Raw genomic sequence first — 72,089 nt, 5'->3', positions numbered from 1 at the left:
AATTCTTCAAACTCCAAAAGTCCAAGAAAAATGTATGTCTTATTTAGGTCAGCAACTTTGGTTTTTCTTTTTAGCTCGAATAAGTGAGTCACCTGTAATATGTATGCTTGGAAGATGTCCCTGCATGTAACCTTCATGAGCACATTCACATCTCTTATAGCAGGGGACTTCCCAGAAGACCTTGTGCAGCCTGTCCCCCTCTAACCAAACCGCGTGGCATTTACAACTGTGTCAACACATTGAAAAAGAACTGATGAAGTGTACTTTCTTATTGCAGACTTCTTGCTCCCTGCCGGTTGTGGCCAGTGCCTCCAGCATTGTTGGACATCAAGTCACAGAATGAGTGAATCGACCCTCCATGTTGTTTGGTTTTAATGGGGTCGACAGAGGAGCTCCCACCTGTGGTGACTGTGGCATTTAGCAGCCCATAAACCCCCCTCCGGTCTCTCCTTCTCCACTCCTTTCTTTCTTTTGCTCTTGCTCAGCTACACACACACACACACACAAGCACGGCAGTTAGCATCAGGTGCTTGTTTCCACGTGGCCTGTTTCCAGTTTCGTCTTCGTTCCGGCACGGCTCTCAGCCACTGGTGTCTGAGCACCACAGAATCGAGTTAGAGGCAAGGGTGGTTTTCCCCCCAGTTGCCTCAAACCGACTGCTTGTTCGGCTCTTCAGGAGGCTGAGGCCTAGGGGGAGGTTGTGGGGTTCTGGCTGAGGGGAGCTCTGCCCCCAAGTGTGCTTGGTGGCATACTTGGTCAACCTAGGCGCAGCTCACAAGAGGCTTGAGGCCAAGCAGAAGCCAGGCTGTGGCAGGTGTGGCTGTGGGATATGGGAGGAAGCAGCAACATGCACAGCCATACTACTGCTGCAAGATGCAATGCCTCCTGTGCAATGTGAGATAAAACATACAATTATTACAAATAAACTGCTTTCAGACATGCACTGAACTGCTGATAATCTCCTAACATTGTCCAGAGGGGCTGTATGTGAGGACGCAAATGTCCAGGCGAGAGGCTCAGGTCTTTCTCCAGAGTTTCTATGGCCATCCCCCTTGTAATAACTCTGCAGAATTTCCAAATTAGCCCATGTGAGAACACAGCTGGAAAAGATGCGAAAGGCGCACGTATGAAAAATGTAAAGCACAGCCATAAATGTAGACGACACTAACAAAGATGATAAGAGCCGACGCAGGCAACAATAACATGTAATCTCTGCAGCAGAATTTATATGAGTCTGCCTCACCACCCCTCAACTTAATGCTCCAGAGAAAGTCTGCACCAAATTGAGTGGAGAACTGTCTGAAAACAGATATATAGAGATGGGCAGGATGTTGGGATGCTGCTGTTGACTCATGCAGGCGTAAAGATTTGTCTCACAAAGGAAATGACAAACAAGGGTGGCATTCAACACCTGCCGCAAATTTCTCGGGGGTGTGTAATTGTTGCGATGATTTCTCAGGTTACCTGTTTATTGGGTAAATAAATGACTGTGTTACAGTGACTGGACTGTGAGCGTCTCGTGTTGTACTGAGCACAAAATGTTGACTGGTCATTTTCCATGATGTTTGAATGCAGCCTAATAAACTCTGGAGCGAATCAAACAAACACTGAGTTACTTCGTGTACTGATCAGGTCCTGATAACTGATGAGTGTTTATTAGTTAGAGTGAGAACAGCCCAGAGTGATGACACCGGAAAACTGCAGCTTGATACAAACCCGCAGCAGCTTCTGATCTTGAAGCACCTGTGACCAGAGAGAAACTCTGTGTTATCAACAAAGTCATTGCTCCTCTATCTCAACGCAGTGAGTGAGTAATTCATTCGGTTCAACTCATTCAGTTCAATGTGAACATGTTCAATGAACGCCGCTCATGCACAACACTGCTCCTCTCGAGTGGCGAGAATAGGCACGGCCTGATTGGACCACCAAGGTGCAAGTGCAACAGCTTACATATGACAAAAGCACATTAAAAAGAAAACTTGTCTGTTGACTGGGCAATTTTCAGCCAAATTGAAATCACCCCATTCTCTATTGAACAGATGTTGCAGCTGTAGGGAGAATTTGTATATTTAATACATTCAAAACTCTAAAAATGACGATGATAATGATAATTAACAAAATGTTTCATTGTCATTTTTTTATTGATTTCTTTGGAAGGGCATCGCCCTATTGCCCCCTATTGGCTTTTCTGCTCAACACTCAAAAAGTATACGTAAAAGATTTACATTCTTATCTCAGGAGTATAAGAACACACATTCTGAAACAGAAAGTGTATTAATATCTACAGAATGGATAAACGAGGGAAAATGCAGATCTGCAGATTAGTTTTCATCTGTGTTGTAATTCTTCTGTCTCACTGTCTTCAAGCAGCCAGATGACCACGATAACTTACAGGAGTGAGTTTGCACTGACCTTATTTGCCCAATAAATGATGATAATCTGGCATTAGGCAACCTTGTATTGGGCAAGTGTTATCGAAGGTCTGAGTAACAGGAGATCGGGAGTCATTGTAGCACGGCACAAACCACTCTGGGAGGCCTCTCTGGGAGAGTTAAAGCTTTAGTGGTTGTGAGAGTCTCTTCCTGGGTGAGGTAAGTTCTGATGAATTTATCGAAGAAACACAACTCCTTCTGAATATGTGTGGTTGTAAATGCCTACTCCTGCATTTCCAACCTCAACAAGCACACAAAACTACAGGGTGAGAACTTCAGAGTTAAAGACAGGGTGATGTCGCTGTGGTTTGTTAAAACCAGATAAGAACTACGTCACCGTTTCCATGGCTGCAGACGGACACAGTGACGGCAGCGCTGTTGTCTGGAGAGCGACAGGTAAACTTAGTGTCTAGGATAATGTCACACAATGTTGGATGGCTAAGCAGTCTGCAGCATTGACGTGTTAATGCACGATATTGAGGGAAAACCTGCATGGTTCCATCAAGCAGCATCTCTTTGCTGATAACTGACGAAACTAAATTTTAAGCTGATGACATGTCTAATTTCTTTTATGTGTCACATGCTTGAGGATAATCAGTCTGGCGGACGTCTGGTCTAAGGTGTCATTTCTGTCATAATTACGAAGCCCACATTCCCACGCTGGCTGACCGTCAGCTCAGCACAAGGGCAGACTCACAGTATTTCTCATGAAACCGCTGTGATGGCCATCGAAAAACCAATAACTTCCTCAGTTTACCGGCTCACTTCCGTCTTTCTGTGTGTGGGGACCTGCCGTTGCCATGGCTCTGGGGCCGGCGTTTGCGTGCGAGCAACCTAGACAGACGTCTGGGGTTTCACGCACACATAACAGGAAGACGCAGGTCTTTTTTTTTTTTCTTTTCAGCCGTTTCTCACTTCTGCCTTCTCGATTTAGGGAAGGCTGGGGGGAGTCGTGTAGACACAAAACACACACACTCACACACAACACAGCGACTGTGAACAGCACACAAAAAAGTTTGTCTAGAAAATATGATATTATTGCTGATACAGGCCAGTGTGATGTGTAATAGTGATGATTCACTCCAAACCAAACTGAAACTAACACTAACAACTCTCAGTAAACTTGAGACAGGGAACTTTCACAGCTTGAAAAACACTATAATGCAAAAATTAATTTGTAATAAATAAAACACTATCATCTACTTTTGTGAAACCATACTCTTGTGTGGGTGCAGGGGAGCTCGTTGCTGAGCTTGATGTGGGTTTAGAAGCAGGTTTACCTTCGTCATTAGCATGATGGAAACATCCAGCGAATGAGTGAGAAGTTAAAACCACAAGTGTTGGATGAGGTGATTCATATCTGCTTCTCACCTCAAGGCTGTTGACCATTGTCCTATGTAAGCCCTGACTAAACTAAGTATTCTTGTGCTGCCTGAAGGAAATCAAACATTAAAAAAAAACATTGAGTAAGATTTCACTTCTACATATTTCAAGGGCCACAGGTTCTCAGAGGAGGGAGTTTAAATCTTGAATGTGAAAAGGGTCCTGCAGGATAAAGCCATTGCAAATACTGTTTAACTTTGACCTTTAAGTGTCAAAAGTGGCTGCCGAATTGATGAGATGGTTTCAGCACATGCATGATATGGTGTTTGCTCCTCGTAAGTGGAAGAAAGAAATACAAAGTTGCTACAATACCAGCCAGGGTAACCAAATGTAAATGTTGAGCAACCATAAGAGTTGCCTTTGCTTCTCAGTGGCTGTGGGAAAGTGCATAGCATGTCTGTCACATGGTTTAGTCTCTCTCAGAGCAGAGTTGTCAAGCCACAGAGAAGCGAACTATACTGTAAACTCATACCGGAACCCGTCTGCGGCCTGCTCTGTGCCAAGGCAAGTCTTCCCCATGCCAACCTGTCTCTAATTTCACTCAGCTACAGCCGGCAGGTCGACACTCTGCACATAACAAACAAACCCAAAACACATCCGCACACACAGAAAACCTTTCAACAAACTTTAAAATCACTTCTGAAAAGAAAAGCTATCCTTCAGCATAATATTTGGGAGGAGGATTCAGGTTTCAAATAAAGAATGTCTCAAGTCAAACAGAAATATTTAAATTCAAGAAATCCTTCAGGCCATGATGTCTCCTTATCTAGAAATATCAAGATATGGACACGTATAGCATCTTATCCTGCACATTGACTTGAGCTAAAATAAAAACACATGCAGTCTAGTTTTATTTGACATTACATGACAAGTCCAAAGTTCTTATGTGTTAGAGGTTGAGCAGCTCAGCAGCTACTGATATACAGGAAGAAGATGGTCAATGTGTCAGATGAAAAGAGGCAATCATTTCTTTTTTAGAACTACTTTGTAATTAGAACAGCGATGCCTACACAGCCGCTACCTTTATCAGATTGAATCACAATGCAGATTTTGCCTGAGCTTTGCATTTACTCTGTTACAGGTAACATAACCATTACCGTGTGCGGATCAGTTAACATAAAACTTGAACACTCTCTATGTGGCTGTTGCACCAAGTAATGTTAAGCTACAGTTATCTACTCCGAACTCAGGTCGACGCAACAAAAGGTCTTAAGAAGTTTAACAGTTGAAAGTGTGGTTGTGTTCCATGAACGATCCCCTGGGAAAATGTTGAAGAGAGTGAATCTGCCTCCTTTGTCTGTATCTACATCAAATTTTTTAATTATGCTAACAAACAAACAAAAACATACCTCCTTGTTGGAGCCAATTACTTTCAATTACATACTGGTAATAATGAGAAGGCAATCTCTTAACCTCGTCGGCTTTGTTTATTAGACTATACTCAAAGCGTTACTGGCTAAAGCACAAAAAATAAGAAATGATTCATAGCTGTACACACCCAAGGAAGTCTCTTAAAAAAGATCAGACACTGCAAGAGATTTTTGCAGATAGCTTTAATGTTTATCTATTCTGTGAAGAACACACGCTGCTAGTGATGCAACAGGGAACGTCATGTCCATACTCACATGAATCATGACAGCAGTGTCTCACTGAGACATCATGTGATGTCAAACAGGTTGACGCAGCAGTGGAAAAGTGTGTATGTGCGTGGGGTTTTGTTGAGGCACTGGTGGTAATGATTTTAAACTGAACAGGAAGATGACATTTTCAAATCAACCTATGAACAGGTGTAAAGTCAAATTAGGACTTTTACCAATGGTAAATCTGTGTTTTAAGGCTTCATCTCTGTGACTCAGATAGTGCGTGGTGGTTTGTGTGTGGGTGAAGCTGAAGCCTTCAGCTGTGTCGAGATGACTCAACTTAGAAGAACCATAGCCAAGAATTCTGGGTAAAGAGGTTTGGCTAACCAACACCGTGAGAATGTGGGAACTCATGTGGCAGCATCAGCCTCGTTCTAGGTCTCTCTCTGTACACAAAGGTGTTACACTGCTGTGGAAATTATTTATGAACATACAAGGATCAAAGTTGTTTATGCAAAAATCATATAAAAACACACCTCATATTAAATCAAATGATTCGGGTGAGATGTAATGACATGTTGTCCTGGGTGTGGTCGTACATCACTCATGAGTAGAAACCCTAAATTTACCAAAAGACGAGGAAAGAGGGAAATCCAAATCCCAGCCGGAGCTTCTCATCAAACGTATGTGACTCAAAATCATGCCCGATTAGTCAAATCAATATATTCTGATGAAGTACGTTTTACCACATGATAAAAGCAGCACTCAACTCTTTAGTGTGTGAGTCTTGGTTAGCCCAAGTTTTACCATATCACACTCGTGTCATGTGCCCACAGACCTTGGCTACTGCTTTTAAATCCTTTAGGCCACAATCACACTAGATCCAGGGCATCATGTGACGCTGTGCCACCATGAGTCCTGAGCCAAGGCGACTACAAAGAGAAAGGACCTTTGATCACACTAAATGTTACAATGTTGCTGCTCTATTACCTGCTGCCACTTAAACTTCCTGCTGCTTCAGTTTAATTTGACAAACTCACAGTGGAAACTGCAGAGTGAGACAGATGATGTTGTGTTGTGTCTGTACCGTTGCATCGGCCACATTCACGGTTCAACATGGATCAGGAAAATCTACAAAGACTCACATTAACAATATTGCAAACACAAACTGGCAGACTGCACCAAACTAACATGCACTCAAGTAACACTGCAGCGGAAACCAAACCCCCAATCTTGTCACGGATCACTAAATGGTATAGAACAGAATTCACATTCAGGTTATATTCTCACACATGCACACAGACACACACAGAAATACAAAGAAAGGAGACAGTTCCTTTTCAGTTGTCTGCACAGCAAGCAAGCCACCGACCACAACCACAAAGCCCCAGTATGTCAGCAAGCACCTGGCTATACACCCGCTCCCAGACAGACAGACAGACAGACACGCATGCACGCAAAAAAAAAAAATCAGCATACAAGCGGCAAAACATGCACACAGGCTTTTCATATATCTTCTAAAGAGGAAGATGCAAAAGGCACCTGCGTCTTTCAACCCTGTGCCATACGATGCATATAGGTTGAATAATGCATGGATTACAGAGGGTGTCACATAGTTTCAGTGTAGTGTGTGTGTGTGTGTGTGTGTGTGAGTGTGTGAGTGTGTGTGTGAGTAACAGATGAACCCAACTCTAGACCTATTTTCAGCAATGAGCGTGGGAAACAACTTCAGAAGTGTTGTCTTCAAAACAGAGAGATTGTACTCAAGCACTACCATGTGTTACATGTACTGCACATAAAACACAAACATAAATACAATACATATATATATATATGTATATATTATCTTCCTCTATAATTGTCTATTTATATGTCTATTGAACAGAAATTTAAATAGTTATGTACATTTTAACATATATCTATCTTGTATAACTTATTGTATCTCTTAGATTAGATACACTGGTATATGTAATATGTATACACCTTTAGGCTACATAATGGGGCAGCTATAGACACGTGTGTGTGTGTGTGTGTGTGTGTGTGTGTGTGTGTGTGTGTGTGTGTGTGTGTGTGTGTGTGTGTGCAATAAAAAATAACAATAGCAATATAGTGTTTAGTTGTCCAGCAAATTGCTGAATACTCATTTAGCATTAATTTAATGTGTCTAAGTTCTGCATATTCACAGTGACAGTATTTAAAACCTCTGATTTGTTTTTTAAGGACAAAACTGGCAATGCCCAGTATTGTATTTTTGTAACTGTCAATAAATCCCATGAAAATCAACAACCAAATACTCCAAGTATAAAAATGACAAGATGTAAATTAAAAAAATTATAAGTACATAAATAATAGATTTGTCTTTGAAAAAGTTGGACTATATTAGATTTTATAAGAATCAGAGATTGATAGATGTTTTTGTTCAATGGACAGAACCAGTGTTCATGACCTAAGAATTAAGATCGTCACAGATGAAGAACTCAAAACTACAGTCTGGAATATGTCAGAGGAGATAATTTGGACTGCCTCAACATCCTGACAGGAGAGAGTGCAAGTCTATGACAACATACATATATATATATAGGTTTTATGTAGTTTTACTGCATTTCATGTTTTACATATGTGAGAAAAAGAGCTTCAATGATGAAGACATTCTTCATTTTAGCTAAATATTATTATTAGGGACAATTTCATCAGTACCAGTGCACATGTGTTTCATGTCCTCAAAAAGTATTTGTCTTAAAAACAGCTGTTGGAAAAAGGGGAAGTCGTCTTGCAATCAAGCTCTTATATATTCTGACCATACGGTACTTCACAAAAACATCTGGGCCCTGTGGTTCATAACAGAACTTACTCAAACAGCAGTGAGAAGTGAATTAGTTTAGGATAATTGTCAGATGTGGATTAAAAGTGTTAACAGTTATTTTTAAATAATTATTTTTATTTGAATGACAGAGCACTGACATCATTTTTTAAATGCAGTTCAAGAATAGGATATGTAGGATGTTAGCACTGAGAGTATTCATTTGAATAATAAAGAATAATACAAACTTTATTATTTAAGCCTGTCTCTTTTTTGAACATTTGTCAGATGTCTGAATCTCTAAAGTACAGTGACATTTCTTGCCATAACTTTGGGTGAAACATTGGGGGGGTTGAGGTCTTATACTTAAGATAAATTATCTGTTACACTTGATATACCTTAGAAATTATAAAATGATAATACCAACTGACGTAGCTACAGTTAATATAGTGTGAAAAAGTGATTCTGCAAATAAAATTTAATCAAGGAAACCACTTCATCATGTTTAATAACTGTCCATATTTTTTATTCAGTGGGACAGTTTTGGAGTTTACAACACACCCATCCACCTGGTCTATGACGCAATTTCATATTTCATGAATAACTATTTTCTTATACTAACCTTTCTTAATATTTTTCTAAGAAAGAGTGAACTGGTCCCAGACCTGTCACAACTCAGTCTGCATTTCCTCTAATGTTGGATGAAATGTCTCCATATAAAACCTCAGTATGAGCAGGAGATTCATCGGAGGTGGTCTCAAGGTGCTCTTTGACACCCCGGGGAATATATAGCATAGAGGTCTGTAGACTGGAGCAGAGTGGTGTGAGGGGCTGAGGAGTGAGGCAGGGTTATGCAGAATATACCTGCTCCTATGGTCTGCACCGTCGAGCTCCAACAGTCACTGCCAGTCAGTCCAGGGGGCCTGGGATGCATTAGACACCAGGGGAGAGGCCGCCCTGAGTGGCCTTCATTAGGAACCCACATACACACACACACACACACACACACACACACACACACACACACACACACACACGAGCATGTACACTCCCCAGCCACAAAGGAAACACTGTACGTCTCCCACAGAATAAAAGCCAGCCCAGGATCATAGATCAGACATGTGTAGCGCCTGCTGAGCCTGGTTTTCAACCAGTGAGGAGGGTTCGCCAGAGCTGAGTGATTCAGAAACACACACACACACACACACACACACACACACACACACACAGGCAGACAGTGCAGGCATGCGTTGTAATGGATGACAAAGAGCAATGAGCTCTGATATTAAAGAGCACAGAGGATGAACGGCGGGGCAGCAAAAGAGAAGGAGACTTTAGAGTTGTGTGTGTGTGTGTGTGTGTGTGTGTGTGTGTGGAGTTGAGACAGTGTTAGGGGCCATCAGGAGTGCCCTGTGTCACCATCACCTCATAAAGCATCCTAATGGACATCGCTCCTATTTGTCAAAGAGGGAGACAAATGAAAGAGAGGCAACACGAGGGAGGGGAGAAAGAGAAAGGGAGAACGACATTCTGGAGAAAAATGGTGTGCGCTATTATGTTACTGGTTTTCAAAAAGACTATAAAAGACTATAAAAGGCTTATGCACATATGCCTGCGTTTACAGTAACACAGACACACACACACAAACACAGCCATGGATTTCCTGGGCCCCCATCCCTCATTCTAGGTCAGTAAAACCCACTGAGGTACTGAAATGTGAAAGCTGTCATATGAAAGCAGGTCAGAGACCTGCAAGCACACACACACACACACACACACACACAGAGTGATGCAAGGCAAGCGGTTATGATGCCCTTTTTGATTTTTTTTAATCTGCTATTAATCAAGTAGATAATGTCTTGATGCATCAATTTACTTGTTTACTTCACATGATGCATGTTAACTTGTTTCATGTCACCAAATAGAAGCAGTCTTTAAAAGGTTACACTGGTTGTTTTGCCTTAATGGATGTGCAAGCTTGAGTTTGTTTTAAAAAATTAATTATGACTGATCATTATGCAGATAAACTGAAAAATAAAGTCTTTGACGTGTTCTTACATTTGTATCATGTTGTGTCATGTGAGCATCATGTGAACTTTGCCACAAAATGACAAACTTTTCATAGATAACTCATTATTTCTAATGTCGTCTTTTCTCAAGTTAAAATATAACTGGAAAATTCAAATAACACAAATATTCAAGATCATTTGTTTTTTGTTTTGAATGCAAGCAGATAATAAACCACAACACTAATTTGGTTAAATCAGCTGGATTTAGACGTCTCGTGTGTGTGTGGGTCGTCTCACACACACACACACACACACACACACACACACACACACACACACACACACACACAGTCATGTGTTATCATGCTGCAAACACTCACGTTATCTCTCACATGCTGGAGTTGAATAAGACTAAATAACAAACATCACATCAGGTATAAATGATCAAACTCTTCTTAATGCAGAAATCTAAGAAAATAGTTACTGTGGTTTTACAAATGAATACTTAAAAAAGATATGATCAGCTCATATATAAACCCTATATTTTGTTACCCAGTGTAAAATACTTCAAACATGATTGGGTTCACATTGAATACAGTGACACCAATAAAATGCTGCTTATATATACAACCATCAGTAATCACATTTATATTTTATTATATTTAATAACTTAAAAATGAAAGTGAGAGTTCTACCTGCATAATGAAAACTTTTGTTTTTATACTGACTACATTTTTTTTGAAAATAATTCTGTATTATAGGTTAGATTATCTAAATACGTGTCACTTTTCACTGTGAATAAAAGCCTTTCCGTGCACTGCACCTTTGCTTTAAGAAAATGTCAGGCTTCACTGACTGTTTCATAAAGCAGTGTAGTGACACAAGCTCACACGTACACAGCGCCTAAATAAACCACTCTGCATCTGCTATAGAGACACATCCTGCCCAATACAAATTAGCATATCTGTACGCTCGTCTGTCACATCCAAAAAACCCATGTCTGGACCACAGGAAATACGTATGCACATGCATAAACACATTCACAAGTGCATGCAAAGGTAATTAGACATAATGAGTGTGACTCTGATGTACTTGCTGCATCTCTGTGAAGCGAAACCTCCAACTACATAGGAGATGCGCATTTCTGTGTGTGTTCTAAAGATCAAATATGACGAAAAGAAAAAGCAAAAAAAAAAGGCTCTGCAACACTGCAGCATGCCACCTGTGTTAGCTCAGAAGATCCTGATGATGCACTGAGATCAATGGGATCAGTTGGTGTTTGTGGGAAGACCATGGTCTGCTCTATTCTGGTCTGGCTGGAGCTGAGCTTTGTGTTTGTGTGTGTTGTGCGTTGGGGCATTTGGGGTAACTGAGGTCTCGGGTTTACGGGTGCTTTTATGTGAGGCTGCAGCACTCCAGCCTCCAGCTGCTCTGTTGCCGTGATGTGGTGCCTGTGCGTACCTCAAAGCTGAGTGTAAATTTACCACTCTGGTGAAGACGGGCGGTTCACAAAACACACAGGCACAACGTGATAAGCATTGTGAACCAAAACATGATGAAGGCGCTCAGTGAAGTGTTTGGTTTGTTGTACCGTTCGTCTTCTTGGTGGATTTTCAAAGTATATAAGCAACTGAATATACATTTGGCCACCAACATCTCAGATTTTGTTTATTATCCCTGACACTTGAACGCAGCATTATGTAATATTTATAAATGAGATATAACAATATAAATACGCAGCTACTCTGTGGATCCAAGAGCCAATTTGACACCAAATTTTATAAATCTAAGATAAATTGTGTCTTGTAAATTGTGTATGTTGTGTTTGATGCTTAACCTCTGTTTATTCCCAAAATTAATGAGTAAATTCATATGGCAAACTTTGGGTTTGTTTGGAAAAAGCGGAAGAACTTCTTTTTTTTAATCCATTTTATCTTGTGGGTTGCTGTTGCTGATAACTGCCCTACGTGTGTTAGTGTGTTTTCAATTAATTTTATATGTTGAGTTTTTAAAAAAATTATTATTTGTATTCTTTTTAAGGCCTCAGATTTCACTCTTGTGTTTCATACTTTTTGTTGTATTTTGAGGGTGTGTATTTTTTGGGTCAGCTCGCCAAGACTAATTCCAATCAGCTTTATTGGTATAAAGCATTGAATCTTGAATATGATTGTGACTCAATTGTCCTTAAACAACTCAAATGAAACACCTTAATATTCTTACAGTGCTTTCTTCAGCTACATCACCCTGTCTAATTTGAGATGCCACAATCAATAGTTGATAAAAAATAAAAAATAAATTGCGAATAAAATCAAATGTAAACCTGTCAGAACTAAAGTCTTAAGTGGATCTGCACCAATCTGCACATACTCATAGATATCAGTCCCCTAAATATGCCTGACTTCTTTGATCAAGATTCACGCATTGTACCCTGGGAAATTGGTGAAAATGTAAAAAATAAAAAACTATCTTATAATGTTACAAAAAGGGATTAAAAATAGATTATTCTACATCCTACCACTAAGTTTCAAAGGAATCCTTTCAGTTGTTTTTGACAGGGGTGAAAACATAACCTTGTTGTTGGAACTAATCGTCATTATCAGTTTGTATGTTTTTAGTGGGTGACACACTATGGTGGCAAATAGAGCCTTGCAAAGCTTCTTCTTTTAAAAGGCTTTAAGGAAACTTAATCCTTATGCACCACTGGTATCCCCATTAAAGCTAGGGTTGGTAATCCTGGAAAAGTTAGCAAGAGCAAGCGAAACTTATGCAACTGATACATCCCACCCGCTTTCATCAGTCCTCTCATCAAAGCTATGCTCCCAAAACATATGAATACCTCTTGCCTGATGACAGCTAGAAGCCAACCTTTCCACGACTCGCTCACTAACTTCTGACTATCACTTCTGCTTCGGCCGATGAAGACTTTGGTCATGTGCAGTGACAGCACCAGCAGGGCACGCGCAGGCAGACAGGGCAGTTAATGACAAAGTATGCCAGCCAATCATTTCAGTTGGTTTCTGAATTAAATGTTTGGTCGTGTTTATGAACATCCTGCGAGGGCCACAGACAGCAGAATGTTTTTGTCTTTATTTTAGACAAAAAGAGATATCATGAAATTGCATAAAAAGATAAAATGTGTTTCCACAACAAATGACCAACCCTACCTTCAATGGAGAAACATTTATAATATATCTATCAGTGGCACCAAGATCATTGGACAATAAACCCTATATAAAATGTTAAACATATTTTATAATAACATTAATTATATGATAATAGACCAAAAACTCTCAAATGCAGGCATGAAAGTTGCCCCAATCACTTAGAAAGAGTGAGGCTACATTTTTGCAGCAGGCTGAGCATTGCTCGGCAGCTTGATGCAGGCTACAGGATTAGCATATTGTGTTGTGTTGTTTTTGTTGAGTCTAGATTCAGTTTGTTTGTCCCCCCCCAAAAAACCCCCAAAAAAACTGCGCCCCCCCCCATCCATACATAAATTGTATCACCAGTCGCCACTGATATCTATTATATCTACTTCTCAACTTCCACAACTTGACTACTGGGAAAAATCGAATCCAGAAAGCACAGGTTACAACTTCACACTCAACTTCCCTTATTCCTTTTTAATCTGAACATGCAAACATCACCACTGAGGATGTGACGTGACTGTTGTGACGGAATGTACAGTATTTATTTTGTGTTGGATTTCACCAGGTAAACAGGAGGGCAGCAAGAAATTATAGAATTAGTCTACACGGCTCCCTGCCAGTGGCGGTGAGGGGGGTTTTGAATCAACCTGCTGTGAAGGAACCTGGATGCAGGGTCTTTGTGTTGGCACAGTTTCTGAATAACAGGAAGAGCATGACTGAAGACGGGAGGTTAAAACTGTACATTTACAGAGCTGCAGCAGGTGCCGCATTGGCAAAACTGCACTGAAGGAACACAACTATCTGTCTTCCACAACATGCACAACACCTCTTAATGATTTTGTGCCTTTAAATCATGGTCTTCAATCTCAGATCATCTTGGTGATCAGTGTTCCTCTCAGTTTCTCCATAAATACTGACTCTGCAGCTTTGGCCCTCTCCTTCTGCTACGTCCCATCATTGACTTTCCGTTGTCTAAGTCCTTCCACAGGTTACTGTATACACGCAGCGCTCCCCAGGAACTGTGGGATACGGTCTGCTCGGTGTGTGGCGACACGGCGCCCCCCTCCTCACTATCCTCCTTTCTCTGTGGTTACCAGAGTCTCCATGTCTGCTGGAGCCAATAAATAAATAATGGGCCCGGTGATCACTTCCAACCGTGATACTGCACGCTAAAACCACTGCATCTGGGAGTGCCTCGTTTACAATGACAACAACACAAGACGCACACGTGCAGAGACACACACGCACAGATTAATGCTGAGCTGGTAACATAACAATAAACTAATTTCTCATTCAGCTGCAACTTTCTAAGAACTCTGGTCTCCTAGGTTTCCACTGTTTGGCTGCTGTTGTGCTTTAACAGCAGTTTTTTTCAAATGTGACAATTAAGGAATTTTTACATCTTTTATATTTTGGTTTTTTGCGCTCTCTTGTGCCACTTCTCTCTCTCTAAAAATACTTGGATTTAGCATGAGAACTTTCAGAGGCCCTTTCTTTGTTAAAAGGTTCTTGCTCTAGTTTGAGATACAAATAAAAGAACCATGTAAAGTGGGTAAGGACTCTCTTATTCTGTTTGCATATCAAATCTATGCAAAGCAAAAAATTATATGCATATGCTAAAGATATTCTGAAGTATGAGGTGTGAATGAGCAGTCGGGACACTGGACCTGTGTACGCAGTCCTAAAACGGGCTCCCATGGCCGATCCCAGAGGCAGGAAGGATCATGGTGTTTGATGCAATGACGGCCACTTCATTATAAAAGCCTCCTCAAGTCCCACGCTGCATTCCACGTTTATGGGGAACATATGGGGAAGCCTGCAATTTTTAGACCACAAAATAAGCCCCTTTGCAGCTGGACGCACAACCGCACTGGGTCCTTTTTGCCTCGCGAGCCACACCCGAGAGGCGTAGGACCACTGACAGTGATTAAACCACCACAGTTTTCTCAGCAAAACAGGAGTTATATTAAGCTTAAATACAGGGGCTTGATAAACAAGGCCTGGGCAGGGGAAAAAAAGAATTGAGTGAAAGACAGCCACAATGATCCTCAGACTATTTTTCCCCTCATGGTCATGGGCAGTGCAAAGCCATGAGATAGATTTCAAAACATGAAGCAGATGTTTACCTAGACAAAGAAGAAAAAACACAGAGCGGCCTGAGGACTAAAGAAAAGGCCTCCACTTCGGAGCTTTCTTCAAATGTCAAGTTTGGACTGGATTACAATAGAGCCAATTCCCGCTCTTGCACAATGCTGTGGGACGGCTTCTATATTTGTTTTGCTTTTCCTACATTGCTCATTGAAAATCCAGATGCAATACAAAAATAGGGAAATTGACAATAATCTGAAACAGTCTCTCCTTGTGAAAACATCCAGGGGAAAAATATATTTCTCACTTAAATGAAAAAAAACAAAAACAAGACAACATGAATTATTACCAGCAACATGTCTCACTTGCACAAATACACGCACGTAAAATGATTATAAACTGAAACAACCACAAAGCCCTGTGCTATGAAGCCAGTGCTCTGCACTCTTGAGCATCCCCCTTTTTCTAAACAAACACAGATGAGACCAGACACTGCAGAGACTTTCCACCTCAAATGCACCAGACCTGAGGAAAAGCAAGAACAAACAAAGCTGCAAATGTTAACAGCTTCCTATTTTTTTCTTAAGCTGAAGAATAATTCAGCCTCATGGTTCAGATACCCTGGCTTTGGCCTTGCAGAGAGTGGTGCTTCCCTGTGGGCCTGTACGACAGCAGTACCTCTTGTTCAGCAGCGACACACACAACTGTAATCTGTCCCTGGGCTGGCAGGCCGGGGCCGAGGCCATGTCGGGAGGCAGCAGAGGTGTTAGAAGAGGAAGCTTTGCTGTGTGTGAGGTTAAGTCGGAGGCCTGTAGTGGCCGCGTGGACGGACTGATAAAAGCCCTGGGGCCGTGGCTGTGGCCTCAGCATTCGGCCACACTTGCCGACACGCCGTGTTATTTAGCCTGCGCTGCCGCCTAACTCAACGGCAACTGCTCATTTACAGGGCAGTGCGGGCTACCAGGAAGACCGGCAAGCTCTCTCTCTCTCTCTCTTGCTCTCTCTCATGCACACACACATACACACTCAGAACATGGTATTGTACACACATACAAACACATCCTGTGGTCCATGCATCAGTTTTTGTCCAACAATTAGTAGAGGACGATGTGGGCTGACATCCACACACAAAGCAGAGTGAAATCGAAACAGGACAGAAACATTCCTGCAGCTACACACAGACACACACACACAGACTGGTTTACAGGGAAAGCGATTGGGTCACATGAGTGACCAGACGGTGGTTTGGGTCCGTTGTCCCTTGGCCAGACATGGTCAGTGTGTCACCGAGAGACAGGAGAAAGGAGAGAGGAAGTGTGGATACCACAGGTTTTCAAATGCCAGTGATTTATTCAATCACAGACACATACAAACACGCAAAAACACACATGTACACGTGTAGTCCTGCAAGATTGTCAGGTTGACAGCACCACAGTCTTTCTCTCTGACTGCTCTTTTGTCACTCTGCTCATCACTGCATTTCTGCACGAATCTCAGGGAACATGATTCATTTCCTGTTTTTCACACAACTTCTGCAGCAACTTTAAAATAAACACCACACAGAAAGAAAAGTTATACTATTTAGAATATTGGTCTTAAATCAATTCTGAGGCTGACTGTACAACTAGCACAGGTGGCCACATCACAACAACTTTTCCGTTTTTAAATTCAACTTAGAAAATGAAAAAAGTGTGAAAACCACAATCAGGTTAAAATGCTTCTGCACTTTCAGAGCGGGAAAGAGGTGACACCACTCAATGAGCCCACAAACACTCTCTTTTCAGTAGAGACACACAACTGAAATGATATGCCTTAGTGTTTATGCGCATGGGCAAACTCTAACGTAAAAAGAGAATGAAAACAAATACAGATAAGTTGAGTGAGGGATGGATGATGAAAGTTAAGAACGAGGAGAGGACTCGAGCGGAGCCGAGCAACTGGCAGCGCCGCTTCTAATGAGACTAAGATTATGATACTATCAAGTGGTAAGTGAGGAGTGGGGGCTTGCAGGCCCAAAACCACCGGTTCTTACAAACACAGATGTGCTGTGAGTCAGACAAACATAGAATGAGCACAGAACATACACAGGCAAGAACAACACGCTCAGTGTTGTTCGTCAGTTACAGACAACACTTTCCTGTCTCCCATCAGCGGCACAAAGCCACAGCCATCAGTCGTTCTCTTTCTCATCATCGCGTTTGCTCTTTTTCTCTCTTATTTTGCAGTGGTTTTAACGCTTTCTCTCTCTCTCACTCTCTCACTAAACACGGAGCAGGGAGCCACAGTGGCGAAGGGCCGCTGCCTGGTTTGAACTCAAAAGAAAATAGAATGTTTCCAAAACTTTGACGACTAATGAAAAGTGAGAGTGAAGACGGCAAGTCAGAAAGAAGGAGAAGCACGGAAAGTAAAAAAAAAACAGAAACCAGAGAAGAAGCAAAGACGATAGGAGAAGAGGGGAAGGGAGGGTGAGAGGGTGGGAGGGAGGGAGAGCGCCCGGTGACCTCACGTGACATGTGACGTGAGCTCCACCACTCACGGAGGGGAGTGTGTGTCTCTGTGTGGAGGATGGCGAGGAGGATGCAGAAAGACTGTGGCTTTTAGCCTTTTTTACTAGCGCTGGTGTTCCAGTCAGGCCGCCACCATTGTAGGAGAGGAAAGAGAGAGACAGACCACGATATCAGTCTAGCAGTCTAACCTCAGACCCTCAGCCCTGCAGCCTGACAGAGGACCACAAACCCAGCCCTCCGCGCCGGCCCACTCCCACCACCCAGGATTTGTTGGGTGGGCCCCCTCTCATCTCCAGCCCTGGTGAGTCCACCTCCACACCTGGAGACACAAACTCTCCTGTTGCCTTATTTGTAAAATTATTCATTTCTGCGTTTTCTTCTCTTCCTCCCTCTGACCCTTTTCCTCTCCACTTCTCCCTCAAACATCTCCTGCTGCTGCTCTCTCTGCAGGCTTGTGGCTTGGGATTCCTGCGGTGGTCACAAACCCTAGATTCTTGGTTGCAAACGGGTTCCGAGCTCCAGGAGTTTTGTCTTCTTGTGCTCTCTTCCCTTCGCTCCCACTCCCTCGAACTCTTTTTTTTTTTGCTTCTCAATCCTCCTTTCTTTCCCCTGCAAGGTCGGCGGGGATTGACTACAGCGAGGACTCCGCTCCCGTTCTGGCGACCCTGTCATGGCATCCAACAGCATCTTTGACTCCTTCTCCAACTACAGCAGCAATCTGCTCAGAGGTGAGTGCAGATCCTCCCCCCTCTCCCCTTATCCACCTCCCTCCTACCACCAGCATCCCTCTTTCTGTCCAGCTGACACTTCAGTGTGACAATGTGTTTCTTGACAAAAAAAAGTGTGTTAAAATGTGAGCGCTGGGTGCTACTTGCAGTGTGTGAATGCATTTATCTCTCTTTCCACACACACACACACACACACACACACCGAACAGACATACTCTGAAGGAGGTTTACAAAGGACGATCTGATTTGCACAGCAGCCCTCATCCAGTTGGCTGATATGGCCCTTAAAGGCCTCTGCCTCTCGACTCCTGTTGTTTTCTGTAGGCTTGATGGAGTGGCCCCATAATGGGATTCTCACCACAGACATTCATTATCAAGTGAAACTCTGTGCTCTCTCTGTGAGAATACGAGCTCAGGGCTCCACGTGATCTGGCCCTTTACTGGAAGATGGCAATACAATAAAAGAGCAAAGCAAAAAAAAAAGAAAACATATTAGTCCATCTCTCACTCTGCTTTACTTCCAGGAGGTACTTTTGGTCTGTGTGGTGAGGTGAGTGCACTATACTTGGAGACGCTAAACGTTAGCCTCAATGAGGAAGCCATTTGTTGCCATGGTGATTCCAATCAGATGGCTTTTACTCGCAAATAGCTCTTGAGAAGCTCTTGAAGTTGAGGAAGGTGGGAAAGTTTCACCTGATTAAAATTGAACATTTTTGTTTATTCCTGTGAAATGATAAAGTAGAAAACACAAAGATGAAGTAGTCAGTGTTGACACAAGATTTGTTAATCGGATGGCCGGGGGTGCTCAGCTGTTCCCACTGTTCCTCACACAACTAACCACTGAAGCAGCCACCATCAGGCAGAAAAAGAAAAAAGGGAAAACTAAATCTCCTTCCCAATTAAGGCCTCGTTGCCGTGTTAATTAGAGACAGCCACAGGAGAAGCACTACCAGCTCCTAATTGTTTGCAGAGGATATCTTAAAATCTCTGGAGCCTCTCTCTCTCTCACACACTCACACACACACACACACACACACACACACACACACACACAGTTGAACACAAACATGCTCAGTACATCTGCGTCTCACATGAGAACAGTCCTCTGATATCCTCTGTGGAACCGCAGTGACAGGGGATGATGTTCCAGTGTTCTCACAGCTTCTACAGACACCCAGGCATTTATAGTTTCCTTCTGACAAGGCTGAGCCCCCCCACCCCCTTGCCCTTCTTTCTTCTTCTCCACAACCGCTGGATCTGCACCCCTTTATCTCCTCGCTGTTCACAGATCAGAGTGTCACCGACCTGAGGTTTCATGCATGCCATCTATTAGGCTTTTGAGACACTCCAACCTCTAATGTAATGTGATTTCTGGGGTGCCCGATCTTGATTTTGAGCCCAGCAGTGAGGCACTATGTGAGACAGTAGGTCAAAAGGGGGGCAGAAAAAAAAGGAGACAAGCATTTAAAGCTGTAATCATCCATTGGAAATCATTAGTGAAAATGTTATATCCTTTTACAATTCATTCTGTCAGGAGGCTGAAAGTCAACTGTAAGAGAACAAAGGCCAACAAGTCATTAAATCCTCCAGTTCAATCTGAAAGCATTTTAAAGTGGGACTACCTCATGTAAGCAAAATACCACGGCGGTTAGTTTAACAACTTGCGTTACACAGGAAAAGCAATTTGGCCAAGGTTCTCTTTTAAAAGAAGAAACTCAAATCAAACTGAAATTAAGAGGAACGGCTCAGGAAAATCAAGGAGACTGTTAAATGTCTGGCTTCCCGATCACTGACTTAAATACTGTGTGACATGCAGCTTATGGAAATAATGTTATCATCTCCTCAGAGGTCAGGAAATACTGCTGCAAACTCGGTTGTCTGAGACGTGACACAAAGAAAGTACATTCAAATTTGGAAAAAATGATAAAACGTTTTATCTATTCGTATCTCAGCATTTGAGATGCAGGATTAATTAATATTTCATGGCAACACAAAGTCTTTATGTAGTGTGTAGGTGTAACTTTATAACTCGTATAAATGTCTGCCTATCTCAAGGCGCAGACTGAGAACACATGTAAGCATGTGATGTGCAACATCAGATGCACCTCGCGTGAGAAACGAGAGGACGCTTCACCTCAGAAACCTCAGAAACACACACACGCACACACAGACACACACACGTAAAACATATGACACATGCACACCAAGTCACAAAGCAAGCAGACAGACAGGCAGTCATCGTCATGGCGACTACCTCAGGACAAGAAAAAGCAGATGGAGATGGAGAGTTTTTCATCGATGAGCCGTTTATCTGATGCAGACTCGCTGTGCTGCTGCACTTTGCTGATAATAACCACAATGAGGCTACACCTGTTAACCCTCACACAGAAGTGCCACTATTTATTCAGAGAGCAGCTTTTCTGAAGTGCTTATAAAAAACAGAAAATGGTAGCAGATTAAAAACTGAACTATATAAAGTTTACTGAGTTTTCCGATCCTGAAATATTGATGTTTGCATCAGGTGGGGTACCTGGTTTATTGTGGCTGTTTGGTGGCTCATATTCTCGACTCTTCCTGCACCGTGTTGCTGTTTTACTCGGTTAGGGTCAGTTTTTTTTTTCAGAGAGCTACACTCTTGGGAGCCAGATCCCTTTGTGGCAGAGAGAAAGGCCCCACTTTATTAGGGTGGGAATGGTTTTATATGTTTGGCTTATTGTGCTGCATGAATGGAAGTGAGGGCTTGTGTGTGAGTTAGCGCCATGCCTCTGCACCACAGTTGTAGCGAGGTTATTTTGGAGGATTCTGGGAGGTGGTCTGGTTTGTTCTACAAGTGTTGGGGAGGGGGAAAAGCCCAGAGAGACACATGCATGCTGTGAGGGGGGGGGGAAGACACTTTAAATGCATGCGGTGCTAAAATGAATCATTCACAGGGGATAAAACTCAAGATGAACCTCAAGCTGGATACCACTGACAAATAAAACAGGCACTATACGGTAGCTGAAAAAAGAAAAAGACTATAAATTTAACAGAACACATGGCTGGCCTCTGGTGAATTTATTAATAACAAAGTCATATGGCAAAGATTTTTTTCCTCCTCTCTTAAATTAACATGCTTGATTGGAGCTCATTCAAAATCCCGCTGAGTGTGAGGCCCCACAGTGACGCCAAAACATGAAGAAGTGGCTGAGCGGGCTGAAAATCTGTAACCAGATATCAAGAGTTTCAATATTCTAAAGTGAAAGCAAATAATAGAAAACGTATGACAGCCACAGAGCGGTGAAATCCTGTCTCCAATTTAGTCGAGTATAATATCTATTTATAAAACTCTGAAGGCATATTGGATAGAGGGAGCGCTCTGGACTTGATTAGGGATGTAAACGTTTTTTCGAGGTACTTATTTACTTTTTGGTCCGTCTCGCCGTTTTCACCGTCTGTCAACACGACTTTATGGGGAACACTTTCAGGGGTTGCCAGTGAAATAGCTTCCAGGTAAAGCATGCAAAGGGGCGTGCTGATTATGTGGTTGACTAATCCTAAACCTGCCTTCGCCCTTGCACACTGTTCGGGGTTCAAACTGTCGTGCTCAGCGTTGCGTTGGTCAAGGTTAAAGTCGCGCTAAGTGTAGTAGTAAATACAATTTTCTGGTGGTCGGCAAGCAACCACAGTGGCCAGATTCTTTTCAGCCCATCTGATAATATGGATTTATGCCGTAAAGGTTTTTCTGACGAAGAGGGGGAAAAGAAAACTTGTTCTGAAAGGCTGAGCAACTTATATCAACAAACGTTCCTGTAGGGGTTTGTGTAAAGTAAACTGGAGATGCGTCAGCTCTGAAGCAGCATCCAGTCTGGAGCATGTGAAGTGGGATCTGAGACTGGGGGGGGGGGGGGGGGGGGGGTCAAGCCAAGCGGGCAGGAAAGAATATACCCGTCTGACACAGTTCATCCTGAGTTAGTATGTACTCTGCGACGTGATTGTGCACGACAGCTGTGAGAGCTCAGTGGATGCCTGCTGAGGTCATCCTCACATGAACATTACAATACTTTAGTCCTGCATGATTATAAACTGCTGGTGGTCAAAAGTAATTGGGATGAGAGACACAATTGTCCAGATATGATGGGAAAGGAATTCATAATGTCTAGACCAGCTTCTCTAACCGGCTCCATCTGACATGAAGAAGAAATCAAAAACACGACGTCTGCAGTAAAATAGGCAGACGTTGAAAATATAATTGGATAATGAGGTGGAAATGATCACAATATAAAATTCTTTTTTTTCCTTCAAAAAAAAGTAATACTCATACCGGATGAGGCTCTATGACTCATTTTTTGACCATTAATTTGCTTCACATACGAGCTGATAATATTTCATATAAGGCCTTACGTTAAAATGATTAAATCCACATCACTGTTATTAGCCTTTTCATGATCTCATGCGTCCTGCATGATGGACCACTAAATGAAGGAAAGCCTTCCTCGCAATTTTCAGTTTCTTAATTTTGTTTTAAACCTACGCCCTAAACCACAGTTTGGCCCCACAGCTTATTACATGGTGAGGCTGGGATGCTAGAAAAAAAAAGAAACACACACAAGTATTATTGGGAGCTAATTTATGTATTATTACGCTACATTTATGCAGCAATTACACTCGTATTTAGAGTTTTCTCGCAGTTTAGGGTGTAAATGAGATACGAGAAGTAAAAGATTTGCTTCATCACAGTTGTTTTCAGTGACTGTGACCCGACATTGACTCAGACTCAAATGACTTGTTGTTGGGACCCCTCCCTGTATCGTTAAACTGATGTTGTCAACAACATCCTGCAGCGAAAGAGAGTGAAGGTAAAAAGCAAAAAAAGAAAATGCCTGTGACTAAGCACAACGTCGATCGCTCTGCTCTGCACTTTTGTTTTTAACATTACAGTTGCATTTCTAAGCCACAAATTACTTTAATGGGCGGGCATGGGTCTGGTCGTGCAGCACATAAAACTGACTCAAACTTATGGAGATCCCACATGTCCAGAAACATATCAGCAGGCAAAAACTCTTCTTCTTCTTCATCTTTTTCTCTTTTTTTAAACACATGAGATGGAACGCAGGAGGAATGGTGGGTTTTATATTATCATGTGTGAAAGTTTAGCAAAGATCTGAGGCCCAGAGGAACTCATTCTGTCACCATCAAAGCTTTAAAAGGAATGTTTTTCACAGACAGAAAAAAAAAAATCCATCCTCCAGACTGAATCTTCACTTCATTATGAGCAACTTTAATCATGCTCAAAACATCCTTATAGTCTGCCCCTTTTCCCATAAGCAATAAAGAAAAAAACTTAATTACGGTGGAGGAAAAATGCAGATAATGATAGGATGAGAGAGGCTTCAGGCAATGAAATGTTTTCTTATTCTCTATTTTCCTCTATTTTCCCAGATTTGTTTCCCTCCTCAACTTGTTTACATACAGTTAATTGTTGTTGCTGCAATAAAACATGTTTTTGGGTTGCTTCTTTCCTCCCCTCAAACACAACTTTAACCACAGGGAATTGATTTTTTTGTGGAGGCAGCGTTTCAAAAATTTTAGTTTTCTCTTTAGACTATTCATGGGGGGTGGGGTTCATTTGCTCTCTTGCAAAAAAGTTAGAGAAGATTAATATCACTCAGTGTAAATTGGTTAAATATGAAACAGGAACAGGCCAGTTAGCTTAGCATTGAACTGGAAGCAACTGGACGTATTAAATTTAACTTTACAAGATAGAGCCTGTTACAATGTTTGGGAATTTCTTAATGCAGAGAACGAAAGAAAGAAAATCTGGATGTGTGAAGAGTGCTAATATCAGGTGAAAATAATAACAGGTGAAATTGTGTGAATCAAAGACAATGGACATTTTGCCTGAGTTCAATGTAAATAATTCGACAAAATGCAATACATGAAAAGGCAATATAATGATAGAATAGCAAATCAGCATTGGCAGAATATGTGCCATCCATGTGCTCTTCAAGTTTGTTATTTAGCAGGAATATGCGAAAAACTACTCAACCAATTTCATAAAATATTGTGGTTGGAAGGTTGAAAATGACCTATGGAAGAACCCATTCAATTTTGGTTAAGATCCGAGTGAATGGGTGGATTCAGGTTCTTTCTTTTACATGGCGAGATATGGTGTTAGCCTTGGTGGACGTATATGTGGTCTCAGAGTACCCTTCTTGTTTAATTAGTACAAATACTAAAGAGTAAAATTTACAGTTTGCAGTTGTACACAGAGAGTTCTCAACTACACAATGACAACAAGACAACAAAATGATTATACTTGGCAAAGAAATAATCCCACATTAAAACTTCTAATGAGCAGAAAAATTGGTTTACAATTTAGGATTTGTATATATATATATATATATATATATATATATATATATATATATATATGTATATATATATATAGGCCACTCAATAGTATTTGCGTAATCCTGTTGACTAACCAACCAACAAGCCAATGTACTGGGGTGAAAACATAAGGAAGTATAAAATATATATTTCTTTTAAATCAAATTGATCTCTCATCCCTGTAGTGCAACAGGCTTTGCCCTAATGTAAACTTTAATGAGATCTCTCTTCAGCTGCTCACTTCTGTATTGGCTCAGTAGGAAACGTTATGCCAGGGATTCCCCTTCAGCTGTGCAGCAGAAGTGTCCCTTCCACCTCTCCTCTGCAGACGGTCGGCTGTGAGGTCACTCTGTCTGCCTCGAGTACCGTTCTCAGGGTTGCAGATGCTGCCGTCACAAGCACAAATGCATGGCACAGCTTTATGGTACACACACACACACACACACACACACACACACACACAAATCTGCCGTGTGCGTTTCTCCCCATGCTGAGTCAGAGAGGCGCAGTGCATGTCAACATGATGACCGTGACGCTTCTCCCCTCTAAATGCTGTCTGACCTCACCGTAATAGCTGGTCAGGACTAACATATGGTCTCCGGATGCCTTAGCCCAGCAGAACGATCCACACGGTGACTAAACAGCAGCAAACTTCACTGAGAAAAAAATATCAATGTCTGTTTCTCTAGATTTGTATAAAGTACCACATTTGTATCTGGTGCTTAAAAAAATATTGAACTGACTTCTGTGTACTGTGGTTACCCTCATATTGACGGAGCTGAGAGGTTCTGTCCAGTGAGATACTACATTGTTGAAATCACTGTGTGACCAAGAAAGGCTCTTTGCATGACAAGGGAGAGTTATCGCACGAAGAAGCAAAATGTGACCTGTACTCATAATGCATTTATTTGCAGGCAGGAGGGTAACATGAACTAAAGAGCATCCTTACACATTATGTCCAGTTTAAGAAACCGAGTTAGTCCTCAATTAACCTGGAAGTCCCCTCCAGTCACATTTTACCAGGACAGCTATCTGTGCCAACACTGCCAACTTGGCAGAGAGACGTTTGTGTCAAAAGTGCCTTAGCACGACTTCTCCCCTTTAATCAGCATGATGACATAAGAGGCAGACAGCAAGCCAGTCATTCAGTCCGAGCAGAGTTTGATTAACCTAATCACCAGGCAGCCAGACTCCAGGCTTCTGATTGGGTTTACAAACACACACTTGTCATCGTTGTGTCATTAGCTCGTTGTTAGCCGCAGCCGCCTTGACGTGGAGCAGCGACGTGCCGGGCCTAAACACAGCAATCTGGGGGATTAGTGTGCAGTTACAGCACAGCCCGGACGCCTCAGGCTTGAGTCAAGGAGGGAAAAGTCCTGCCTCACTACGCGAGCTCCACGTGGCCCACGTGGTGCTAACTGTATACATGGGCAACGCCACTACTGATTAGCGATGGGGATGATGAGAGGAAACATTCAGGCACTTTCGGACACGCGGGTGGTTTCCCGGACTCCAATTAAGCCAAGTCCTTGACTCAAGCACTGATTTGAATGGGACTCCATTGAAAATAGGTTTTAGCCTCCAATTAGGTTTGGTTAATCTAGAGCTGGGATCTGAGCCCAAAGACATCACAGGAACACAGTGACTCTGTGCTGCTGCAGAGAGGCTCAGTGACATTTGGAGATGATTAATTCTCTTTTGATTTAATTTGAAATCAATTGGAATGATTGTACTTATTGAGCAAAACATTTTGATGTATGAGAGATGACAATGTTATGTGTCTAAGTGGTCTCCGGAGCTCCTTGGCTTGCAGGCCGAGAGTCGCCACACCCATGATTCCTTTCGATGAAAAGGCCCGAGGGCCAGCGGAGGACTTTCCAAGAGCTGTTTCACGTCTGCAGAGGAAAGTGGCACGGACGCTTGTCAGGAAACCAGTGCCGGGTTCCTACTCGAATCTGGTCGGATTTAGCGGTGAGTCAGATGGTGCTCGGGAGGCTGAACCCCTCTGAAGAGGGAAAGAAATGCAAATTATATTATTTGGGGGCTCTTTGAAGGCTATTTGCACTTGAATGAGTGTGACAGAACCTGGAATGACCCCTGTTGAAAGAGTCACTTAAATAGTGATGAAGGAAGTTGAAAGGGACAAGAAATGATGACAATAGTTTAAAAGTCGGAAAAAGTGTACGTGTGTATGTGTGTTCATATAAAGCCATGCTTGAAAGTGCCGTAGCATCATGCAGGCAACAAACAACTAGACATTTGAATATGAATACATAATGCAGCTGGGAACAATACATCTGGCCCGGTGCCCTCTTGGCAGCGTCCTCGCTGACTTGTGTTTTGTTGGTTACGTTCATGTCATTCATTTCATACATACCTCACCGTGTTCTTTCGCAGTAACAGGAACCTCGTCTCAAAAAATAAAAACATGTGGCTTTTGTTGCAGGGAGGAATGAACAACAGCATTCCATATGTGACCACATCAAAGCTGTCGCTCGCCATGGGGCTAAATGAGGGCAGACTGTCCTGCTCGCCCCTCTTGACACGACTGCCACTAATTAACCAGAGATCTAAAAACTGACACTTCCTCCGCATCACTCATCCTCACATCGTCGCTGCGCTCTCCGCGTAGTGCAAACACTCGGGGGGTTCTCTTCGGGGTCCCAGCGAGAGGGGACAGCCACACAACAAGCACAAAGGAGCATTGTCTGCTGGTGAAAATGTGGTTTACAGGCTCTGCTATAATGGCTTGGTGGTTGCTGGAAGCCATGCGCACTTCCTAATATTCGGCTCACATGCGATTTCATTTTGAGAAAAGACTGACTGTGGGGCTTTGCTTTTGTGTGAGAGGGACGCCTCACAACTTATTTTCTAAAGCCGACAGGCTCCCTCACCCCCCCTCCTCGCTCCTCACCCCCTCTTCCCCTCTCTGGTGGCGCTACTATATTTGTGTGGGATCTCTAGCGATGGAAGAGTAGACACAGACTGCGTTGCCAGTCAAATGTGTTCGGGCTGTCAGACTGAACGGCTTCCAGCGCTGCGATCTGTCTCCTCTCTTCGTCAGTGGGAGCTGTTTGATCTGACAGAGAGACTCCATTAGAGACACAGGGAAGTTCAACTGCTGGGAGGTTGGATGGCTTCAGCAGTCAGAGTAGCAGCCCAGAGAGGAAAAGGTTTGCACACACAGTCTGGTTGCAATCTTGGTGTCTGTGCTGTGTATCTATAAATGTCTCGGAGCATTACTTGTCCTTATTCTAGGTGCGTGTGGTTACACGTAGACGAGTGTAACGTAAGAATGCCCCGACTGAGGCTGACATGTTTTTGGGGCTCTGCTGAGCACAGGGGTGATGACGCAGTGGGTAATGATATCATAAATGTGCGGCGCTGCTGAGCTGCAGTGACAGAGGGAGTGGATGAGTGAGAGTGAGGGAGAGCTGGTAAAACAGGCTGTCTTTATAGTTTGCCCTCGGTCGCACCGTGGTGATGACCTCACAAACCTGCGCCGCAGTCCAGCAGAGTAAATTCAACACTGGTGTGAGAGCGATGAAATAATAGATGTTGGTTTAATAAAGATGTATCAATGGTTCAGCCACAGACTGTCACTACACTCCCGACATCTATTGTGGCTATGACCTCCACAAATCTCAATTCTCTGAGAGAACTTTTCAAACCATTAGAGAATTAGACATGCTCAGGCTAATTTCATCACCTGTTCGCAATATGTGATATCTGTTGAGAAGAAGCACGGAGAGTGAACTGATGTGGCTCTTGTGAGAGATTCGTCTCCTGATCTGTGTGTGGCAGCTGCACTTTGGCAGGGCTCTGGCTTCGGGGCTGCGTGGCAGTTAAACTGTCACTGGCAGGAACCGTACATTTTTTTTGCACAATGTGAATGCAGCGTGACAGCAGCACAGGTGTGTGAGTGAAAGTGTGCACTGCTTAGAGGTCGCAGGTTTGTCACAACGCACGAGTTTCTCTTTGTCTCTGAGGAGCAGTCTTCAAAATCTGGAAAAGTCAGAGTGAGTCAGGAGGCAGTCTGTGTGTGTGTGTCTGTAGGGGGTGGGGGTGCTGTCACTTTGGCAATGCAACTGCACATATTGCAGCGATTACCACAGCGGAAAAATGTTTTTCTGCAACATGCAATTACTACAGATTACAGATTGCCGTCCTTGCATCAGAAGCACTCGCCAGAAAAAGAGAAACACTGTGCATTTGTGTGTACGTGGATCTGTGAGTGTGTGTGTGAGTGTGTGTCTTTACACACAAATAGACAGTCACAGTCAGAGACAAAGAAAGATGAGAAATGATTATAGCTCACACTAAAAACCACAACTGAAAAAATGGGGGAGTTGACGTATTTATGGGACTCATTTAGATTTAAAAGTTATACTGACTTTCAGGGGTAAATAAAGACCCTAGAGAAAAAATACAATCTTTCCTTCAGTGAAATGAAGAAAAGTGGAACGGGGCACATTCTGTAGCCCTTTGTCCATCATCGTCAACATTATGAAAAACATACACGGACATCCTCATGAGCCTGAACTCCACAAGTCATTTCAATTTCTGACTTAACGTTTTGTTTCCAAATCACCCCGAGTATCAAGCAGCGTCCTTCAGGTCACGCTAAACAATATGAGCCCGACCGTGGTGCTCCGCAGCAAGGCAGGGCCCTATTTACAATCCCACCAGATCAAAACTCAACCCAAAGTGCTCCTATAATAGCACTGGGTTCCTTTTGGTGAGCTTACCATCCAACGCTACTTTTAGTGGGTTTCTAAAGAATAAACAGGCCCGCGAACCACATCACAGGCTGCTGACTGTCATCGTTGGGTGAGTGTACCCGACGGATGATGTGAGGGCGGAGCGACCGTGACACTGGGGTTTACGCCGAGTTCCCCCCCACCCTCCCTGCCTGCCTTCCTGACTCGGGTGTGGTGTTTAACATTGAGCTGCCACTGGAGGGACAGGGAGGGGGCCCGACCACATCCATGCCCCAATCACAGTGAACCCATCGCAGGGTCTCAACTGTGACTTTCATGACCTCTGGGGTCATCGTTAACAAGACAGAAGTGAGTCATGAATGTTTTCGGTATCAAAAACTCAGGTATGTTTGGTTGCCCCGCCTGCAGCAACGTTCAGATCCTTCTCTTAAGTAGAAGTGCAAATACCACAATGTAAAAATACTCCATTAGAAGAAAAAGCCCTGCTGTTCAAATTGTACAAGCAAAAGATTAATATCAGCAAAATATACTGTATTTAAAGTCAATGATTTCTGTTGAACTCAGATGCACGATAGCAGATGGAACAGGATCAACTTAAATATTAAATGTTGTGTAACTAGACAAAAAGAGGTTAAAGAAGTTAAAGAAAGAGCAAATTCACACAGCAGTATTAACCCTCATGCCACCTCAGGGAAATATTAGTTTTTTCCATTTTAATGTTATGATCATTTTGATTGGGTTAATGCATACGGCATGATATTTGTGTTTGGGTGTGTATTTTTAGGTTTTAAAATGATTCATTTTGTTACTTTTCTCTGTTCCTATAATATGTCTATATAAACTGTGAGACATAGAGTGAAAAATCATGCATTCCACCTTGTTATGTTTTCATTCTAAGATCGTGGCTTCAAAATTATATTTATTTTCTATTCATACATACGAAAACTGTTTTTGTAAGCACTGACATTTTATTGATTTTGAATTATGCTTTTTAAAAATTAAAGCAGGGCTGTAAATTATAATATAGAGTCTTTTAGTAGAGAGATTGTTCGTGTCACTAACAAACACAAATAAACCACATGTTATCATTACATTGTCACCACCAATACACTGATGCCCAAGTAGTATTTTTCAGCTGTGGCTTGTTGATTTGGAGCCAGTTCTAACTGTGTAACAGCAAGTTTAGTCAAGTGGTTACCGACCTGGTGATCTGTCACCCTCCACAGGGTCACGAGATAAATCTGTGGGTTTTGAGATAATTAAGAGGCTTGAGAAGAAGGCAAAGGAAAAGCTGCACTCTGCTTCTGTATTCAGCATTTTGGACTAAACTGTAATGTCCTGTGTTTAAAATATTGGCTACTTTAATTTCTTTCGGCCTTGGGTGGTTAACGACATAAAACCATTTGCTAAGTTATATTTGAAGGCGTTTCACATGGTTTTTTTTAGCGTAAAATCTTAAGCTGTAACATAAGTATTTATAATAGTTTTCAAATAAATGTAGAAGAATAAAAAATATTTGCTTTTTTAATGTAAGTTACGTTTAAAGGTTGGGTTGGTAATTTGTTTGAAATGCTTTTCATCTTATTTGTTAAAATCCTCTTCACGTCCAAATAGCCATCAATAAATGAAGCTAAAAATAAATAAAAAGCCTGTGGCCCTCACAGGACTGTAATAAACACAACTGATCTGCCATACTAAATGACCTGCAACACCCTGCCCATGCTCTCACTGTGCATGACTGCAGACTTACACTGCTGAAGCAGAGACAATAGTCTGAAGTTATGCATCTTTCACACCAAAATAAGCGAGTGTTTTTTAATGCAGGTAAACCTGCTCAAAAAAGCCATAAACCTCTTTTCACATTAGAGAAGAGCTTTCCTGTTTTTCTCTCTGGTGCATCATGTTCAACATCACAAACGCACCAACAACTCAGGTGCTCTCCCACTTCGCTGTCTTGCCAAATTAGCACATTCACCTGGGTGTGAGGCTTCCATTACTGCTGAGTGGAGCCAGAGCCGAGAATAAGACGAACGTCGACAGCAGATTAATTTGACCCGGGACTGAATGTCGATTGAATTCATTCTCATTACAGACAAAAGCCAGTTGTCAGTGGGTTTGTTGACCAGTGGAAAAGGGGCTTAAGCAAGCGAGTTACAGAAAAGTCAGCTTAGCAGACAGCACACGTTCATGCGTTTTGGGGGCGGAGCTTTATTAGAGGGCTTATGAGAGGGGACAAGATGTATCGATGGCGTGTTTTCATGCCTGCCCTCGCTAGCTTTTCCAAGATTACCAACCCTGGCTTTAAGTGTAAAGAATCATATAAAGGGAATACTCAAGCAAAGTGCTTTCAGTAGATTAGGAAACATAGTGGCACCATTACCAAACCCACTCCCATAATGTGTTCAGTATGAAATGAAGTGTCAGATAGACAAATACGTGCCTGAAAAATGAATGCAGCCTTTAAGAAGCCCATTTACATTCAGCAGACAGAAATAAAAACATAGTCGGAGTCGTCCCCCAGCAGCCATTATGCTGCTCAATTGATTCGTAGGGCTTTAATAAGCCCCTGGCTCCGCTCTGCACCTTTTATAAAATGTGAGCAGACTATTAAAGATGCATGAAATGAATGTGCTCATTGTCTCCTCTGCATGGTGACTGCTGCATTTCAGCTCATCATGCTCACGTAGTAATTAGCTGTTGGGTTTGGAAGTGTCACCATTCTCTTCATCACTTTAGTGTATACTCTAAATGCCTTCAAGGATCTGATATTAGGACGTGACAACTAGATGTACTGTAGCTTAAAGCATTATGAAGGGCAAACTATTGAAGTATGGACATTGAAATAAAGTTGTCTAAGGATCGGGAGGAGCTAAAACAAAGCTTGATTGCACAAATGAATTCCAGAGATCATTAAAACTAGCACAGACAGAAACATAACACAGGAATTGATGTGATCAAAACTGTTCAATGTGTTTCCTATTTTCTTGTCTGAACATCAAAATGGACAAAACTGACCACCAATTGTGATGTGCTGACACATTATGTAATCAAAATTTGAGAGGGAATCAGCCATCAGAGCAACTAGAGCCCAAAACCCAAACAGTCTGTACCCACTCACTGTTGTTTAAAAGTTTCTCCATATACTTGTGTATATAAACACTCACTAGACGCTAGAATATGATTTGGCTTTGAGGGGACTGGCACAAATGGCTTTGGTGACTTACATCATGCTTGAAAGTCTAATCACAGACACTCTTGTCATATCAAGCAGAAAAAGTCCATTTCATAGGGAGCTATGGTTGAAAAAAAAGGGAGGGAACGGTAAACAAGCCTGGCGTTCCACAGCCACCGCAGAATTCATCATTCATACAAAAAAATACCCCAAGCCCCAAAGTAGAGCTAATTTAATCCAAGAGGAATAAAACTCCATTTCATAGAAGTCGTCCATTCAGAACACTCATATTTCCACTGAGCAGAAAACCCCCGGCTGAAATCCGAGCAGACACTTTTCGGAAGGAATGCATTCGGCGGATTGAGGGCCAGCGCTCGCCCTGTAATTTGTGAATGTACAGAAATGTGTGACCGCCACAGCTCCTCTAAAGATAGAAATCTTTGTCTTATGTCATCGCCGAACCTCAAACTATTTCTAATTGCCCCCATAGAGCCCCCTTTTGCAAATGAATAGCTACCCATCCGAGGGCTTATGTGTGCACGGCTGAAAATAGCCTGGGAGTTTACACAGGCTAATAGATCATATTCAGCAAAAAAAAAAGAAGGGTCTCCACGTATCTGAGACTGTGCCCATCTTCAAAGTGACTTTTAAGTGGCACTGAAAGCTGTGTGGGTGGCACTTAGGGGCAGGTATTCGTTTACAGAGCCCAGAGGCTTCCACTGGTCCCTCCGCTCGTTGGGATCATACTCTTCATTCCTCTTAATCTTAACAATACAACTCTTTACACATGAAACCTGTAACTGGGTTTTATACAGACATGATTGATCTTTGCACTCTGAGAAACCTTATGATTTATATTAAGACCTCATTCTGTAATCGATTCAGGTCTCACCAGAGTCCTTAATGACACTGTGCTTGACCGTGGTGCTGTAAGACTTCCTGGTTTCTCTCAGTCCTTATTTTTCATATAGTGACCCATCAGTGAACAACAATGTGACTTCTTGATTTACATCAGAAGGCTCTGTATTCTTTTTGCTCTTGAACGGTATAAGAATCGAGTACATCTGAGGCCTATTTGAGGTGGGTCCGGGGTTTCACATATCCTCCAGGAGTTCTGTCTTGATTTCAGACTCAGCCCACCCGGATCATTAAAAATCGTTCAGGGCCACAACGGCCTCTGTCCTCAATGGCTGTGTGGCTGAAACTGTAGAAACTGCATGTTGAAATGCAGAGGTCTAAATGTGACAGGCGCCCGGAGCGTACATTACAGCCGGGCAGGGTATCTAGCCGGGGCATGTGGTCACATATTAATAATGAACTAGGGCAGGAGGACGACTGAAATATCACGGGCATTGTCATTGTCCCAGTTGAGCTTTACTCAAAATAGAGGCTGCATGATAGCTGATCTGATCAGACATGATTTTTTTATTTTTTCTAGTTAGGATTGAAGACATTTCACTGCTGCGGTAACACATTGATCTGACTGTGAAACATCGTTGTGTGATTTTTTAAGAGTTTCCATCAGCTTCAAGTCAAAAACCCCAGAGCTGACTCACATGAGGTTTTTTTTTTCCTCTGGTTGTAGTGGAGAGAGATCTCTTTTGTCGTTCGCTCTGATGTTACTGTTTGTGATATTGTCCTGGCCATATATTGTTGGGTCATTGTGTGTAGTGTCACCACAGTCTATCTCCATATGTTGTTTTTAATGTTTTTAATGAGCTTTTCCAAGCTGTGCCAAAAAATAATTCCACCAGCCTGGTTGTGTCATCATTGAATGGATGTTAGTGATGGCCACACTACCATGATTTAAATATTTCATATACATCTTTATTTATTTAATCAGAATTTGTTAATGCCTGAAATTATTATTATTTTTAAATATTCTGATGTCCACCAAAAACAGAAGTAGACACAAGCAATGAAAGTTAGTGTTAAACAAGGTTAATATTCCTGTGACCTCAGGAGAGACTTTTTTTTTTTATGATGAAAAGAACAAAACTAAAACTTGTAAAACTAATATTTACTGGCACTTTTTGTATTTTTCTTCCTACTTGTGTTAATGATTCTTTAAGGATTGCGGTCCATGCTGACAAAGCACCAGAGACAGTGTGATTTTCCAAGCCCACATTTGATCACACACTAACAGCTTTAGTGAAATAAACATTTAGAACCCACAACTTATTTTGACATTTACTCAAAAGAGGAATTCTCTGTTTTTATAATTAATATCCTAATTATTTTTTCCATCTTTCTGAATCTCTGCCCTGAATCTCTCTCTGTCTGGGATCATTAAGTTCAGATGGAAATTGTGTGGAAAATAATCTGAAGCCACTGCGATGACTCCTCACGCCACTTAACAGCACCTCAATTATGCTCGTGCGATTAAACAACATAAAAACCACCGCACGAAATAAAATAAAACACGTTGTCCTGTTATTAGGATGAGCCGTCGATTGATTGATTGATTAAAGGCGTTTTAAAATGCGCCTGAACGAAAATCCCGATCAACATTTCCTTTACTGTCAATTTCTTGTTTGCATTATTGATTCTGAGCCATGTTATTTTATTTTTGTTTATTTGTTTATTCATTGTTTTAAGAATTAATTTCTTTTTTCTAAATGATATCAAGTGTCATAATCGAACACTATCAGGACTTTTAATGTTTCATGAAATAACTCATGCATTTATAGTAAGAGACAGTAAGAAATACAATTTCTAAATGTTGAATTTAAAGATGAAAATATTAAGTCTCATCCTTCACACAGCTTCAGTGTGCTGTCAATAAACGAATAACTGTCTCTGGTTTTTCAAATAATTTCATTTCCCAACAATAATTGACTTGATTATGATTCAGGCCAAAAGAATTAATGAATATGTCTCCTGTTCTCTCAGCAACAAGAACTGCATCACAAGCAATGTTCGTTTAATTGACTTTAAGTAGAAATGTATTCAGAGTGTGAGAGCCACAGATGGAAGTTTCCTCCTCTCTCGGTGCAGAGGTGAAATGTCTGCCTCACACACTCGGAGCTGACAGCGATTGAAAAGGCAAATGCGCCAACTAGTGTCAGAAAGCAGCACGGCGGAGGAGCTGTGCAGGGTGTGCCGTCATTTGACGTAACCCTCAGCATTTCATGGCTCCTGTTGAATTCAGCCTCTGGCACACGCAGTTTATTAATCAGCTGCGTCGTTTGATGTGGAAAAAATAAAGAGACATTTGCCTGTTTGCTTTAAATTTCTTATTTTATCCACTTCAGCCAATTAAAGCGATACCAATCTGTCTCATAAACCCATAATCTCCCCCCTTTATGAAAATAACGTATTTACCTGTAAGGTGTGAAGCCGCCAGGTGTATAATAACTTTTCAAAATGAATGAATGGGAGAGAAACCACAGGTCTGTACAGTCAAAATCCTGCTTTGGATCATTTACATTTCATGTTGTTATTACACATGACAGCTGACAGTTTCATATAAGAATAACTATTCATAATCTCAACAATGAGGTTGTTCTGCACAAAAGCAATATTATAATTTCTTTGTTTCGTGTTAAAGCCATTGTATTTAATGGATAACACATGTATAAATTGCCTTTAATCTACCCACCAGTGCGTAATGATTATTGGCTAGAAAGTCCAATCAATTTATATAATTTTCATTCAATTATTCTGCAGTTCTATTAAAACCAACATCCCTCCAACCAAACCCAGTCGTGTAATGTTTCTCTATATTTATATATAAATCATATAAAATCCAAACAGATAGAAAAGCACAGATATGTATCAATAGCTCCGCTCGTGTGTGTGTGTGTGTGTGTGTGTGTGTGTGTGTGTGTGTGTGTGTGTGTGTGTGTGTGTGTGTGTGTGTGTGTGTGTGTGTGTGTGTGTGTGTGACAACAGTTGCAGAAGAAGCAGCGGGAGGCTCTGATTGGTCCGATGAAAGCCCAGCCCTGCACAGTCATTGGTGGAAATGATCTCCACACTCCCAACCACTAAACACTAAAATGACTCGGGTAAAATAATATCGCAGCACTCTGCACTCCGTTCAGCCTCACGGCTCCTTCTCGCGCCCCATAACCCTGCGATTAAAAAAAAGGATAACTTAAACTTTAAAAAAGGAAATCCAGCTGGAGCCACGGGACACTTCCTTCTATCCCACAGTAACTTTTTTTATTTTTTTCTGGGAAGATCCAACGAGGATAAAAGTTGCGAGAACTTTAACGCACGAAAAGGACCCAGATGTGCTTCAGCTTCAGTCAGATATTTTTAAATATTTGGGGATTTTTTTTACATAGTGAAGTCTAGTGAGGTTCGAAGAGCGTCTGATATTTTAGTCGCGATCATCTTTCACAGGAAAAAAAACTTTGTAGACGAGAAAGGCAAAAGTTTTCGCATCACGTCTGGATTATCTGACCTGTGCCAACAGATCATTGATCGCCAATACTTTCTTTCGGGGGGATTGATTGACTGATTTTCAGAGTAAAAACTCGAGTAGCTTGTGGTGTTGATATATTGTCCACACGCGGCTGGTGTTGTCCATCAAGTGTGCGTCAGATAAGACAGAAGACAGACTCAGCACTGAGACTTTTAGAGGTTCTTCTTTGTGCGTAATTTTGACTGAAGTCAGTGAGACACAGAGCGACCCTGATGTTCCTCAGGCTGACACGTCCTATGCACTGCTCACACTGAGGCTGTCTTCACCGACACTTCGTGCGCACTCGCCTCCATCCTCTGCGCTCTCACACTCAGTGGACTCCTGAGACCAGCGGCGTTTGGAAAGAAATATTTTCATTCTCCCAAAGTGTCCTGCTCTTCTCAAACAACCCAGTCAGGTGGCACTGACCCAAGCTGTTGTGATGCATATTCCCGTAGAGCCGCCCACCACCAGACGGTTCACGCCGCCCTCCACGTCCTTCCCCTGCAGTAAGATCGTAGACGGCAACGGGGCCATGGCCACCCCGGGGCCCCTCAGGTCGCGACCGGACACCAGGAACGTGGTGGACGTCCTGGCGGACCACGCCGGCGAGCTGGTGCGCACCGACAGCCCCAACTTCCTCTGCTCCGTGCTGCCGTCTCATTGGAGGTGCAACAAGACGCTGCCCGTGGCTTTCAAGGCAAGATACATGACTTCTAATTATCATTCATTATATTTCCATTTTAATGACGCACAAAATGTTTTTTTTACTATTGGGAGTGCAGGAGAAAAGGCTACAGATAGAGGCTGATTTTAAAGCATTAAAATAAATTTTAATGATGCCATTTAATTTTCTTTATGGTGACTGGAAGTTTTGCTTTTTAGTTGATGCAACTTGCAGTTTTCTTTCGTGTTAAATTACCATAAACTATATCTAGAATTTGCGTTCATTAGCTTCAAACAGCACAATCCAAAATATCAACATTACCTCAGAAATTACAAAGCAGCAAAGGGGCCTGATATTATAAAAGGTCTGAGAGGAAGCTTGATATGAACTACACTTTTATTACAGTTTTACTATATTTTTCATGGAGCGTACTATACATTTTTTTGATAAGAGATGTGGCTTGTGTCACAATAAGTCTTGCTTTGCGTAAATCTTGTATTTGGATCACAGGAAAATAAACAGCAGTAACAGGGCAGGTCGTGAAACCCATGTCGCACACAATGTTTATACAATATAGATTTAAATCTTGACAGGCGACGTGGGGGGTGTCAGTTTACGTGAAATCTACACAATTATGTTTATTGTTGACAGTGTGGTGAAACTGTAACGATATATTCGTGTTTAATATTATGGGAGCCGGATGCGGTTTTTACGCGCGCAGTTGTGTACATTTTGGTTTATTGACCTGAGGCGACCGTTCGCTTCTCCTCCCCTCCTGTGTGTGTGCGCGCAGGTCGTGGCACTCGGCGATGTGCCCGATGGGACGCTGGTCACCGTGATGGCCGGGAACGATGAGAACTACTCGGCCGAGTTGAGGAACGCCTCGGCCGTGATGAAGAACCAGGTGGCACGCTTCAACGACCTGCGCTTCGTGGGTAGGAGCGGACGAGGTGAGCTCAGACGCGCACACATAGACGCACACACATGCACAATATAAGAAAAAGACAAAGTCTATGCTTGTGCCATTTGCAGAAACATTTACGCACAAAAACAGGTCACATTTCTGTATTATTTTCTGAAAGTTCGAATGTTAAATAGGTCACCGAACAGTCCTCTATATGGCACAGACGCACCCTCAGTAAAGTGTCATCCATTACGCTTCTAAAAACCAAGCTTCTAAATTATTTTTCGTCAGTGGTTTTGGCCTGCTCTCTGTTACAAAGTTAAAACCGCAAATGTGGGATCATTTAGATGCGGGTACGGCGAGTGCCCTCACTGTGCCAACTGACGTCTACGGGTGTCATCCGAAACATCTGGCGTGCGTCACGGGGCGCTACAAGTGGCGATGTGACTATAGCACTTAATATTCCCTAATCCAAGGTATTACAAATAATTACCGGCATGATGGTGTAAATCTGAGGGAAGGAGGAGAAACCATGCACCATGGAACAAAATGTCAAAAACAATTCCAGCCAAAAAAAGCTTATAGTCCAAAATGTTTCATACACATTGTGCAATTGATTTTGGCAAAATTAATAATAGGACAATTACGCATTGACAGGCCTGTTTGCATGGTGTTGTATTTAACGTACGGGCCTACGTGATGCATTCTTTTTTGTGTTTAGGAATTCAGGATCTCTCAATTTTTAAGAGTAACTAAGAAAATATCCTCAAATAAAATCCTTTTTTTTGTCAACAATCATCTTCATCTATTAGATGAATTTCATTCCCCTCAGGTCCTGCTCTGATCTTTTTTCTCTTGAATGTTAAAAATAGCTGTGACTTGATGAATGGAAAATGTGTCTTCTCTTCGAATTAAAAACGGAGCAATACCTTTCATTTCAATTATCCCACCCGAGGATCTACTTCTCCTCCTCTTTTATTTTCCTTTTTTCCCACGCAGTCTCTTTTTAACGAGATGTGCCTTTCTCAGGAGGACGAGCATCGGACCCTTTGCACAATGCTGCAGCTCTCCTCCTCCTCCTCTTCTCCTCTGTGCGCGGACTTTGATGCAGATGGGAGCAAGAGCCTGTCTTGTTGAACAATAAACTATCGCTGTAAACCTCCTCTGGAACAATCTGGAACACATTCCCTCAATAATCTAAATCATATACCGCAGTCAGGCCATCAAACGAGGTGGTCCACTCCCCGGCCCCCTTTAAAATAAAATAATAATAAAAGACTTCAATTCTAAAGGCCGGAGCGGGACGAAACAAAATAAAATAGCCGGCGATGATCTGAGGCGGAACAAGCGAAGTATTGTTATAGAACAAGAGGGAAAACAGTTTTTCACATCACTGAGTCAAACTAATTTCATAAATCTGCCGTAGGGAAGAGCTTCACTCTGACCATCACCGTGTTCACCGGGCCCCCGCAAGTGGCCACGTACCACCGCGCCATCAAGGTCACCGTGGATGGACCCCGGGAACCGCGCAGTGAGTAATAGATAAATGCACACACACACACACGCACACACACACACACACACACACACACACACACACAAACACTTGCTATTGCTAAAATGTACAATGTTGTGAAGTGAGCAGAGAAAGGATCTTTATTATAGTCATATATTAAAGTGTGTGTGTGTGTGTGTGTGTGTGTGTGTGTGTGTGTGTGTGTGTGTGTGTGTGCGTGCGTGGTCCAAGTAATATTATATTGCGAGGATTAAATCTGTAGTCACATGATGAAGACTGGTCGGTGGAGTCCCCTTAAAGTAAATCATAAGGTGAAGACATGTTTTAAAGTTTAGGTTAAGTTAAAGTTAAGGTCAAGGTCTGGGTTAGGCAAGTTGTAACTATGGTTGGTTAGAGTAAGTCTCAGGAAATCAATGTAGGTCCACTTAATGTCTTCTCTGAGATTGTGTGTGTGTGTGTGTGTGTGTGTGCGTGCGTGTGTGCTAGATTCATTTTGAGGTTAAGACTTGGTTTTGGTGTTAAGATTGGAATTAAGACTAGGTGAAGGCTGGGGTTAGGCACGTTGTGGTTATGGTAAACCTGCAGAGATGCATTGTCTTCATTAGTACAGTCATGTAGGTTTGTATGTGTGTGTGTGCAGCATTGGCACTGGGCACTACGATGGGCCTTTAGTCAGAGGAAACCGTAAAGCAAAATTCAGGCATAACCCAAGACCACTAAGAGGAGGTGAGTGAGTCTCCAAGCCGCAGGTGGCTCAGCTCAGTGGAACCCACCTCCTCCTGCTCATCCACCCCTCACCTGTACCTTTCCACAGTGCTGGTCAGAGGGGTCGTACCTGCCCGACCACATAAGTGGCTCGTTGATTTAACACAGGGCAGAGTCTGGCCCCTGTTGGCCCTGGCAGGGAGGCCTCGCACGTTAAAGCTGTTAGCGCCACTATCCAGCCGCAGCTACATTCTCATGTGGTTTAATGCTGCTGTTGCCACCGCTGGTGTGAGGGATGGCAAGGAGCAGTGTTGCCTTACCAGGATGAGTCAGTCGCTGCAGGGACTCGGACGTGTATGAGTTTTTCATGAGTGTAGGTGAAATGGGTAGGATGTTGTGATCTACCTATGGAGGGATGGTGTTTATGGTGTGCAGGGTTTTTCGAGGTCTCTGAATGACTGGATAGCCCGTGGTAAGAGGGGGTGGAGGGAGGCAGGGAGGATTTAGCCCAGTCAAAACAGACCACAGCAGGGGAAGAGAGAGTGGGAACAAGTGCCACATGAGGAGGGATACATAGCTGGCAGAGAGGGGGCCAAGGGGCACAGAGGAAGGGGCACAACCCCACCACCCTCATTGCCAAGCTATTTGCAGGGGTATAAAAGAGTACTGCAAAGGGGGCTGGGACAAGATAATAATAAACACAGTATGTGTGTGTGTGTGGATGGTTTCAATTTGACTGTCCTTTGTTTAAAGAAAAAAAAAGAACACTTGTGCCTGTGCATAAATGCGTTCTCATGTGCATCTGTGAATTTCTCTGCCTGAAATAACTGTGTACATTAAGATGGTCTCCTGTCTGTCTGTCAACATGTTATGGCTTCAGCTGAGGCGTCAGCGTGGCCGCGCTACTTTTACACTGGCGCTGGGTGCTATAAAGTGACACTGTTTAATATAGGGCAGGAGGAATTTAAGGCTCCATTAAACTCTATTACATGGTTGCTGAGAGGGAATTCATAGAATGACAGAGAATAAACTTCTGCAAAGGCAGATTTGAAAGAATAAGTCTGACCATGATTTAGTGTTCGATATGCAGTAACTAGAACCTCCAGGAAACAAAGATGGTTTGATATGAGAAAATGTTAAAATGGCTATAACAGTCAAAGCTTATCTGAAATATGAATAATAAATCCTGTTAGTCTGCAGTGAAAACAGATCCAGCTGATCACAGTGAATTGAATAAGCGTTTTGAAATACGGTGTTTTTATAATTTATTTTGTTGGGGTGAAGGAGCTGTCAGATCTGAGGCCGAGATGAGTTTTCAGTCCAATTTAGTGTATCGAAGGACTCGTAGCCTCAAAATAGAAATCACTTGTGAGACGAGATAAAGGACCTCTCACATTTTAACAAGAGGCACATTCTGAAGAGAATAATATCAGTCGTGTCTCGGCACAGTCAAAGCATAGGAACACACACTACCATTCAGACATTATTAGGACCATAAAAATATTCAGATTCTTCTCTAACCACAAGGCACCACATTATATCGTCTGTACGACGTTTACAGTGGGAGCAGAGAGGCACCGTTGCCAACGCATAAAACTAACAGCATTTTTTCATTAGGAACCTCATTCTCAGAGACACATTTATTCCGACCCTGCTTTGATCCCGTTCCATTTTTCACTGACAATGCCACCACGATGTTGCCCGCACGCTGAAGCGTTAGCATTCTTATAGGGTGCGGACAGCCTGAAGCCAGCTTTGTTCACCTGTCCACAGGCTGGCAAGGCTGCGGGGCCCAGGCCTGCACGGGGGCTTTACAGGCCGTATGTGCAGGGCCTGCATTTGCATGGCTGCCAGCCGAGGAGCTGGCACCGAGGGGGTGTGGTGGGGGTGGGGGTTATTAATGTTTACTGATCCAGTCGGGAGAACCTGATGGACAGGACTGCAGTGGCAGCCCGCCTTCGGCAATGTAACAAAGAGCAGGGTGCTTTGTGACAACACTTGAGCCGTAAAATATACACACACATAGATGAGCAAGCATACGCACAATAATGTGCATTTAGACGTCCACACTCACACAAATTAATGTAAATAATCACACAAGGCAGTGTTCAGTTCCTGAGCAGAACCTATTTTTGTCACCCTCGCTGCTGATTTCCTCATCACACATCCGGCATTCGTCAGCCCACATCCCCACCCCCCATTCTGTCTTTTAATTCTCTACTATCAAACTCTGTCAAAGCCCAAACTGGAAACACAACTGTCGCAACTGTTGATGCAACAACAACAACTCCTCTCGCTCCACTTCTATCAGAGCCGTAGCTTTTACAATCTGCAAACAACAAGAGAGAGCATTCAGAGTTAGAAATGCAAAAAATAAAAGCAGGTGACTTAAGTGTTGAGACCCTCGCTGTTGCCGGTATCAGATGCCTCCGCAGCGCCGCTCATACTCGATGCACCCTGCAGGGTTATTCTCAATTAATCCCACATCTTTATTTATGGTGCCATTCTCACTGCCTCACTTATACATGACATCAGCCACTGCCTATTTACCCACAAGGGAGGGGTCGTTTGTATTTCTGTGTATCTTGACAAGATGAAGCTGCCGTAGGTCAACAGGGTCGAAATATTTTGTGCGTGTGAAATACTTTTAAGAAATATGTCACTTTTTTGAGCCTGAAAAAGAATATTAAATGAAAAATATATAAAAGAAATAGAGTATTTGTTTGTGTGAACATTTAAATAAATAATTTCCCCTGAGGGTCAAGTTTGTGTGAAAAAGATTTGTACAAACAGATGTAATTTTGTGTTAAATTGCAGAAAAAAATTGAAGATAAAAACAGATTAAGAAAGTATTTTTATGTTTTAATAACTTTGAAGTGTTGGTATTTTGAGGTATAATTTGGTGAATATCTGAGGACAATATTAAATTATTAAATAAACATGTTTAAGCGTATATGTGGCGCTGAAGTTACTGTACAAGTTAAACTGTCCAGACAAATCAGCAAATTATTCTAGTAGGTATTTACCATTAATTCTACTCCTCCAGAAAATGTAAATCCTTCAGACAGTTCTCGTTCCCACGCAGAGGTCTGCAGGGTGATAAGAAAGTTAGAGGAAATGGAGAGGAGAGACAGTTGTTTGCTAAGTGCTGTAGGATGAGGAAGCTGGTCGTACCGCAGAAAGGTCAAAGAGACAATTTGTCTGAGGAGACAAATTGACACACATGAATTAACTACAATAAACACGACAACACACCACATTCATCTAATTGCTGCAAAGATTCAGATGGAGCTTGCACACTTTACCACCCACGGGCTCACGCATCCACCGAAAATCGCACAAGTGCATTTGTGTTTTGCTGCCTCTGTTTGTTCGGCTGGGTGTGTTCACACAGCTCGAGGAGGAGAATGGCAGGCGTGGAGGTAGATCTGGTGGGGGTGTTGAGGGTGAGAGGGGGTAGTCGCGGCAGTGGGGGGTGCTTGTTGGACTTGGCGGGTTGAATCTATTTGCATTTGGCACACAGACTGTACAAAGCATGCAAACAGACAAACAATGACATTTGCTGTGTTATTTTTCCAGTGATATTGCAGTCTCTCTGCAAAGTAAACAAAAAAAAAAAAGATTGTTGCGTGTATATTTGCATGTGCGGTTGCTCGGCCCATGCACCTGCCAGGTGCGTCCATCTCTTTAAGTCGACCCCACGGGCCCCGCCCGCGCTCCACAAATCACATGAAAGGCTCACCCTCCATGCGAATTGCTCTCTCAAAGGCAACTTTGATGTTTGAAAATGGAGATGGGTGTCTTTGAAAGAAAGGCCTACAGGTGTATCAGTGCCAGGGGAGGGGAAAACCAGTGGCATGTCTGACACTGGGTGCTTTCTTGAACTGCTAATGGCTCACCATGACTCCTAGATGTATAACCTGGAGACATAGTAGCCTACGCACATAATCACAAACACACACACATACAAATAGTGGCTAGGCTTAACAATCCAACTCATGACCACCTCATTTATGATTTGTTAGAGAGGATATTTTGTATTTTCAATACCACTCACAGACAGATGGGAGCAGATAAAGGGGATATTTATTTCTTCTTCGGAGAAATGGCACTCTGGCGTCTGCAGTGACTGGAGGCTGCCGACTGCGGCACTCCTCCTCCCCGGGGTCACTCCAGACGCGTCATACTCGGCTTCGGTGATTAGAAGAAGAGCAAATATTGGTCAACTGATAAATCCACTGGAATGCAGCAGTGCATATTGAATGGGTTTGATTTCAGAGCGAACTTGTTTCGGGACGAAACACTCACCACATTCGGAGGCTTGTGATTGGTGACAGATGAGGACAGTATCCTTCAGTAGTCATGGAGGATGTTTTCATGCGTGATTATTTTTCATGCCTTTTTATCTAAGTTATGAGTGATTGCAGGACCGATGCTATCAGAGTCATTAAAGTGTGATGACACAGACATGAAAGCATCTGTCAGTTTTTTGTCGTGGGAGGGTAAATAAAGATGAGATGGAGGCTCTTTGACCACTGTTGCCACCTTAACCACATCTAGAAGCTTTGAGGCCAACTCCCTTTGAGGGCCACACACACACACACACACACACACACACAGACTTTTGTACTGAAACTTTCATGTAAAAGCTAAATAGTCAAAATACCTTGATAAAACTAAGATAAGAAAATGCCCCAGTTTGTCTCCCTTTTTCTCTCTCCTCCCCTCACCCTGTCTGTTTGCTGCTCGTCATCTTGCTGCAGCGTCAATGCACAAGTTTTTGCTAAAAACAGGAAAAAAGAAGAACATTGTCTAACATTTAAAAACATTGCAAAGCTCCTCGGGCCAGTTGATTACTGTTGGAGACAGACGCACAATAGCCTTGGGGTGAAATGGCCTCTCTTTATCCACTCAGACAAAAATTCCCCCCCTTATTTGCTGACGCCAGAAAGAACATCAGTAGGAATTGCCAAATTATTTACAGAGGGCCCAGACAGCGCTTGTAATTCACTCTGATGATGCAAGTAGAAAACTTTTTTCTCAGATTCGACTCAGAAGCTCAGCCAGCGTTGTCTTACTGGGATCTCTCCCACTTTGTCTCTCTACCTTCTCCTTATACCCACCCCCTCTAAAGTCAGGGGCCAAGCATTCTTCCTGTTTACCTATGAACGGAAGTAAAATGCTCACACTGTGTGTGCTCACTCTTCCTCATTTACACCGACCCATACAGGAGGGAGCCATTACGACCTTTCAGCTGTAATTCAATAAAAGTTCCGATCTGCATTTAGAAAAATAAATGGCCCATGAGTGGAGGAATATTTTATCCCCCACTGCATTATGACAATAAACCCTTTTCTGCGTTGAGGCAGCGGGGACAGGGGGCGGAGTAGGGGGCGATTTGTGGGAAGAAGGCACCTGCTGGTTACTGGAAAACACGCTGTGTACCACCACCCTGCGGTTTGGATATTTATTTCTTCAGTCCTTAATGGTTAGGAACAGTGAGCAAATAATAGGTGTAGCAAGACCTTTCTTTCGCTTCCAGGAGCGGGGAAGGTTGTAATCCTCTGGGTAAACACGGAGGGAAGCCTTGGCTCCTCAAAACAGGCTGGAAAACCTCACAGAAAAGAGGAGGTTAATCTTTATAACCTCAACATCGCTGCAGCAGTCCCATAACAGCATGATAACAGGGAGGGCTGAAAGTAAAAATATGTGCATGTCTACACAGTGGAAAATTCACACATTTACTTTGACCCACCTGGAATATAATTTGTCATTCTGTGGAACTGTGTGCGTACGTGTTTAAGGGTAATTGTTTGCTTGTTGCACATTATTGTGTGTGAGCTAGTATGCGCGGAGGTGTGAACGCGAAGCCGTTTGACACATCTGCTGGCGCTGCATTGATGTATGTGACAGCAGCAGCTCGCCTTCCTTTCCCACAGCGTTGTGAGAGCCCCCACCTTTTCCCCCCAGCATCTCGACACGTACAACAACCTGACTGCTGCACGCACAAACACACACACACACACACACACACACACACACACACACAACCCCATTCACCATTAGAGCTAAAATAACACACTCAAAGCAGCTTATTGCTTTAATATGATCGGTCACCGCAGCCAAATAGGCCTTCTGTGCTCAACGAGGGTAAACCAGCGGCAGCAGTGGCAGCAGCACTGGGAAATCTACGACGTCTGCAGGCAAGCTGCCAAAAAAGGCCTGAAAACAACCCTGCTCATATCACCCCCAACATGCCTCAACTGCAGAGTTACTCACTCACTCGCTCTCTCACACACACACAAAGTCTACAATGATCGGACAAAAGAGAGATGATTGCTCTCAACGTGCTCCGGGCCTTGTAGTATTGTTAGACAATCCGGGTGCATTGGGCCTCATTTTGGCACCCCCTCACTCTGCTTGCTTGCCTCAACCTGCCTGGCTGGAGGGCTGCCCTTGTGTGCCACTGCTTCTGCTCCACACACACACACACACACACACACGCACACAGAGAAATGCAAAGAGCTTTATTCCCTTATCAGAAAAGGAAGGCTGCACTCTTTGCTCAAACAGCCTCATGTAGCAACTTCCGCTGTGAGCAGCTTGTTTTCAGGCCTGCGAGAGGGGGATTTTCACACTGCTGATGTCCCCAGAGACAGCCGATGCATCAGCCTAAGGGACCAGATGATCCCGCAGCTGTTGCCGCAGAGGGTGAACTAGAGACACGATTGTGCCAAAAACGTTTGCTGACCTCCTTCTGAACAGCCTGAATTGAAATAATGTTTCCATTTGAAAAAAAAGATTAAATTGGCTCTGTACATGCGAGTGATGCTATAGTAATGACAAACACCTTGACTCACACCTAGTTTGCATCCAAGAAAAACAAACTGTGCTTCCAATCTGTGGTAATGATATGGTCGTAAAACTGAACACATTCATACTGCAAGTGTTGAGTGATATGTAAATGAACATTAAGTAGTGTAATGTCTGTGTGTGGCTAGCATCGACTCAGTTTGGCCCAGACGAGACAGCCACAATCACCAGCCAAGGGTAAAACCCACATCCTACAGGGTCAGCCTCAAAACAAGAACTCTGATTCGCCCCACTTTAAATATCCAACTGTGTGATTGGTGCCACGGTGCCAGATACACTGCTGCTGCGGAGATGCTTTTTGTGATGCTACTTATAGAAGTAGAAGGAAGTAACAAAGAGCGTGTTTAAAAGAAGACGGGTGGTAACAAGAACATATATGGGGGTTCAGGTCCGCTAGAGAGGAGGAAGAGGAAGACAGGTGTACAAGACTTTGCTCAACAGATGTTGAAACGTCCCCAGTGTCTGTTAAAGGAAGTAGCAAGCAAGTAGACCTCGCTGCAACACATGTTCAACTGTCGCCCTACATCGCTCTGTGGGGACGCCAATCTGAACTTCACATCAACACGTTACAAATACAGCTTCGCTGACCTAAACAGAAAGTTAAATGCATTTCAAACTGTGGCAAAACAGCACAGGAAATAGGCTGAAAGAAAAATATCACAATCAGCTGCCATTTTGTAGACCTCATGTTAGAATCAGAAATGCCTGAACATTTTTTCTACGTAATCCTATATCATACTTGCATAGACTTAACAGTCCAGACATAGTTTTCAGTGTCGTTCTGAGGACTGTGCACTCCGAATCAATTCTAATATGTTATCAGGGGCCTATCAAGTCCATTTATACGTCAAATACAAATATTTACACTTCAAATATATTCAGAGCAGACTTGAGCTGCAGCCAAAGCACGTATTGCCCTTTGCCATCCAGATAGAGTTTCACTTTGCCCCTGAAAAAGCACCCGGCCCTTCACTAAAAAGAGCTTGTGTCTAATGTGTCTCCCTTTGGACGGGAACATATGTTTCTTTCTTTCAATGGAGACAGACACACGCAGACACAGAGGAAGGGAAGTGAAGTGGAGAAAAACGTGTGGGATGAAGGAAGGAAACGGGTCATATTGGGTGATCACTTAGCTGTGGCGTCGGTGTTTAAGGCCTGGCTGTCACCTTACTGAACAAACAGCGTCTCTGTGTTGAGCTGATACAGGCTTTGTGGATGGAAGGCTGGGCGAGGCTCAGCGCAGTTTGCCGTTCATGTGGTCTCGTCTCGGGTGCAATCATGAGAAAACAAAAAAACTTTAACACGTTTAAACTTCTCCAATCACTTGAACCTCTTTACTTCAAGGCACAGCACAAACGTTTTTCTGCTGCAAAGAAAAAACACAATCAGGAAATAAAAAGACACACACACACACACACAGAAAACAAAGCAGGGCAGAGAACTACACAACCCATCCCTTCAAAACACAGCCATCGGCTTTCATACATCGTTAATACCAGACATTTTATATCAAGCATTTTATTTGTTCTTCATAGACTTCCATAATGCTTTCAGATGATGCGACCGCTACTTTGAGAGAAGGCTAGTAAATCTACAACCTTTAGCATCCATTTCGACTCTGGGTGCATATTGAGCGCTGCTGTTTAGGCCTCATGTGTGCATTGGGCCCCATCTCCCAGCTCTATCTTGTGGTTATGATATCATAGAGAGAAAAAAACAAAGGGCATTCTTTCTCTAAGTGCACCCTGACACATTAAATATTCATCCGACCACAGAAATCCCTCTGAAATGGGGCTGGTGTGGAGCGCTCGCACCCCTCTGGCCCCCGGCCCTCGTCGAGTGGATAGAAGTCAAATGTTGGCGGTCGGTGCAGACGCGCTGCGGCTACAGTCAGGGTCAACTGGCCAAAGAGAGCGTATTAAGACGAGGTTTAACTGGAGGATACAGGTTCTGGTTCGCTGGCAGAGACAAAGGATTTAGGGTAGATGTTAAGACTTTTTTTTACTCTGGATAAAGAAATAAAATTTAAAGTAGGGATGACGCATGATTAAAAAAGCACATACAGTTAGGTATCGTCATATGTCAAGGATTTCAGCTTAAAACAAGGCTTGGTAATCCTGGAAAAAATAGCAAGAGCAGGCTATACTTGCAACAGATGCATCCCAACCACTTCCATTGGCCCTCTTGTCAAAGCTATGCCCCCAAAACACATGAACGTTCACCAAGCTCATCACCAGCACTGTCAGACAACTTCATTTATTGATGGCTGTTGGGATTTGAAGAGGATTTAAAAAAATAAGATAAAATCTATTTCAGAAACAAAAAGAACCAATGTATGGCCAAAATCCGACGTTTTAAATATTTCCCCTTCCATTCTATATCACCATAGCAAGCCTCTTTAATGATCTACAGTATTATGGGCTGCACGTACAAAATCATGTTCCTTTGACAGCAACAGGAAAGAGATTACTTTTTAGTTGCTGCAGTGAAAAATGCATCCATCCATTATTTCACTTATCAATTGTGGGTAAAAACAAAACTAAATAAATGAAATCAGAGTAAGTGCTGCTCTCCTGATTGGTTTATTAGTGTCCAAGAGACCAATGCAGTGTGAAAATCAGACAGGAGTGGGAAAAAAAAAAGTTTTGTGTCTCCTCTCAGTTGATTAGTGGTTTATGAGCTCCAGGCTTTGTTCTAATGAGGCCTCTGCTCTCCTAAAAAAAAAGATCCCTCTCACAGCCCACTAAACCCCCTGCTGGACGCTATGAACAGTGTGTCGCCAAACACAGTGGGCCTTTGCCAGCTGGAACTGAGCCACTGGATCTACAGCTAGGCTCAAGTGTACATACGTGTGTGTGTGCGTGTGTGTGCGCACGCAGCTGAACGATCACTTTCATCACTGAAGAGCCAGCCAATTCATCCCGACCTCCATTGGCCACAGAAAAACTGACCAATTATCTTTTTTTTTCCCCCGACTGTCTGTCTTTTTTTTTTTTCCAACCAGAGAGCGATGGGATGTATCATTTCCCTGACCTCAGCCGTTTGAGGTGGTGTAAATCTCTTAATAACTACACAAGGACACATATAGGGGCTATATTTGGAGGGCTGCTTCCCCTGGCCGCCCCAGCTCTGGCCTGGAACAGACAGTAGCCACAGTGTCTATGTGGGTGATGGAGCCTGGACCTGGCGCTGTGTGTGTGTGTGTGTGTGTGTGTGTGTGTGTGTGTTTGTGAGAGAAAGAGAGTTAAGAGCAAGAGAAAACCCTGGCCTTCATTCCTTCCATCATGGTTTATAAAGAAGGCAGACTGGCCGCATGCATGTGAGCATGAATAAAAAAGATATTACTGAGTGTGTAAGGGTGTGTGTGTGTGTCTGCCCTGCCAGTATAAGTTCCGGAGTCATGGTACTGAGCAAACTGGTGGGCCGGTGAGTTGAATCACACATATACACACACACCATCCTTTCCCTTGGCGTCCACATCCTAGCGCTGGGGGAAACAAACAGCTGGAGAGCAGCAACAGAACTGCTGCGTCTGCTCAGACAGATTAGTCACGATCGAGTCTCTCACTTTCTCACAGAAGTTAAGTGCCACGACGCTGATGATCGGTGGGTGGATAAAACAAAGTATTCTGTGCGGCACTTTGACTTTGGACGTCAGGGAGTTTGATTTCAGCGCCTGTCTGTGTTCAGACATCATGTCTGTGCATTCATGTGTGCCTCTGTGCCCTGTGTGTCTTTGTATGGATGTGTGTGTGTGTGTGTGTGTGTCGGGGGGGCGTCAAAGCTAGATATTTCTATATAGTTCGTAAAGAGAGGATGGAGGGGAGGTGGTGGTGGGCACAAACAAATGGACAGAGCGGTAAACGAGAGGAAACTTTACCCATGGGTCAGCCTCTGAGGGAAGATATATTGCCCATGGGTCAGTGGAGAGAAAAGGACGGGCAAAATCCATATTGGTCCGTCTGCCTTGCCCCCTTTATATAGTGATAAAATATTCAAATCCAGCCATTACTTCACATTAGGCCACTCTGTAGAGATGCCAGGGAGAAAACCACAGAATGTATACATGCTGGTTCACACACAGTTTTGGTGCATTGATAGTTACATTAAAATCTCTTCCTCCCATTAGAGGCAAAGACCTCATCCGGAGTCACGTCTTGACATTTAAAGGTGTGTTCACATACGTGTGCGTGTGGAACATGTGTATTTGTACATGTAAGTGTACATGCAAGTGTTTACATGAAAGGCATGATCAGAGGGGACATCAGAGTGATAAGGGCACTAAGTGTGTTGGTTTATTTTCCAGGTCAGGATAAAAGAGGTGCAGTAGATGTGCTTCTCTTGCTCACAGTTAATTCTCACCTCCTGCACACTCACACGCACACACACACACGCACACACACACACACACACCGACAAAAGCTCTTTTAGTTTCTCTCTTTCTGTCTGTTATGTTTAAGAGAGATGACTACATGGTTTGGTAGCCTTGTCTGGGTGTTTCCATCTGACTAAGTGCTGTGTCAGTCAGACCTTTGTGTGTGTGTGTGTGAGTATGTGTATGAAAAGGCAAACATCACCTAAAGTCATCAGTTTACAGAAATGCCTGAGGTAACAATTCATAGTACCATTATTTGTTAGACTTCAGAGAAAACAACATTCCTCCTGCAATTATTTTGAACCACTTATGCCGTTGTTATCTGCTGATGACACTGCAGCAGGTGCAGCTTGGGCAACACTTAGTGTCTAGCCAATGTATTTCAAGGTCTGTTAACATCCTAATAATATTTTTGTATTTCGAAGCTGAAAACATGGTGACAGCGTCTCGGTCTCTCCCTTTATATAATTCCATCCTGTGTGAGCGTGCGTGAATTACAATGGATATTGATGGTCCTCACAATCGGAGTCAATTTCAAATCAATTACACTTCAGACAGACAAAGAGAGGTTGTTTCTGTGAGGACAAACTGCCCCGGCTCCATTACGGAGTTAGCTTGGAGGAGTTTTCCGTAAAGGACTCTTATTGTTTTTGGAAATACAAAGTGCCATTTTGTGCCGCTCTCATGTAGGTGGTAAATTGGCAGGTCCTTAATTTTCTCTCCTCACTCGGCCCCATTTCTGTTGCTTTTTCCAGGGCACAGAGTGAAGATGGAAGACCCCCAGAAGATGCAGTTCTCCGACAGGTTGTCGGAGATCGAGCGCTACCAGCGGACTATGCGAATAGGCCCGGTGAACAACAATCCCCGCCCCATCCACCAAACCCACCTCAGCACCACACAAGGTGAGGACCACAGACAACCACATCCAACCAACATCCCTTTAGTCACCACAGCTCTGTAACTCTATTAATCACCATTACTTTAAAAAAAATACCTGCTTCGATAAAATAAACAGATTTTTTTTTTTTGGCCACATTTTGTGTACAACAAATCTGTTGCACATCAACACAGGACAAGCCTTTCACACAGAATTCAACTAAGCCAAGTGCCCCCTTCCTCTACCCTTTGAGTTTTGTTCCACTAATCTGGGAGCTGTTATACATGCTGGCCATCAGAGGGGAAGTTCATGTCAAGCTCTGTCCCCGGATGCCCTGCGTTGGTGGGTCCTGGGCCCCACAGCGTGCAGGGTTGAGTCTGTGGTAAGGTGGCGTGGCGGGTGCTGCCAACCGAGCTTGGCTCAGGGCGCTGAGGCTGGCCTCCACACGCCGCACACTACAGCCTCAGGAATGTAACAGCCGCCCGCTACCTTGGCAATCACGTCACTCTCAGACTGGCCGAATGTGCGGGGGCCGTGGGGGGGGGGGCAAGGCTCAGACTGAGACTGAGGTGGTGCGACGGAGGGGAGGGGGTTGTTTCGAGCATATGTGTGTGTGTGTGCTGTGGACAGCTGCGTGGGTGATGGCGGGAGGGAAGATGAGTGTTCGCTCTCCATCATATGTCACTGCCTCTGCAACAGGATGCCATGTCAGGAAGCATGCAGACAAAACACACACACACACACACCCACACAGAGAAAGAGATAGAGTGAATATGCTTCCCTCAGCCGCCTACTCTCTAGTTCTCATAGCTAATGAATCTCATTACCTTTCTATCAGCATGTTGCTGTGTACAGGAGGGCTTATTTGGGAGCACTGCGCCATGTGTGGGTGGATCTCTATCAGTGTGTATCGCTGCCGTACACCAGTGTTTGGCCTTGTGCGCAGCTTAGCCAGCGCTGAGTCACCAGTATGGTCCTATCTAACAGCTGAGTGTGGAGAACACAGGGTCTTTTACCCCCCGACTCCCCCGTGTCCTTACTTATACTGTTGGTGTTGATTTTGTTGCCCTCGCACAGCCCGTACCAAGCAGAAAACATGTCAACCATTTTAGAAACACCGCCGACCGGGTGTACTGAAAACAAACAGTGTGGAGCTTCAACACAATACAGCCACTGTGATGATAATTTTCTGATGATTTAGAGTTTGGCGTGAGCTCTGTACGTTGTCTGCCAATAAAAAGCCCCCTGCAGCTAAGCTTTTACTGGGAGCTTTAGGTTTCTCACTTGAATACGGAGGGAGGCGGGGGGGCGTGTGAGAGGTGTACAGACTTGGGTCCAGACAGCAGACGAAGAGCAGCTCTTTGCTCCGTTCTCGTCTGCCTTGCACAGGATTAAGGCAGGAATTAGAGCGTCATTGGCTCGTCAGGCTTCAAAGGGCTGTGATGTTGCAACGCGCACATGTACAGGACATACACAGTGAGCAGACACAACACATTAACATCAGTTGGAACTGTCAGAGAGTGTAAAGACCTTGGGCTTCACGTTACAGCCGCCAGTGACTGGAGGCCGCCTATAAGAAGTGTGTGTGCGCGAGCGAGACAGGAGGGGAAGGGCTGTAAAAACCGCACACCTTAATGTGTGGTATTACCATCATGACGGCATACCGCAGGGCAAGAGTGGTAAAATAATTAAATAACAGAGCGGAGGGCCCTTCTCCCTCCCACCTCGTCGATCTGTCGGATGAGCGGCAAGAGTGGGGATGTATGTCATCCCGCAGATCACACAGGGCGCTCCTGTATGTGTAGGGAATCGTGCACAGACAACAGCGCTACACTATTACAATCAAAGCTCAAACAAAAACAGACTCGTAATAAATCCCATTCAGAGACGCTGCAAGATGTTTACATATCAACATCACACACGTCTGTGCCTTTTGGAAGCCCTGCCAGACACTGTTGTATTTTGCAGATACTTTAAATCCCGGGGCCTGTTTGTGGGAGAATTGCCGGGTGAAAGATCGCCCATCAACACGTTATAATTAAGTGGATTCCCGTCTCGCTGTTACAAAAGATGTTTTCCATTATCCAGGGCTGGAACCTTTGCGTTTTCTCCCCTTGAAGACAACTAAATAAGAAAATACAGTGTCATCTCCTCCTAAAGCCTCCTTGCTTAATTTTGTTGTCTGAGCCATGAAATACTGTCTCAGTTTTGTTGTCAACAGGACACGTCTTCAGACATCTGCTCAACGTTACCCTGGATTCTTCAAACTCACACACACACACACACACACAGATGATTGCAACATAGGCACATTGAAAATACAAAACACACACACACACACACATACTGTACACCGTTCTGTGGTAGTGTTGCAAGCTTCTCTGTTAGTGCCCCAGACAGACAGGGTAATTAAGAGCTCATTACAGTGCATGCAGTGACAGGATTCCTGCACACTGGCAGACGCTGCACTGGCTGCTTGTTTTTGTTCTTCGTTGGCCACAGGTAAGCCTGCTAGACATGTGGAATGATTCTTAGAGAGGGCGGAGGCATTGAGAGAGAGAGAGAGTGTGTGTGTGTGTGTGTGTGTGTGTGTGTGTGTGTGTGTGTGTGTGTGTGTGTGTGTGTGTGTGTGTGTGTGGTTAAAAATGCGTGGTTCAACTACTGCAGTCAAGCAAATCTGACACTCAGACAATCAAGTACTAAATTGTTATTCTGGTTTTGGAAAAACCACCAAGTGAGGTATCTTTGTATACTTTGTGTCTGTGGGTGGCAGCTTCTTCTTTTTTTTTTTTTAGCCTTTTCTCACATACAGAACGCAGTTTGTCCCTTAACATCTGGCTGTGGCATTGAATTCATAGTTTATACACATTTCTTTCCAGTCTTCAAAAAACGGCAAACATCCGACAGAGAATCTATTTTCCAACAGATTCCAATTTTACCTTGTTCCATTTTAAATGCAGACAAAGCTCAACAAGCCCCTGGCACAGCCTCTAACAGAGTGCCGAGACCAAAGCGGCTCTTTCAACTTAAATATGTTTTAATAGTGAGCGAGACAGAGAAAGAGGGGGGGGGGGCACAGCAGCAATTTAATCATCCGAAAGAAAAATCCTGGCACTTTTGAGGTGGTATCATTTAACATGTTATTTGTTCCAACACCTGTGAGTTCCTCTCTGAAGATGAATATCAGATACTAGCATAACGTTCCGCCATCAAGTCAAGTGCTCAGCGCTTTGATGATGGCCCAAAAGTGTGTGTGTGTAGTTGAAAATGTGTGTGCCTGTCTTTCTTAACGTGTGACCCATGTGGTGATGTTATTCAAAGTGACAGTGAAATCTTGCAGAAATAATAAATTACACTTTTCATTTTTAAATATACTCAGCGTTTATTTCTATTTTTAAAAAAGAGCACATTATTTTCCCGTAATGACACTTCCACAAATGTTGGTACCTCTGGCGTCCTCCTGCACAACTGGCACACATGTGCTGCAGCTGTGGCCTTTGGACTGGACTTGAGAAAAAAGTCCTGTTTGTGGGAGGACCAGCCCCAATGCAGCCGTGCCCCCGCCTGCCTCGTCCACAGTGACCACACTGTTTACTCCACATAAACAAGCCGGCCGCCCCCCCAGGTTCGAGGCAGCACTCCGCTACTGGCGCTTGCACTAATTTACACATCCAGAATGACATGATCAGCCAATTAGAAGCTAGAGCGAGACAGGAAATTAGCACCGTCAGGTAGCTGTGGTATGGACTTTTGAGTGTAGCTGTCACACTAGTTGGGTTTCATGCTGAATTCTGCCAAACCCGAGCAGGAAACTGTCCCTCTGAGGCCAACACAACCAAAACGAGCAGGAATCTGGACCAGTCCTTTAGACACTCTGTTTTACTTCTACACTCCACTATTTACATAATATGTCAATGACCGCCACGGAGTTTATTTGTTATGGTGCCTGAAAGCTTCACTTGTGGTTATTCGCTTTTTGTGACCCTGAGATGAATAATTCAAACTGAAAATGTTTCTGTTCTCCAACAAAAAAACCCGGAATCTTTTGAAGCTGCCTGCTTAGTAAAAAAAAAGAAGAAAAAAAGAGAAGTGAGAGCAAGTTGTTTTTTACCAGACTCAACTGTTTGTGTAAGTTATAATTTCACATCAGAGTCGGGCTGAGTTTTACATTTCAGCAATTACAGAAACTACATGTGTGCCATGAACAGTCTCTATTGAGTCTGGGGAGAGGGGAAGGGCAGGAGGACGACGAGCTCTCAAAGAGAACATAGGATTTTTCAGCCCATGTGTTTGTTTTCGCTCATGTTATAAGTGAGGGCTCAAAAGACATATCAAATGTCCCACATAGCTGAGCCAAGGCCGTGTTCCTCCCCTCTCTAACACGCTCTCTTTCTCTCTTCTCTCCCTCGCTGGCGTCTTTCTTTCTCTCTTGCTTGCTCTCTCACATTCTCTCCCCGTTGCGACGCCTTAAGGCCTGAGCGAAGCAGGAAGCCAGCACAAGGACTGGCATTCACTGTGTCTCAATGACACGCTTCATTATGGCAGGCGCATTACATGTCTCAGAGGCGTTGCTGGATCCGGAGTCACGAGGATGGGCGCCATTTTGGCTCAAACATCTTCTCAGCCGTCCCTTTGATCTAAACATGCACTTTAAAAAGCACCGAGTGTTTATTTGTGTCCTCCCAAAAACGACAGTGGCAGCACCCCAAAGCTACTTATTAGTGACGCAGTTGCCACTTCTTCCCATTTCAGCCCCTTCCTTCCCCACTCCTCGGCTCCACCCAGGGGGCTGGTCCTCTTATTAACAGAGGTAATCTGTGCCTCTGGTATTGACGTTGTCTGCCGGCCAATCAAAATATTTGAAGGAAATGTTTATTTTCTTGAGCGAATCGTACCAGCTGCTTGCAAGCCTTTCTGAATAAGGCCATTTATGTGTAAGAATTTGCCATTGTGAGGCATAGTGCAGGACCTCTCGTTGACTGAGTGCTGATTTGGGCATTTGCAAAGGAAGGGAAGGAGCTCCAGGGGAAGCATAGATCTTACATACGCCTAGCCCCGGTTGGGCTAAGCAGCCCAGCACCAGCCCCCCTCCCTGCCTCTGGCATCCATCGCGATCCTAATTGCCACGACAGGAGGTTAGGAGTTTACTATATTGCGGTGTCTCAACAGCGGTGGGCAGAGTCATAGTGATAACACATGGTCGACTGGTCATTGAAAGTAGAGCACCATGAGAGAAAACTGGTGATAAACTATGCAGGTTTCTGTCTTTATGATGAAAATACGACTGTGTATTTGAGGAAAATGCTTTAAACAACGTGTTCAAAGATGTTGACTAGATTTCAATTCAACCCATGTTCACAGATCTCTGAGCAGCTTGTCTTGTCACAACTGCACCGTCTCAGACCTAGAGCAAACAGCCCCCCGTTTGCGTCAGGCCTCTTGCGGTGTGGCCGTTGAGTGTGAAGCAGGGTCCCACGCGTTGGGCCAGCAGGTCTTTGACCTTCCTTCACTTCCTGACAGCTCGGCTGGACAGGCGAGCAAGTGTCCTGTGCTTCACAGGTATCCGCTGCCTCTGTGGTGTCTCGCCTGAAAGACCCAAAAATATCTCCCATGCACCCATCAGGCATGTTTTCCAAGCCTGGTCTCACTCTGGTGAGAAAACCACCCCTCCTCTTCCCAGTCTTCACTGCTCAGTCAGCAGAGGCCAACCTGTGACAGGAAGACACAGACCCCAAACCTCTAGATGTCAAGGCAGTTCTGACAAGTCTGTTGTGGAGTGATGTTTTTGGAACGTGCTTTAGATTTCTATGGCACAGGCATATACGTCTTGACCCCCACATATACACAACCCACACATTTCTCTTACTGGAACTGTAATATTTAATAGCCTCCACTGATGTCATGTTCACCTGCTGTTCATATTGTGTGTTCAAATAGCCCTGTGGCAAGAGCAAATGGACACCCCCACTCTGAAGACATGCAAGGTGGAGGAGGACCTGAGACCATGGCCAGGTTAGACATGCAATCTTCTTCTTTCTAAAGTCTCTGTGCAATATATTGTTGTGTAACTTTCAAATCCACTTAAATCCTTGTTCTTAATTTAAGGTAGACTTGGTGAGTTGTTTTGAAACACATTTCATCTTATTTGTTGAAATCCCCTTCACATCCTGATAGCCATGAATAAATAAAGAAATAAAAAAAGCCAGTGTTTGTGCCTCTAGCAGGACTTAATAAACACTGCCAATCATTTCATTCAGACTGAGAAGCCGGTGAGACATACAGAGGCAGAGGTAATAGCCAGAAGCAGTTGTCAGGCACTGCACGTTCATGTGTTTTGGGGGCATAGCTTTGACAAGAGGGTCAATGAGAGAGGCTGGGATGTATCAGTTGCATATTTCCAATGTGTGGCCTGCTCTTGCTGGCATTTCCAGGATTGCCAACCTTAGCTTTAAAGCTTGACCCCAGATCTGATGTGAATTTGAGAATTTGCATACCTGTGCATTTGTGTATGTGTTAATGAGAAAATAGTTTCCAAGGGTGGTTATTAGTTGCCAAGACATAATCATATTGTGAGGCAAAATTAATCAGTAGCATGAGGGGTGAGGTCACAATACGCATTGGCCCTAAATTGCTAAGTATGAGCAAACAGGCTCGATAAATACAGAGAAGATAATTGATGCACTTTGGACTGCCAAAGACAGTTCACACCTTCCAAATGATACACCTATAAGAACATCTCAGAACAAACCGAAGATTTCCAAATGAATTCATTTTAATTAGTCGACACTCTAACACCCTTTCAAACAAACAATACTGAAGTGGAGCAGCTAGAATGGCAGGCATGGATCAGGGTGTGTCGCTTGTCGTGACAATTTTGGAGTCAGTTTCGTTTTGCCCGTAGGGCCCTGCTACTTCCCAGAACATTCCTAGGACGTCACCACTCTGCCAACCTTCATCTTCTTCCTCCTCATCTTCCTCCTCCCCTCACACTCCCTCTGTCATTGTATCTCTGGTCTCTAACAGCAACCTCAGTCTCTAATTCGTCCCCTACCCAGAAACCACCACACCAGACACGCTGAGTCATACACTCACACTGTGGTGTGGACAGACATCAAGACACAAGAAGCCTTAGATTTGCTTCACTGATCTTGTTCTATCTCCTTTTTTTTTATTAGGTAGGAGACAATGTCAGAAGCTGGAAACAGAAATGTTACGTGTATTGTTGAGGCCAGGAATTAATTATTTACATGTTACTCTCAGCCTTTCTACTCCAGAGAAAGACATTTATGATGGTGTGAATGTCAATGAAAGTGGTGGTTAGTAAAAGGGTATGTTTCAGATCTTAAAGCCTGAGATGGAAGAAAACAAAATACTAAAACAGTATACACTCCATAGTCTGTTTTAACAGGGAAGTGGCATACCTCCCACAGACACAGATTTACTTAACATATTAATCATGTCAACTTGTTTGTTGATGCATTAGGAAAATCTCAGGTTTTTTGTAAATCCAAAACATCCTCTACCTTTGCTTGTATTGCATGTCACAAGTTGGGGACATGCAAAATCCTCCCCACACACATGATAAAGGGGCTGGTGACGATGGTGTCGCAGTACAGGGTTGATTATCATTTGCATCCGACACGATGTCCCGGCTCCAAAGCCTCTGCACTTAAATAAACACCTGGAGATCATTTGTGTTCATTTGGATCGCCTGTTCAATGGCCTCCACAACAGCAGCAGCTCTGCCCCAGCATTATGCTGCCTTATTATAATCGACTCTTATCAACAGCGTATACTCATCTCATGGCAGCCATTCAAACCACCCAAACCAGTCAGTAAATCAAACAGACGTTCTCTACCTCTGAAAGGAGTCATAAAATCCATAATACAACCCAGCTGAGTCTCTTTAGGGATGGGATGAGGGAGAGGATTATAGTGAACAATCTCACGGCACTGCGCAATGTGTCTTTACGTGGAGCTGGACCAGCCTGCAGGGGTTTCTCTTCACTTTTTCCTTCCCTCCACTTATTTGCCTGAGACACCATTCCCTGGGCGCTGGCCGTCACAGTTTGCATCAAGCTTAAGTAAACATTTCACAGGTGAGCGCCTGGATTTGCATCTCCACATTGCCAGCCACATGTAGACACACACACACACACACACACAGACACAACCCTGTGCACATTTACACTTACATGGCCGTCTCAAACTTGCCCTCGTGTTAACAACCAAAATCAGTTTCTTCCCTAAGCAAATGAGGCAAACCTCCTGTCATATCTGGGTTACACGCTTGACTGTGGAGTAGTGGACTTCTTGAGCTAAGCAAAAAGGTGGAGAGGGACAGCAGCCTTGGTGCTGCAGAGTTAAGTGTGTGGTGCTATGCTTCAGAGCTGAAAGAGAAAAGTAAAGGAGAGAGCTTTGGAACACTATGTTCTCTATAAAAACCCTCATTCCCAGCTACCCGCTTCGTAGACTGGGAACATCACAGACGGCAGACTGTGCCAGCTCGCCCTCTGGGGTCCATCCCCTCTCCTGTCCCTGCAATTTAGTCAACACGTTTCAGATGAGCCTAATGGAGATCATGTGTGGTTTTGGGCCGCAGAGGTTACAGGCAGCTACTACTAGGCTCAGCTAGGAAGACCCTCTCTGCCAAAGATACACCGCTGTTACCACAGCCATAACAGTGAAGCCTGTACTTACAGTGGGTGGGGGAGGGTGGGGATGCCGAAAGGTATGCAATACGGTTAAGGGGGAGAAAAAGCAGCCTGCAAAACTTTGCTTCTCAATTACAGAACAGTTTGTTTAGCCCTCTCCTCCAGAGGGAGCTACTGTACTGCAGAGGGTTTCAGGTGGCTTCCTCTGGCTCACAGCCAAGAGGCTGGTGCTGCACAAGCCCATTAAGGTGTTGTGATAAGTGTCCAGTCCTGTTTCCGTTGACAGAACACAGGAGTCGATCCCCACCGCAGTTTAGCCAACACGTTTCCACCAACTCCAATTAAATGGAGATCCTGAGCAGGGTGGGCCGCAGCAGCCAGAGTCATCAAGTCCCCACGCCATACATCCCCTGCCCGGTTTCACCCTGAAGCCTAAATTTAGCACGGACAGAGAGAGATGAAGAGACAGAGCCACAGAGAGAAAAAGAGAGAGTGAGACAGAAAGAGGAGGGGTGGTAGACTGAGAGCAGCTTTTTGGGAGTCCGGTAGGAATTAGTGGGCCGACTCCACTTCACCCGAATCAACAGCAGCTGAAGGCTTGGATTTTCCTTGCGTGAAATCAGATATGGAGCCTGGTAGACTCTGGAAAAAGAAACAGCCCCCCCACCATCAAACTCCCTCATCCCAAAAAGAAGAGGAAATTCAACTGCAGAAGTGTGTTGTTGAAAAAAGAGAGAGTCTTGCAGGGGCCATGGAAATTGCAAAGGAACAGATTTTTTTGTAGCTGAAAATGGACCCAGTTCACCAGACATAGGGAAAAGACATTTCAACAAGACTGTGGCACGCAAGTTTGGCATTCTCCCCCCTCAGGGCTGTGGCGTGCAAGCGCTTGCTATTTCACAAATACAAGCTTTCTTTTCTCTGCCATCCAAATCCACATTTTACACTTGGAGTCATGTGGGCCCGTTGGACCCGTGAAAGCCACATGCAGACAAACAAATAACCATGGATCGAGGTGTGCGTGCGTGTAGGTGTTTGAGTGTGTAAGAGTTTGTTTACAAGTGGCAGGTGTGGATGGAGCATTCTGTATGTTGACATCAGGTATGAGGAACTCTGCCCTGTCATTGTGGCGCACAAGCAGGTGAAGGGCGTATACAGGTTGCAGAGTATTTCGGCCTGGCTGGTGGCCACCTGACCTTCTTCCAAATTATCTGAGTGCCATGAGCACAAAGACTCGACATGCTTAACTTGAAAGCCAAGACATCTACCTGAATATAACGATGGAATGTTTGTAGAGGCAAAGCAGCAGTGATGCTAATGTTTATTTTCTATGACTGTTGCTTTTTAGTGGCATTTATATCAGCCACAAAAATATCAATAGAGAAGGTAAATACTGTAGAAGTTTACTGTAGCCATTTTCAGACATAACCTGCAGGTAGAATCCAAAGGCTACTGAGTTTGCCCTGAGTTTGCCTTTCTCCCATGCACAACACAGTGGGAGGTTCTCTGCACAGACATGTTCACAACAGCATCGAATCCTGAAGCAGCCGGTTGCAGCAGACAGAGACAGGAAGTGATGTATTAACTCTGCTGTGTGGACCACATGATCATGTTTACAGCACCCTCCGTCTGTGGACAGAGTTGAACATGTCTTCCCCTATGCCCTCAGATAAACTACAGCAGCAGTTTGCAACTGGATTAAACCAAAACTGCTGCAAGATCATTTTGATTATTAAACCATTTTTATTTCACCATATCGGAGTCAGAGACACATCACAAGTCTACACTCCATCATCGCAACAACATTTATAGAGTCACTTCCTGTTTGTCTTCAAAGTAAAAGCATAACATTCATATTGCTGCTGCAATACGTTATATCCAGCTGATTTTTTTTCAAAGTTGTTAACCTTGTTCTGAAGATTATGGCGAACGCTTAACAAACCTCTGTAGCCGACATGCAATGTATATAAAAAAGAACACTTGCTAACTCAATCATTCAAACTACATATGTGAATAGTACCTAAGAATATTCTTTTTATGAAAAACTATTAGACTATAAAATCTTCATCGCAGATAAACAAGGTAGGATGAGCTGAACTTCACTCTGCACCATAGACTGTTTATAAAAAGTTCTGCACACAACGTCCAGAACAAAAGTGTCAGTATATTGTAGAACAGTTTGAGGAGGAATCACTAATGACAAGGAATAATTCTGAAGTAGCTCCAGAGCATTTATACAGGAGAGGCAGGTTTAGAAAAGGCATTGCAATAGTTGCAATACAAACTTTATATATAGTAGAAATATTAAAGATAACTGACACTATGCTATGATCCAAACTCAAATGCTACGGCAGCATGCAGTGTTCAGAAGTTCTAGATGACTGTAGGCCTGTGCACAGATTCATATCCGAAGCTCAGGATGTAAGATCAGCCAATAATACTCCTCAGTTAAGTGAGAGGGGCAATATGGTGTTTGACTTAAGGAACTGAGCTGGTGACAGTAGCGGCCCCAAATCTCAGAAAAGCATACTGCCAAGTCGAACCCTTGAGCAATATTTCTATTTCCCTTTTGTCAGCTGAATAAATTAGAAGGTGTGTGGTGAAACTGAAGTCCTAACAGCTGGGCTCAGCTGCGCTCCGTTACCTGTGAGATTACACATAGCAGTTAATTCTGACAGCTCCTGGACTGCGATACACATTAAGAGGATATTCACATAGAAACACACCACCTCTTCCTTTCCTACCCCTCGTTCCTTTCCTTTTTCTTTTCCGTCTCTCTGTCTGCCTCCGTGAAAGTCTGCCTCTGTCGCATGAGTATGATTTATGATGAGTTTCACAACAAGCCATCGGTGTTTATAGAGAGCACCCCTCTCCACTGACAATACGTCTTTTCATTGCTCCGAGAAAGACAGAACACAGTGCTTTGCTCTTTTTGTGGGAGTGGTAGGAGGTCTGTGGCGAGGGGGCCTTTTCATAACTTCAGTCTTGTGCATGGGGCTGTGGGATGATGTGCTGTCAGTGTTTGATGACTCTTATTAAGCAAAAAAATGTCTCAGTTCATTACGTTGAACAGACGTTTTCGTGGACAGGCACATTGTAAAGAAATCTGAGCTCAGACTTGGGGATATGGGAGAGTTTGCTGTGGGTTTTTTTTTTTAAGTAATAGAAAATGAGAAATCTCTGAATCCCTTATTTCGCAATCACAACATCAGTTTTCATTTGTTGACTTATTCCACCCTTTTGTTTCTTTCTTTCTGCCAACAGGGACGACAGATCTCTTCCAACAGAGGACCACCTTCCCATCTCTCTCGCCGCTGACTGACCCCCGCTTCTCAGACCCTCGGATGCATTACCCCGGGGCCTTCCCTTACTCCGCCAACACCTCCAGCACCGGCATCAGCGGCCTCAGCATGTCAGCCTCTTCTAGATACCACACCTACCTGCCGCCACCCTACTCGAACAACCAGACCCAGAACTTCCAGTCCAATTCCTACCTGTATTACGGCACAGGCTCTGGATCCTACCAGTTCTCCATGGTGGCACCGGGAAACACCGGGGGGGAGCGCTCCCCTACCCGCCTGCTGTCCTGCTCGGGGGCTGGCGGCACTGGAGGGACCAACAGCCTGATGAATCCCGGCTTGAACAACCAGAGCGAGGGCGTGGAGGCCGACGGCAGCCACAGCAACTCCCCCACGGCCATGTCCGCTTCAGGCCGTTTGGATGAGTCCGTCTGGAGGCCTTACTGACTGACAGACAGCTAGACAATCAAGATGGTGCGGGAGAAAGTGAGGAAGGGAAAGGAAAGAGGACGATTAACAAAAAAAAAAAGCTGAACACTGAAAGAAAAGAACGAAAAATCAAACAAAAATTACAGAAAAGCTGCATGTTTGTCTTTTATTTCTCCAGCACTCGCTTTAAAGACTTTGTGTTTTACAACTCTCCCAAGACTTCCATGTATTTTGTACATTTTGAGTGAACTCCTGCACCATGCTAAAACATGTATTCCTAAGAGACTATAAAAGCCTTTTTAACGGAGATGATGCTTAGCGGAGACTGTAAATAGACGTGAGGGTAAGAAAAAGCCATAGTAAAGTTTCAGGAACATTTTTCTGACGTAAACCAAAGACAAAAGAACAAGAGACAACGGAAGTCTAAAATCCATCAGTGCCACTGATGAACTGAAGAACCGTCAAGCAGACCGTTCAGAATGATCCAACTTACATGGTCACTGGACACGAGCAGTCGGACTGAACTTTTCCTCCAGGAGTGACTCCGACATTCTTCCACGGCACGGCTGCACTGCTGTAGAGATCTGTTCTTTTAAGGTTTGGTGTCTGCAACATTTAAATATTGCAAAAAACATTGTCAGTTGTGAAAACATCCTCAGAAGCGTACAGTGCGTCTATGCAGTACCTTACCGCCTAATTCATCATCCATACGAACATTAACAGCCATTGGTGCTACAGTATAATATTCGGTGGATGTGTCAACACAATTGCTGCATATTTGAGAGAAAAGCATTTGATGTGTCAGGACTCACATGATCAAGGACATAAATTCTCCTCTGCTGTGTCGTCAGCGCATCATGTTTCAACAGGAGAATGGCTGATATTTAGAGGAATGTAAAAGACAAAAACGCAGAGGAGTCTTTATTGGGTTTCTTTTTCTGCAGGAATATTTATAGTCCTGTTGTGTCTACTCTATTTTTTCTTTCAAATTTATTTTCCAATCCCCCTTTTCTCTGCAAAAAAAAGTCGGATGACACGGTTTACTTTTGATATTTATTTGAGCCAAATTGTGAGGAAATGTGCGCATAATACACAACAAATCCCTGAGCATTTCTCGCTACCTTTCCTTTTATACATATATATGAATATAAATGCATACAGTATATATACCGTTTTGTTGTTAAGTATAAATTTGGAATTTGTGTAATATATTGTTAAATTATGAAAAACAAAATCTTTAATGTAATTATTTTGTCTTCCAATGTAGCTTTGATGCACTAAAAACCTTTATTCCTTATGAATCACGCCCGAAAGATTCAGCTAGTCACATGGTGTATCCAGTGCCGCAATCTTTTAATCTATTTCCAAATTGCCTTCCTCTGCTAAATGAGTCCTTGCATTACTATTGCACTATGTTTGAATTCATTTAACTCATATGGTTTTGCATTAACAAAGAGGACACAGATCTCAACATCAAAGACAGAAAAATCCTGCACACACATGAAATTTAAAGTGTCCTTTCTATAAATCCAACATTAAAACAGGATTTCATGATTACACACACACACTCACACACACACACAATTCCTCTCCCACAGATGTGTGTGCACATTCCCCCCGTCCTGTCCTGAGGCCACTGCAGTTGCATGTGATCCCTCCATCCCTGGAGGAGGGTGAGGATGAAGGGATAGAAGGAGGCAGTGGGGTCAGAGTGATCTTCTTACCAACACCTAGCACATTAATTGAAAAAAAAAATCCCTTGTTGTGCACAGGTCCCTTTGTTCTGAATAATAAGTGCGTGCTTTGAAGCCTTTATGGCACTGATTCTGTCTTTGCTGGTCTAATTTACTGATCATCAGTGCCAGGGGCTCAGCGTTCTGCCAATAATTCATACACCTGCACAGATTATCTCAGTATCACTGAGGCGTTTACGACAGGTGTCAGGTATCGAACATTTACCCTCCACAAGAAGGAAGATGATTAGTGTGACTCTCTGGGATGGGTATTTGGTTGCGACACAAGTGAGATTAAATTTCAAAGTGAATACAAAGCTGGCATTTGCAGCTCAGGTAATAATAAAAAACTCTCTGCCTTATTCCTACTTTTAAAACAATCAGAAACAATGTCTCATTCCTATTTGCCTTCGATTTAGAGGAAAACAGCTCTCTCCTCTGAAGACCTTTTTTTTTTTTTTTACTATGGACAAAAATCATGCAGCTAGAGAAACCACATGTTGTATTTGTGTGGTTCCTTATTAAAAAAACCAAAGATCTTCACAACTGCCTGTGATCCAGTGTGCTGGATGTTAATGATGGGAAAGATGTGTGGCGAGTGACTTATGTCTTGATCGATCTCTAATATCATTCTTTATGCAAAACAACTGGATTGTATTTGATTGTATATTGGATTAAAGAGCACAATGTTACATTTTCTTTTACTTCTTTTTAGAAGAATCCCATTTTTATTTACCAAACTGTTCATCATCCTCCCTTTCTTCATTTCTCTTTTATGCTCAAAGCATGTACATCTGAAACTGATATGTTAATTTAAGAATCTCATCTACGTATGTAATAATATCGTTAATGCTTCCATACCGAGTGCTTGTACAATCTGCGGATAATGTAGTTTTTAATCATTTTAATTAAAAAACATGTGTCTCACCTTTGCCTTCAGACCTGCTGTTCATTTCATATAAAAGGTTGTTTTTATTTTAAAATACATTTTTAATTAAAACTAGAATTCCAGGTGTTGGGCCTTGGTAGAGGTACTCCCCTTAAAAAAAAACATTTAAAATTCACTAGATCCAGATTTTTACTTGGATCATTTTACACACTCATCAACAAAATATCAGTCCCATAAACATGTCAGATTTTTCTCATCAAGATCCATAAATTCTTTTCTGAAAATCTTTGGAAATGTGGAAAAACCCTATCTCACATTTTAAAGAGAGTGAACAAAACAACATCCTGGATCTGCTCCCTGATCCAGATTCGCAACAAAATGTAATGCCTTCCCTCACCCATACCACATACTTCTAAAAAGTTTTGTGATTGTGTCCTTTGAGTAGTTTTTGTGTAATCCTGCTAAATAACAAACCAGCACTCAGAGGAGCACATACCAACAGCCACAGTCAAACCATTCTACACATGATTGTACAATTCTTTCAACAGAAATCCTAATTAACTGATTTAACCCTAATCCTCACATAAATCACACTTGGTTGAAATAAAAATACTAAATCTGCCTCTTTATCTGCGTCAGCATCAAAATTGATTGGGTTAGTCCCGACCTCGCCCCCCCTCAAAGTTTGGTGAACATTGGTTTAGTGGTTATTAAGTAATAATGCAAACAATTAAACCAACTACAAATGCAATATCAATTAAAGAAGGTGAAATAAGACAACTAATATGGATCTGCTCCAAAATATAATGGGTTTGTGTCATGCTCAAACTATCCACAAAAATTCATGGAGTTCAGAATAGGTTCAGTAGTTTTTGCAAAATCCCGCTAACTGACAAACAATCAAAGATAAGAAGACATAACCTCAGTGGGGGTAATAGCTATTGGTTGTAGTAAAACATCATCTTTATTTTTTCAGCTTTAAACGTCCCACCTGCTCTTAGGAGAAAATCCCACCCACATTAGATTGAGGTTCAATATTTATGGTCACTTTCTAAATCCACATTTACTTTCCAATAAAAACAGCTCTTTACCATAAGAGCTCCCTCATTTGAAACTTGATGCTCAAAAGTCTGGTTTGTGAAGGTATTTTATGGGTGAACAGGGGGAGGTGGCGAGAGTGAAAACGTTAAAAATGGAACGCAGGGTATAATTCATCTTCAGAAACCCAGACACTGTCACATCAGATGACATACAAGCAGAGAGGGAAAAAAACAACGTAAATGTTCATGGGACCTTATTTCATGCCAGCAAATTCTCTCTTTAACGTCTCCTTTCATACAATAAATACCATACATGCCGCCGCCATATCACAACCCTGGCAGTTCATTGGTAGTTCATTCCCTATAACCCTCTTTAATAATTACACTCTGCTCTCTCATTAGTGAGACTGTCACTGGCAACACTACCTCAAGAGTTTTTTAAAAAATGCCTCAGCTGTCAACACGATGGTACCCAGAGCGTAAATAAAAGCACGGCTCAGGAATCCTGCACCGCCTTGGCAGCCTCTATGTTAGCGCATGTCGGCAAGTTGTCACTTGTTCAAAACAATACAGGAGAAGTTTGGAATGTCGACCCTCTTTCTTATTGGCTATGTTAGTTTATGCGGTGCTGATGGCATCTGTTTGGTCCATTTGATGTCGAGCCACAAGATTAAACACTCGAGATGCTACCTTGTGGGGTGGTCTGATTTTAGTTGTCTCATGTGGTTAACCTGAAATACAATACCCACAGTCCCTCACTCTTAAACTAATGCCACCTGTTGATGTACCACGAAAGGGATTTCACTTCTAAAGGCTTTGTTTTTTCTTCTTCAATTTCTCTCTCTTTTATTCTCCCTGTATCTCTGCTCTTTTCTGTTTCATCCTTTCTTCCCATTCATTTCCCTCCTTTCTTTCCATCTGTATGGTTTGTGTGTGTGTGTGTGTGTGTGTCAAGCCTTCTATGGGGGCAGTGCTGGCAGAACAACAAAGCCTTAGGACACACACACGCAGCCTTGATACACACTGTATTCAATTAACTCTGCACACTCAAAGCATTTCAATGCACGCACAAGAAACTCATACACACACAATCCCCTGCCGACAGATCTCACACCAGCCTCCACCCCAGAGAGCCCGAGCTCCACTTCACAGTGTGAGTGTCTGACAGATCTGCACCATCTTAAAACATTCCCGACTATTTCCTCCAGGTCTCATCCCAGTGTGTCTCTGCGCTCCGATCCCCCACCGCTCAGGAAGCACAAAGAGAAGATGATAAGCTTTCAATTAGACCCGGCTCAAGGGAATTTTCCAGCTGTCTTCACACACTCTGAGACCCAAATCTCTTGTCCACATGTGGGGAGCAGAGGAGCTCTCATCGGGCTCAGGCCTTGTCATGGACGTATAGACGAACGACTTTTTTCATCTTCTCTCTGTTCCCGCCGTGATGTTCGACTGAAAACTTGCATCTCTCCGGGTAAAGAGGTGAAGTGTTTGCCTGGATGAGGCCGCTTGTCTGGATGTAATTGTTGTCAAAGGCATGATGAATCGGTTTATAACGGGACAAAGAAAATTGCTTTTCAAGAGGATGAAATATAAAAGACAACTGGAGCCGTGGTTGTGTCACAGGAAAGAAAAAAAAACTAAAACAATGAGAATCACGAAAGAAAACAAATATTTCTTCTGATGACCATCACAATGTGTTTTGATTTTTCTTGTAACAAAAATCAAGCCATGTCCCTGACACATCTTTATCTTTAATTAATGAGAGAAAGAGAGAGAGCGAGCTTTATAGATTCAAATTAAAGACAGACACAGAAGGAGATGCAGGGGGACTGAGAGAACAACTGAAGCAGGGAAGGGAGAGAGAGAGTGTTTTGGAAAAAGAGCATAGAATCGTTAAAGCCCTCTCATTTCTCATGAGCCCAGTATCCCGTGTCACTTCTGTGGTACCTGCATACGAAACCCATTAGGGCCTCTTCTGCAGCCACTGACCTCTCTTCCCCCCGAACCCGTGAGAAGTAGCGGGCTAGAACCGGCTTGGTTTGGGTGCCTGGTGCATGACCAGAAGTCTATTTTCTAACCAGACTGGTGGTGGGAACAGAGGCTGCCGTCCAAAATCAGGGTTCCCACAGATTGACCGAGAAACACAGGGGCCAGGGGCTACGAAACCACCAGAGCTGTGATGCAACTGTTCTCACACTTGATGACTCGCGCTGCTCCGCTGAAAGCGAGCGGGATGTGGAGGGAGAGATGGAAGAAAGGAGGAGACAGAGAGAAAGTGGGCTCTCCCAGTTCAGAGGAATCCCAATGAAGGTAGTTTCTCATCCATGCTGGGTCTACAGAGACCGCTCTGCGTGACGATACAGCTCACAGTTCCCACAGTGGAGCACCTCTCCATGGAGCTCGGTCTCGGGTCCCGCTCAGACCCAGAGGATCACAGAGCGCTCACAAGAGGCACTCTCAGAAAGCATATCACAATCAGTTTGATCTGAGAGCTGCCACCACAAGGTCATCGTCACGTCACATGACTGAAACAATCTGTGCTACCACTTGATGATCAGATGTCAGACGGCCATTTCTTGTCAGCAGCACGGCAAAGAAGCCGCTCAGAGCTGTCCCATGTCAGTCACATTCACTGATAATATAATTTAAACTGAAATACATGTCGCCAGAAGTTACTTGCTTAAAAGTGACAGTATCTGCATCTTCATACAAGGAAATGTAACTGTATATTTTAAGATTGTTTAAAGAGATCATTTAACTCTGTGAGAACAACTTCTCA

General features: G+C 43.3%; 1 protein-coding gene across 5 annotated transcripts; it reads left to right on the top strand.

Moving 5' to 3' along the window:
• Positions 1 to 17,980: 17,980 nt before the first annotated feature.
• runx3 (RUNX family transcription factor 3) lies at positions 17,981 to 68,305 on the top strand. 5 transcript variants are annotated; one of them, XM_069536180.1, is made up of 8 exons: positions 17,981 to 18,249; positions 18,399 to 18,676; positions 37,805 to 38,046; positions 38,807 to 38,963; positions 40,344 to 40,448; positions 53,142 to 53,288; positions 59,201 to 59,275; positions 65,182 to 68,305. In XM_069536180.1, the coding sequence occupies exons 2-8, from the start codon at positions 18,619 to 18,621 to the stop codon at positions 65,661 to 65,663; spliced, it is 1,266 nt and encodes a 421-aa protein (XP_069392281.1). In that variant the 5' UTR covers positions 17,981 to 18,249; positions 18,399 to 18,618; the 3' UTR covers positions 65,664 to 68,305. The 5 variants fall into 5 exon arrangements, with proteins under 5 accessions (XP_069392281.1, XP_069392285.1, XP_069392284.1 ...); XM_069536181.1 differs by having other exon boundaries at positions 17,992 to 18,249; positions 18,565 to 18,676; XM_069536184.1 differs by lacking the exon at positions 53,142 to 53,288.
• Positions 68,306 to 72,089: the final 3,784 nt, after the last annotated feature.

Source organism: Paralichthys olivaceus, chromosome 12 (assembly GCF_024713975.1).
Source record: "Paralichthys olivaceus isolate ysfri-2021 chromosome 12, ASM2471397v2, whole genome shotgun sequence".
Lineage (NCBI taxonomy): Eukaryota > Metazoa > Chordata > Actinopteri > Pleuronectiformes > Paralichthyidae > Paralichthys > Paralichthys olivaceus.
Note: the sequence above shows the minus strand (reverse complement) of the source record. Positions and strands in the feature narration are given on the sequence as shown.

Excerpts from the sequence above, each read along its gene's own strand:
- runx3 (XM_069536180.1), top strand. The coding sequence starts at position 18,619 with ATGGCATCCAACAGCATCTTTGACTCCTTCTCCAACTACAGCAGCAAT. Across the intron at positions 38,047-38,806 it reads CGCTGCCCGTGGCTTTCAAG|GTCGTGGCACTCGGCGATGT; the intron begins GCAAGATACATG and ends GTGTGCGCGCAG. Across the intron at positions 38,964-40,343 it reads CGTGGGTAGGAGCGGACGAG|GGAAGAGCTTCACTCTGACC; the intron begins GTGAGCTCAGAC and ends AATCTGCCGTAG.